The sequence below is a fragment of the Cupressus sempervirens genome, chromosome 9, assembly GCF_028749045.1.
Source record: "Cupressus sempervirens isolate cs-2001-9-10 chromosome 9, ASM2874904v1, whole genome shotgun sequence".
NCBI lineage: Eukaryota > Viridiplantae > Streptophyta > Pinopsida > Cupressales > Cupressaceae > Cupressus > Cupressus sempervirens.
Genome location: NC_143126.1, coordinates 205,952,711 through 206,024,799, shown reverse-complemented (window position 1 = coordinate 206,024,799; position 72,089 = coordinate 205,952,711). Strand labels below are relative to the sequence as shown.

The 72,089-nt window shown below is 34.8% G+C and overlaps 1 protein-coding gene across 1 annotated transcript; it reads left to right on the top strand.

Moving 5' to 3' along the window:
* The first annotated feature begins 58,238 nt into the window (after positions 1-58,238).
* LOC149538215 (uncharacterized) lies at positions 58,239-67,104 on the top strand. The gene is made up of 7 exons (XM_089799594.1): positions 58,239-59,001; positions 59,125-60,217; positions 63,592-63,654; positions 63,751-64,092; positions 64,183-65,478; positions 65,575-65,874; positions 65,958-67,104. Exons 1-7 carry the CDS (start codon positions 58,445-58,447, stop codon positions 67,032-67,034), a joined length of 4,728 nt encoding a protein of 1,575 aa, XP_089655720.1. The 5' UTR covers positions 58,239-58,444; the 3' UTR covers positions 67,035-67,104.
* Positions 67,105-72,089: the final 4,985 nt, after the last annotated feature.

Genomic DNA, 72,089 nt, shown 5'->3' with positions numbered 1-72,089 from the left:
TTAATTACCTAATTAATCCTTTGCAAATACTATGATATAATTGCATGCATAATAAATTGAAAACATGAAAGCATACATAACACTTTGACACATAGATTTGGTGACCCAGAAACCTTCCAAATAGAAAGTAAAACTGGAGTGGGGATGATACCTAAAAGCTTTAGTATTGCAGTATAAAGTTGGCTTGTTAAAGCTTACATTGATCACTTCTGATGATCTACCCTATTAGGAGCAATAAGGACTACTAGGTCCACCTTGTTAAAGGATTTACAAACATACAATGAAGTATGTACTCAGTAAAGAGATTTGCATAAGAATATTAGGTCTATCTTGTTAAAGGATTTGACTAATCCACCTATTAGGATGAAGTAGTAGCTAATCTCTAATCTGCAACTTGGTTTGCTAAGTGAGATTCCTTTGTGTGTATAAATCACTTTGCTATGATAGATATATCTTTGTTGCTCCTTATACTATTGTAGCCTTTTTAATTCACTCTTTCTGCTCTTCTCTGATTAAATTTGATTACATTTCATTCTTCTATATGATTTGGATATTATACAATACATTGCATATATAGCAATCCAATTACACAATTACAAAGTTAGCCACAATACCAATTTACAAAAGTATTACAAAGTCGGTTCAAATGTAGACACTCGGGTTCTAAAGACTGACTTGATGAGGTTTTGATACTTGACATCCACTATCTATGCTTGGCATCATCATGCACTTGATAGACATAGAAGCTCAATATATACTGATCACTTCAAAGTAGTCTTGAACTCGATCTACATTGGTGACTCAACTAATGCTGTGAAACTCGACATATAAATAGAATCAATTGATTCACACTGTATAACTTGATCAATGCTTCCACTACAAGCTCAGTATAAATTGAATCACTTGGTTAACACTAAGTAGCTCGGTTAACACTAGACTTGCATCACATCAACTGTGAACTTGGTAAGCACTACACAACTCATTTACACTGGTAAACTCGGCATACACTGAGGTGCTCGATTTACACTGCTAATCTTTACAATAGTTATAGCTACTTGATGTACACTAAAATTTGTCCAAAGACTCTATAGCAACTATAGAACTCAGCAACAACTAAAATCCTTGGTTAACATTATTAACTATACAATAAGCTTGGTAGATAATTATGATCTAAATAAGTGTATGTCACTAATAACAAACTTGACTGATATGTCAACATGATATGAGTAGTGTTCACCAAAGACCTACTCTGGCCTTGTCCTATCATGCCCAGCTATTGAGAGATGTTGCCTACAATTGACCATGGGTCTTGGTTTCTTGGAAGAGTATCATTTACAATGGGTATTGACTGACTGCCTTGTGGTCGATATTTGTAGTGGTTGTGATCACTTCTTACTACATTGTTTGTTTGAGGATTTCAGAGTAAGAAAGGTATTCTAAGCTCCTAAGTCCTATTATTTTCATCTTCTTATATTCACTATGATTTTGCCAAATTTTGATTTAATGCCTGGTTGTGTGCTTACCTTGTGTCACTCCTTGGTTGTAGTAGTTACAAATTTTTTGAAATAGTTTTCTTGGTGTGAGTGTGTAAACATGCTTTTGCTATCATTAGTATATGCCATTTGTTGTGTATACATCTTGTATCAGCATGTGAACAAAAGGCAGAGGAATCATGTCATAGAAAATATATAATATGAGTAAAATGGGGGATTTTAATGGATGTTTTAATCTATAGTATTTATGTTGAGCAAATATGATTATGATTATTGTAAATCATTGAATATTAAATGACTGTTGTCACAAAAGTTTGCACCCTTGTCCAAAGTTTTTACCTAAGGACAACCTTGTGAAACATGGAAACAACCTCCAAGCTATGGGAGTTGAACTATGAGGTTGAGTCTCTAGAGAAGGCTGGCTTCCTTTACTATCAGGGTGCACCTAACTACTCTTGGAGAGGAAAAGGGAGAAGGAATGCATAGAAGCAAATCTACCTATTCTAACCTAAGGGGGTGATGCACCAAAAATAGAGTGTTCAAACCAATCTCTGCCAATACATGCACTATTGAACCATCATGACACCAAAAGATACACACGTCTAGACTTGTTTTAATCTAACAATCACATACAGATCAGAAAAACCCAAATGAATGACACAAGGAAAGAGAAGATTCACTTATATGCCATTCATAGGCCAAAAGAGATACAATCATGCAAGATTGCAAATATCCACAATACACCAATGAGAGGCAAATAGTTCTTGCATTTCACATCAATGGCTAAAGGAGATAAGAATGTCATATAGTTCAGAGGAAAAGGGGATTTACAATGAAATTGCAAAGCAATATCAAAGAAAATAGAGAAGAGTCGACCTCTACAAAATCTACAAAAAATTGCCTTTATAGCTTAGGCATAACTGAGATGTTCTCTAACTAAAGTTACTCCACAACCACTTCCATTAAGTCTCTTTAGAGATCTAGAGAAAATCTAATCTAGGCATAAATTCAAATATAATGAAATCTGATATTTTGTTGAAACAGGGCCCTGACAAAAACGATGCCATTAAACCATTCTAACTAGGTAGATGGATAAACTAGGGTGGTGGATTGTTCTCCTATTATTTACTGGGTTCAGCATTCATTCAAGAGTAGTTGGAATTGATCATAAGGATCAAATCATGCAAGAAAACTCAATTTCCTTCATTTCTAGCTCATCAGTTAGCAAAGTCAAAAAGTCAACTGAATCTTGCAACCAAAATGGGCCATGCGGGCCAATAATTTCATTTTATTTTACCACCCCATAAAGTCTCCACGTGGTTGACCACATCTTCTCAATTAACCGAGCCACCTTCCCAACTTAACCATGGTGTCACATAACTGTCAGCCTTAACTGTTAATGCCTTAGCTGAGCTCAATAAGGATACGTGTCCTTCAGGTGCTTTCCTACATTTTTTAATTACCTTGCATCTTCATAATGTGAGAAAGCACTGATCGTTGATCTCTGTAAGATCAATGATCATGAACAATCTTCATTCTATTGTGCCTGCCCTTAATACTTCTAGGCCGACAAACTATTCAGCATACACCTCAGCATGACCTAGCCCCACCTAGCATCACCCTACGGCTTATGAAACCAACCTGATCGCATAAGGACACGCAGTAGCGAGGCACTTGCCTGCATTCCTTAACATCCTTGCATCTTCATAATGCAGGGAAGCACCCACCATAGATCTATTTGCATCAGACAGTGGAAGGTACAAATTGAGAACATGTGGCAGCTTTGATGCTTAACTATAACTTTTATTCTTTTGGGCCTGCAAGGACACGTGGCGATCTAGTGCTTGCTCACATTGTCAGGAAGTTTGAAAAAACACAGAATGTGGGAAATTGCCCGCTAATCAAATTACCAACTCACCCAGTAGCTTCCCAACTTGTAGCCCACAAGAAGAACATGGACCCACTTGCCACGTGTCATGATGATGCTTCCCTACATTGTTTAAATATTGCTTGTTTTGAGAAAGCTGAAAAGTGCCCACTGTACATCTATGCAAGATCTGACAGTGCAGAAAGTTGCGGGCTAGGGGAAACAAATGTAGGAAAATAGTAAATACCATAAAATCTTTATTTGTTTATCTTTCATATTTCCAAGGCATTTAAATAATATTAAAGATGGTTAAAGACCGTTGGGTGGGCTCAAGTATTTGAATTCAAATTTTTGGCAGGAGGCAAATATGGTTAACATTTCTAGCGACTCAGAGGGGATGCAAGCTAGCTATGCATATGACTAGTGACCTTATGCATCCATTGGGCCATAAAGTCATAAAAAAGGTGGATCTTGTACATTATGAAACCCTAACACTACCTCTATAGTAGTAAAACACTGAAAGCTCTGTCTTTGCTCCTTTGCAAACTCAGCAAAACACATGTGCTCATGTACTTCTTGGAAAGCCGAAAACCAACAAGAAGAAAACTAAGCTACCTATGTACATGAAACCTCAACCCCTATCAAAAACATGGTTTGAGATAGATCCCATTGAGTGGGATAGGCAAAATTTCACCACCAGGCTTGCTTAATTGAAAAGCATTAGCCTGCTTGCAACTGACAATCACATAGGGATCACTCCATAGTGCATCAAATTTTGAGTGTCTCTTTGGTTTTTCCCTATCTGCATCCCATTTCAAAACCAAATCACCTTTTCTAAATATTCTAACCCTAGCCTTATTGTCAAAGCTCCCTTTCACCTACTACTGATATGCTTTTAGGGTCTACATGGCCTAACTTCTTTTCTCTTCCAGCTCCATCAACTTTGCCATTCTCACTATCATGGTATCATCTTCAATTAGCTCCAACTGATGAGCTCGTTCTAGGGATGGGAATTCTAATGAAATTGAAAGCCTTACTTCTCTACCATATACCAACATAAATGGTGAATTTCCTATTGACCTCTTAGGTGTTATTCTATTAGCCCACAGTGCAGTCCTCAACTTTTGATGCCAACACCTCTGGTTATCCTCTATAGTTCTTTTCATAATCCTAATCAGGTTTTTGTTGGATGACTTAGCCAAACCATTGCCTTGAGGATAGTAGTTTGAGGATGTGCTCAAGTAGATATTATGATCAACTGCCCATGCACAAATATGAGCTCCAACAAAAGATTTTGCATTATCTAAAATAATGGTCGAAGGGGCACCAAACCTGGTCACAATTCCATCAAGGAACTCAACAACTGAAGATTATTTGGCATCCTTCAACGTAACTACCTCTATCCATCTGGTGAAGTAATTTGTAGCAGCTAAGATCCATTTGTAACCAAAACTAGAAGAAGGATTGATAGGGCCTATGAAATCCAATCCGCATTGAGCAAAAGGCCGGTCCACCTAAATGGGATGAAGAGGAAGAGCTGCAAGCTTTTTCTTACCAGAGAAGAAGGCACATTTTTCACACTTCCTCACATACCTATGATAATCATAGAATAGGGATGGCTAGTAGTAACCAGCCCTCATGATCTTCATTGCAGTTGTTCTTGCTAAGAAGTGACCACGATCAGGACCATCATGAAGCTCTTTTATCATTCTTTCAGCTTTGTCTATGTCAATGCATCTTAATAGGGCTCCATTAAAATCTTTCATGAAAAGGATACCATCAACTATGACATAAGGAATTGACTGTAATCTATACTATCTCCTTTTAGTTCTATCTAGTCCTTGAGGATATCTATTGCCTAATGAGAAATTCCTCATATCATCCATCCAATTCCTTGGGTCATCATTTCTTGTCTCTTGTTGTTCTATTAGTATCATAGCAACTTCCTCATCCAATTCTTGATAGGATATCATCTGTTTACGCAACCCCCTCGCTCTTACTAGCTTGGTGATCTGGATGTCAACATCATATTCCATTACTTTAGTAATCCAACCAGCTCTCTTCTCACTAATATGTTTGCTCAAAAGGAAATCCTTCACACTCGCATGGAGTACTAACAAATGAATTTTATTATGAGACAAGAGGTGTCTAAATTTCCTTAAAGCTCTGATCATTGCAAGGGCTTGCTTCTCTACATAGCTGTACTTGTTTTCATACTCTTTAAGCCCTTCACTAAAGAAGGCTATGGGATGCTCTTCATCTTTATCATTTTTTTGAGTCAAGATAACAGAAATGCTTGACTCACCACCTAGGGCATAAAGGATGAAATCCTTTTTCAAAATTTGGATTAATGAGAGTAGGGGCTGAGGCCATGGCTACCTTGATCTCTTCAAAACTTTCCTTCCCTTCCTTGGTCCATGCAAAGACCATACTTTTCTTTAGCATAGTCGTAAGGGGTTTTACCCTAGTAGCAAGATTAGGGATAAATCTTCTCACAAAATTTATCCTACCAAGGAAACTTTGCAACCCTTTCTTATGTTTAGGAAGAGGGAGAGCAAGTATTGCTTTTGTTCTTTCTGGATCAATGGTTAAACCATCCTCAGATATAATGTGTCCTAATAATTTTCCTTGATTGGTAGCAAAGATACACTTGCTTGGGTTAAGGGATACCCGAAACTCTCTACACCTTAAGAACACCTGTCTCAAATGATCAAAATGATCTTCTACATTCTTTGAATACACTATGATATCACCAAGGTAAACTAATACAAACTTTTCAATCATGTCTTTGAAGGCCATCTCCATTGCCTTCTAAAATGTAGCACCTGCATTGGTTCAGTCAGTTTGATAAGTGTTCAATTTTGAGTCATTTTTTGTTTGTGGGCCATATATTTGAAGATTGGTATTGCTTTTTAAAACAATATCTAAGAGACCAAAAATTTACAAAGAGACTTGAATTATCAGAGCTTGGATAAGTGATATTGAGACCATGAACTGTAGACATCTGTAATTTACTTTTAAGCTTTTGTGTAGGAGTGGCATATCACTTATTGGAGCAATGGTACTTACCTATGTAACAAAGTATTTTCTAGATAAGTTATATTGTGTTCCTATTTGTATTGATCCTCTGAGCTCAATCTATGTACGCCTCTGACAACATTTTTTTAATCTTTATTACATTGTGATATCAATATATATCTCTAACATATGATAAATCCGCTCTCTCCTTGTTCTCATTAGCTGCAGTAGTGATTATTTCCAAGTGGGTTTCCATTACCTATTTATCTAGACTATTTGCAATGATATATGGAGGGTTATGACTTGCAATGGCCTTTCCTCATGGATTTTTGCGGTTCCCCTTCATAGAATAGGAAATTGACTGAACCTTTATCATAGATATACCAGTTAGCCATATCACACCATTTTCAAATCTTTTTAAATCTCATCGATCATGCACACCGGCAATTTCTAAAACAAACATCAGATAAGCCTGAAATGGCCTTGTCTTGACCAATCAAAGGCTATGATCAAAAAGGTAAGATGGAAATTTCAAATGGAGCTATAGGAAGTATGAGACCTAGGAAGCTCAATTGATGTTTAAGAAGAGTAATATCTCTACAACTTGTCCACATAAACAAATCTCCAATCGCTACAAAAAAAGACATTTTTTGAAATAAGGTGAAAGCTAGGAACATACAAATGTGTGGTGCAACATATTGCTCATCAAGATTTATAGCGATTGAGCAGTAGTTTTCTTAATTAAAATATTTTGATGTCTTAGTTTTTATGCATGGAATTAGATAAGGATAAACTAAATTTCATAGGTAAGAATTCAAGATGCCATAGAAAGAATTATAGTGATTCAGTTAGGTGATGAAATTGAGAAGAGTCAGTACTTTTCTTAATTGATATATTTTGATGTCTTAGTTTCATTCATGGAAGGTAAGGAGGAAAAACTACACTTTACTGGTAAAAAAATCAAAAATTTCAAAATACTACAAGAATGATTATAGCAATTTAGCTAAGAGAACAAGTTGAGAAAAGTCACATAGCTTCATAGAGAATCGTTGAAGTTTTGTCAACTGCGAGTCTAGCATGCAATAATAGAGAACCATTTCTCACTATATATGCATACGAAGTCACGTTTTGTACCTATTATAATGCTACCATTAGGAGGAAATATAATACCAACAGGCTATATAAATTTGATTGTAGACCGTTCTCTCGGTTGGGATTTACTGTATGTTACCTCTTGATTGCTCAGACATAACACAGCTACTCATAGATTTCTTATTTATTTCTTACTCATATATTATGACGACAGGGTTTTGCAATTGAAATTGATTAGATTAGATAATCATTAAATTCTTTATAACTGTATAATAACTTATATGATTCATGGAAAATATGCAAGAAAATGTGACTTGTTGACAGCTATGTGGTCAAGAAATCTCACACAAATCCTTATTAGCAGTACCTTGCCTTTCTTTTATCCCACTCATAAGGTAATTGATTTCTTGAATTGGAGGTAGGAGTTTTTTAGTTTTAGATTCTCCTCTTTTTGGTTTAATTTGTTAGATTTGAGTGGCAAGTTATTAGTCTCAGATATTTGGTCGAACATTTGTATTTCTCGTGATGCATTTTGGTCTTGGCCTTGTACTTGTTGCTCAAGACCATCTTGGAAACATCTATTTAGACCTACAATACCAACACTTAATGATATCAAACCCCTGTAACTTATAGCAGACTTGATATTTAGCAAATCAGGCCATAAAATAATAGGAAAATAATAAGAAACTGACTAAACCTTTATTCTAGATATGCCAAATAGCCTTATCACACCATTTTCAATGAGATTTTTATGGCAAAGGTGACTGGAAACTCTAAAGAAAAGCCTTGTTATAGCATTGAACAATTCTAGGTATGGTGAAAAACTATGTTGCGGGCAATGAAACTTGAGGTGCTCAACTAATTTTGCCTAGTCTTAGAGACTAAGGCTTGCTAGGATTGATCAAAGTCATAGATGGCAATAGGAGTTAATGGCAACCTAAAACTTGAATTATACATACATAAATAGACACATACACAAATATGTGTGTGTGTATACATATCCCTATTTTGGACCCTCAGTAATCAAACACCATGTATTTGCAATTGCTTTGAAAATTATATGCAGTCATTGGAATTTTTTTCTCTTATGTTTTCTTTCTTTGTTTCTTGTTATCTTCTTAAGGTGGATATTGATGGAAACACCTGCCTAGAAGAGATACTTTTCTTACCTTGAAGATCTTTCCAGTTTTTTGTCTGAACCTTTAATTTTTACCATTTCTTGGATAATTTGTATTACTATTAAGAGACAGGGAATTTGAAGGATTCAAGTGACTAAGACTAGGCATGATACAACTTTGAATAGTCTTGTTATACTATATTTCATTTTTATTTTATTTTGTTAGTCTTTTGGATAGTGTTCATTATCAACACAAGGGAATGCTTACAAGACATTTAGTAATAAAGTTAAAAGGTTTTTGAGATTTACATAAGTTTAGTCTGGCTTTATTTTTACAACTAGATTAATGGAAACTAATTTCTTTGATATAATTCTTGTGTTTTATCTCATCATTGTAGTGGTTGGTCTATAACTTGTTGACTACCATTCTATTTTGACATTCACTGCTGATTCTAATTATAATTTTTCCTCTTTAGCATTTCATGTCATACGCATAGATGTTACTTCTATCATTGTGTTATTTCCTTAATTGTACTGTTACTCATGGATAGTTTTATGTTTTGAAATAATACTATAATTTATGAATGTATTTTCATGCATGACACATCAATACTAATGTTGCCCTTGCTTTTCCCTTATGTTCTAATCTGATAATGTGATTGAAATATGATTGAATGGTAGTTGTTTTTAATAGATAAGGTCAAGACCCTTCATTGCTCCATCTCTTTGACTAATACAATGCATTTCCATTTTCTAGGTCCCCATAAGATATAAAGAGAAGTTTTGACATGTTAGATACAACACTGTCTATTATTCCATCAGGAAATTATGACTCCTTGCTCTTTCCTTAGATTTGGAATTCTTTCATGTGTATTTCAGTCACATTATTTTTCCTTTTTTTGCATTTATTTGTTTTCATCTCAATTTTTTATCAAACACTTCTTCACATAGATTAGTAAAGAAAATAAGGAATCTTATTAGTTGGATTTTTGGCCCAATACCCAACTATATAGCTTTTATGAATTCATGCAGATTCTTATCAGCATTCGATACAAGAAGAAGGAAGTTTTGATCACTTGGGTAATAGACTACCTATGCATTTTTTTTGAAATGGAATCGTTAGCCTAGATAGATTGGATTTGGGGTATTTTTTTCCATAATTTATCTTCCCTAGTTGAGAATAGAATAGAAATTCAAAATATATAATCATGTACTAAACAACTCCCAAAATGTTAGTTAGATGGGATCTTGCAATTAGGTGTGAGTTTGTAAATCTTGAGTTGAGCAACACTAGTCTTCTTGCTCCCACTTCTTGTACTATTCTCTAAAGTATCTAATGCAACAACAAATCCCTTGAGAATGTCAATAGTCTTCCCCTAAAGAATGATTATAAGTATGATCAATTTCCTCTCTAGGCTTTTTCATGGCTGCATAAAGACTAGAAAGTTGATCTTGTTATCAAAGGAGCATACAATAGTCAAGTGATGCCCAAGGGCCTTGATTATCTTCACACCAATGTCACCTATATGCCCCAACCCCATTGATCGATATCTCTTTCCAGACTCATTGCAGACTACTTCATTAGACTGTAAGCTATAACTCCAAGACATAACAATGATGCATCTTGTTCAAGTGGTAGAATTTCAAGGATATGAACCACAAACCTACACCATCTTAGATTTTCTTTTTTTTATAGAACAATAAATAGACTAGACCTACTAAACTACTAATGACCCAGGTTATGTTAGGGTAACAATATATTGGAAATCCAGTTAAATAGTAGGGCTATGTTGCTTAAGATGAGCGAGTAATCAAAAAAATAAACTTAGGCAGACAAAACTACATGGTATAGTGTGATCATCCAATCACATGGTGATTTCAAGACATTTATATAATAGTTGCAATATATAACTTATAGAAAGTGAGTCAATCTAACCATTTATATAGCTTTTTTATCATTAGATACCATCATTCTGACATTTTTTCAATAGATATTGATTTGGACATTTATAATAGGAATGTCTATTGATGCGCTTTTGTAAATTCAATGCAAATAATTAATAGAATAAAATAGAATATGTGATAGATGTCACATTAAAATGGCCACTTTTTTGACATTTGTATGCGTCACAAATCGTATGTTTTATGATAACTGCCCAGAAAGCTAAACAATAGTTATAAACTATGTAACTATTTAATATTATAAATAAGACTATTATTTTTGGGGTTTGACTGATAATATGTTTACGAATGCAAGGTAGGCATAGGAAGTTATAGTGATCAACTACTAACACCCAACTCTGAGGTAATGAGGAAACTTGAAAGGGTATGCTATATGTTATTATCTCTCCAAGATATATGAGAAAAACTTCTTAGTGCAAAGTTGTCTTATCTTTATCTTTCCAAGATATTCCATTGGTGAATCCATGATCTATAGTGGTAACCCAAAAGTGATAAAAGATACTCCAGTTGATTGATAACGATTATAGGAGGAGATAGTTAAATTTTGACACCTAATTCAAATGATTGTTGCATATGAACACCAGTATGAAAACTTAAGATAAGATTCAGAGCAATTTAATAGAGCATTGAGAATTCATGATAAATCTAAAACCTAATAACAAAATACCTTTAGATAACTAATTATTCAAATTAACAAAGAGAACAAAGCAATCAAACAAAACATCTAGAGAATTCAAAATAAAATTGAGCAAAATAGAAAACCTCTAAACAAGTATATAGAGACTCATGGGTTCTGAGATAAATTACTTTGATATTCAAAAAGATGAACTTTTTTTATAGTGTACTTGTATTTTTACCATCACCATTTTAGATCATATTCCATGATCCATCATGAACATTTTTTGTGAAGATTTTTCCTTCCTTCTCTAACAAGAGGTATAATCTAAAATGTTGATGATACAAATCCTTACTAAAATATCTAGTCCAATAATACATCAATGGAAAAAGCTATTGGTATCATAATATAATTGGAACTACAGGATACAACTTGTTTGATATAGAATCACATTTCTTCAGAAAAAATGATTAACAATACATAGCCTAAGAGTGTGATGACAAATAGGCCGAGGACATCCAACCAAGCCAAAAACCATTTATTCACGAATACAAGATGACTAAAGGGTATTATTAATTACAACATAGGAAGAAATAAATAAATAGCCTAATGAGGTTTGACCAAGCTCAAAACAAGAAATTCATGAATACAAGATGTCGAAAGGGTATTATTAATTACAACATAGACCGTAATAAGGGAATGGCTTAGGAGGATACAACCAAGGTCAAAATAGATATCCATGAATATGAGCGCAATAGATTGGGAAGATTTAGCTAGGCTTAGAGATAAATGTTCACAAATAATGTTACTTAGAGGGTATTAATATTTACAAACATGATTGTACATATACATGGTGCATACTCGATATGTGACTCACAGGATGATGCAATTGCACCTTTTAATGTTAAAGTTGTATAGTGAGACCTTTAGTTCCTAAACCAAGATGTTCATCCTTCTAATGTTGGGTTTGTTGAGTAAGGCCTTTTGTCACTAATCAAAGCTATTTGTGCTTTAAAACCCCATTTGGAAAATGGTTTTGTAGGAATTGTCACATTTTTTGTTGTAGGGATTCACTATTAACAAAGGATGCGATCACAATTATTCGTAATGGAGAACTGCCCCTAAAACTAGACGTGCAGGTGGTCGCAATCTTTGATTTTAGGCTTGGCCAAGAAGAAAAAAGTGATTCCAGTTGGATCTATCAGATGCTGAACACAAGCAAAGGGCTTTATTTCCAACAAAGTGCAATGAGTATGTGTTAGAGCGTAAGCTATCAGTTGGAAGAATATTATGACTGAAGAAGTACAATAGCTCGCTAACAACTAGGTCAAAGTAAGTGCAAATGAACCTGCTTATAAAAATATTGCACTTTGTACACTTTTTAGTATGACACCCTATAATATGGATATTCTAATATATGCTAACTATATAGGTGGGTGGTGATAGGGGACATTGAGATCGTAGAAACAAACCATGAACTCATTGGCCATCCCAAGTCTCTAATAGAGGATGTACAAGGTCCAATGGTCAAAACAAAAATTGCCCCCACAAGGTGTCAAAGGATACATTTTAGTACATTGGCTCTGGAAATAGTAGCTCAAAGGGGAAACATACCTACACCCACAAGGAAATTAAATCCATACCAGACCAGGTGAATGGTAAAATGTCATGTCACAAGTAAAGGAGAGAAGAGGCAATACACAAACTAGAGAGGCCCTAGATAGGTGTCTAGCTTTGATATAATAGATAGTGAGGGATTAGAAACTTATGTCACAAGCTTCAATGAGGTTGTTGAACTATACTTCTCGAATATAGATAAGGGTGTGATGTACACAATCTCAAGTGGAGATGTGAAGACAACCAATAAAATGTATAACAAGTTGAGTAGTGGACTAGAGATCATCTTATCAAAGGACTCAAAGGTATGCATGTGTCAAGATGACCAGATCATCCCAAGCCACCAATTTCATTTTACTCTTATCGCTCACATTGTAGATATGAGTGATAATGCAAGCATTGATATAATTGGATTTGTTATGTTTTTGGGATCATCATCAACTTTAAGAAGAAGAGATAAGACATAAGTGCAACATTGTGCTATATGACTCCTAGATAAGTCTAGTACCACTATAGATCTCACTCTCTAGGGGCAACTAGCAAGCAAGGAGGGAAACTAGATCTATCGACGATATGAGAAAAATCAAGAAACTATGATTGCATTAAAGAATAGATGTATTGGTTAGTATCATGGAAAGGTTGTGCCACCATCAGCTGCAAACAATTTAATGATAGACCCACACATTGAAGAGGCCCACGACATCTGAAGTTGGTACAATGAAATTGGAGTAGACCCATGGAAATAATTTTTGTTACGAGTGCAACTTTGGGGATGCATGTAGCAAGGATGTCAATCTTGGAAATTTGAGAAAAGATGAAAAATATTGTTGAACCTCTTCACTACATCATAAAGGCCACTATACTAACTATCAAGCAAGATGACCTATATTATCCAGCTTGTCCAACCAAAAATGGGGAACGTTTGTGTAACAAGAAGCTTATCAAAGAGGAAGATGGTAGGTGAATGTGTTCAAAGTGTAATTTGAGTCATTATGACTACAACTATAGATATCTACTACAAATGAATGTGCAAGACCATACTGATGCATTGTGGGCCATTGCATTTGATGAGGTTTCCACTCAGTTGCTTGGCATCCCAATGAAAGAACTATGTTCCACTGAGTCTTTGCAAGAGGATGAATACTTCTCTCGATGCATCATTGGGCATGCCTAGAACAAAGACTATATGTTCAATCTAATTAGGAAGGAGAAAACGTATAATAACATAGACCAAATTAAAGTAATAGCTGATCACATCGAGCTTGTAGATTTTGTGGGTGAGAGCAACAAACTTCTGAAAGCTATTACAAACATGTGTATGAATAACCATAGTGAGGTGTGATCTATCTACCAATATATATCGATAATTGTATAGCACTCAGGATGTTGCATCCCATCTTGAATATCCATGATTGTACATTAGTGAAACATAAGCTATTCCATCTTGTATATCCACCATTATATAATAGCCAAACATAGGCTATTCTATCTTCGATATCTGTGATTGTACATAATAAATGATGTCTTGTTAACATATTCATTTTCCTTCAGAGATTTAGAAAATCATACGTTATGAACTATAATTACAAATTGAATTCTTGTTTCTATGTTTTCTTTTATATGACCTTGCAATATTGCTATGATGAAAAAGCACTAAAGGATAATCTTTGGAGGTTATTATATCTCAATGCTTTAAAAAAAGTCTTGGTTAAATATTATACTCATAAATTCAATTCCTCCTTAGTCATCATGGTTTTTTTTATCTAAAATTGTGCTTCCACACTTTATTAAATGTCACTGTCATTTCATTGATGGAATTAGACTAAATGACAATCTTTGGAGGTTAGTGTATATGTCGGTGCCTTTGTGAAATAAGAAAGAAAAAGTATAGCAACTATTTTGTATCACGGTGCTTATAGATAGTAATGGGACATAAAATATAAATAGTATGTACAACCTTTTAGATACATAGTACTCGTAATTCCCTACCAAGCATGTATAAATGATAGACTATGGAAATTATTTTGCACTTCAATACTCAGTGAAACTCATGGTAAACATAAAAGGTTTTCTATGTATAAAGTCTCACAGAGAATTGAACTTCTAATCTATTACACAAATATGTTGAGGAGCAGGAAAATTGTGATACATGACTTCTTCAAGCATGTAGATCTATACAAAATTCACAATGAAGAAATATGTGCACATATGATTGCACAACACCTACTAACTGAAAGAGGTTTAATTACCTATCGATCACCCTTATAATGGAATTTGGACCATATGTTTATGGATCCGAAAATATTAGAAATGATTAGGTGCAATACCTATAATCTAATGAGCATACATTATGCTCTGAGTGAGATATGGTTCCAACCAACATCCATAGCATCTGAACTAGAGAATTCCTTCCTACTAGATAGGCATGGACAAATGTGGTTAGAACAAATGTTGCAAGTGTCTGAATTGAGTGCTATCGGTTTACAATGCTTACAGTACCATGGAAAAATATTTAGATTGTAATTTATGTCCAGTTTAGGCACAATATGGAACTGACATATCATACAGAGATGGGGTCCACATGGGGTCTATCTATCCTTGCTAATTGATGAGCGAATCAAAATAATTGCTATAGAGAAATACCAACATGGACACAAATAGATTGCACATTTTATCCAATAATCAATCCTAGTATAGGCAACTATAGACTACAACAATGCATATTTGAGCATCTTTATTGGTTTGACGTTCTACACACAGATTTGGAAGAATTTATACAATAATTGGATTCATAAAATTGTTATTCCCACAATACCATGTTTATGTAATTATTCCATTTCCTTCTTGTAATTTGGTGAACTAACATTATAGGGCTTAGAGACTATAATTGTAAACATAGTTAAAAGCTATGGATTACTATAATTTTGTATCTTAACAAACTCCATTTTGATATCTTTTCTTATATTTTTATGCATTATGTACTAAATCCAATATAAATGTTTCACTTCCTTTCCATTTTAGTGTATAATTTCTATTCCAATGTTCACTATTTTTTTGAAAAGTTATTGTTTACCTTTCAAGTTGCTATGAAGTAACTTACAGAATTTTAGTGTTATATTTTTTGAAAAGTTTTTGTTTACCTTTCAAGTTGATATGCCCTATATTTTTCCTCAATCCACATTAATAAAATTCACTTTATCTCTTCTTTCAACATTGACTTTGTATGAGTTTCTGTCTAATTCATAAACAATACTCATCTTGATGGCATATCCCACACAAGAAATAAGTCTACATATCAGTGCAAAAAGGAAAGTTCACTTACATTTGTTTATTTTCAATCATTTTATCTTCAGCACATTCATTACCTAATTGAATTTTATCAACCATATTTGGTTTATCAGGGTATAGTATAGTTTAGATACCTACACTTTGTAAAGAAACCATACGTTCAAGTGTAATATAGGAAATTATTTATTTATTATTCATAAATATGCAAATTAACCTATAATTCTAAGTTGGTGAACCCCTAGTCTTAGGAATAGTCCTCAATCCTAGATATATCAAATAAGTAGAAATCATGTGCCTTTATTTTATGAATATATGATATATCAAAGTGATAATATTAGGCATGATTAACATGCAAAGATCTAAAAGCTTTTAAAATTTCATGTGTATTTTAGTAAATCATATACATAACAAATTGATTTTAATTTCTATACCAATTTATTCTAAATTACCTTTCCTTATACTATAGCCTTCTTCTAATATTTTATTTCAGACAAGTATAATTTTTATATCAATATTTTGTCATGTATTAAAATTATGTTGAACATTAGGTATAGGTCAAAGGATTATAATATTTATTGGGGCAACGCTCTTCATGAGTTTAATATCATTATCAGAGTTGGGGCTATAATTCAGGTTTGTTATTTGTAACTAGGAAACATATGGACATGTCTAACATTGAATGGAAAGCATATAATCAACAAATCAAGTTCACTAAAAAAGATCGATGAGGTAGAAATTGACAATATTATGCTCTCCATAGAGATAAGATACTAGCTCATAGGCATGCAAAGAGAGTAGACCACATTCAAAACCACCTAGAAGAGATCTAGATGCAATGCCTCAAAGAGTCTACAAGAAAGAAACACTATCATGTATGTTGCAAAGAACATGAAAGTCATGCACAGAATATTGATAACATGAACAATTGTAAAGGTTTGTCATCAAGCCCTCCTCAACTGCATGCTACTTTACAAGTGTTGTCAGTGTTCCAATCGATGCAAAGTGATTATATAGACCACACATCTATAGCATGGAGGTTAGACCACACATCTATAGCATGGAGGTTCAAACAAAGAATAGATGAACTATCAATCTTACAGAGATGCATGGTATGCAATGAAGCTTACTTAGGTATGGCCCTCCAAACATTTTCCCTACAACCTACTTGTAGAAGATGTTCTAGACAAGGGGGCATACCATAGTTTTTTGCATTCAATAACATGGACCTAGGAGAGCAACCTACTATTCTAGGCAGATTAACATAGGTTGAAGAAATGCTCATTGCTAGAATCAGCTTGATCATACAGGTGACACAAGTTTTTGGTGGACAATATAAATACCATACCATTAGCTTTACATAGGACATCACAAGTGTAGTAAATTCCTTGCCATATAGAATTATATAGTTGGATGTGTTGATCATCCGAAAATGACAAAGTCAAACACAATGTTATGACTACTATATGAGTAGAAGCCATGTCAGAGATGCACTTCTATACAAGATAAAATATGATATATACTACTCTAATGTAATTGTAGATGCAACATGTTTACTTGCCTTACTAGGGCAGAGAACAGATGTATCAACCATGTTGACCACCGTTGAAACTGAAGATGATCTTCTCATTCCTGGAAATGAGATATATGCATATGAAGACCAAACTACAACTAATAAAGCCTACACCTCATCATTCATCAACAAAATTCCAAATGCACATTGTAAGCTTGAGATAATACATCACACCTTGCATCCTGATGATCCCATAGATAATACAATATGTTGGCCTAGTATGGATGTGTGACCAATAAATAAATACAACACTAAAGCTTTACTTGATATGGCATTTCCAATGCTCTTTCCAACTAGAGCTACCCAATTCATGTAGGCATGACTAGAGTAGGTAGAACTCCATGAGTATGTTGTACACCTATTGCTAATTTATGACCAAAGATTTGGAAGGCATCCTCGATTTTGATACTTCATCTATAATATTATGCTATGACACCATACACAAGGCATTGTAACTATTTTTTTAAAGAGGAATGTAGAGGAAAATATACCAACTACTATTAAAGACCTCTGAGCACCCCTACAAGATGTACCAAATACACAACTTGCAAATGAGCTTATGCTCTTTGGCTCCTCAATCAGAGGGACCAGGTCATATTGGAATATACGACATTCAGAGTTGAAAGACCTAATCCATTAGTTGGGACCACCTTCCCTATTCTTCACATTAAGTGCAATGGATACAAAATGGCCAGATCTCCAACAACTCTTCACCAGTGGAAGACCAACATCTACATTATCTAATAAGAAGAGCTTAGAAAAAATTGTCAACAACCCTCACACCACATCACTTTACTTACATCAATGGTTTCAGATCTTTCGAGAAGAGGTTATCCAAAAATTGCTAAGTGCAAAGGACTACTGGTATAGGACTGAATGGAAAAATAGAGGTACAAGACATGTGCACGGGTTTATTTGGCTTCCTAATGCACTAGATGTGGATAAACTCAATTGAGATAACAATACAAATCTGGATAGGGAAAGAGTGTTCTTTGATACATTTGTAACAACATGGAATCCCCATGAGGCAAATCAAAGAAATAATACAATATTTTGATCGCCACATGATGATCCATGTTTGTTGGGCACAACAAAAATATTTTCTATGGACCCTTCCTAAGACTATGAAGAGATTTTTAATCATGTCCAAAGGCATACAAAGTGTACTAAGGGAACATGCCTTTGTAAGAAAGGAAAATAAATGGAATTTTGTTACAAGGCTCCTTCGAATGAGCAACTTACATCAATGCTAACATGTGATAGCATGGGAATTAAGAAGTATGAACCCATAATAAACAATGACAAATTAAACATCCAATACCAAAAAATTATTCAAATATGGAGGGCCAACATAGATTACCAACCAGTTATTTCAAGAGAATTAGTCCTTAAATACATAGCCATGTACATTGCAAAAGCAGAGAGGAGGTTAGAAATTTGCACAAATATGCTATCAAGGATGTACACAAACCAACAATCAAATACTCCAAAAATAAAAACATATAAAAAATTCATTGTAGAGATAATTGCAGAGCAGGATGTGGGGGCATAGGAAATGTGCCACATGCTACAGAAATTGCCGCTTATAGAATGCAATTGCCCTTTTGCCTCCCTAAATGTGGCTAGAAAAGTACTCCAATGAATAACAAGGACAACAACTACCATAATAGTGGAGAATAAATACATATAGAGCTACATGAAACAACCATCCAAGTTAGAGACATTGACATTGCTTGATTTTGCAAGGTTATTTTCCTACTTTACAAAACACAAACAAAGTCAATGGAGAAAAAGACCAATTGAAGCTATCGTCTATGTACCCCAATATTTTACAGTATTCCAAAGGAAGATTTGGACCAATTTGAAATATTTTATTGGATGAAATCACTCCTATACAAATATTTATGCCACATTGGGCATGATGTGGGCCTCACAAAGAATGAGATTGAAAGAAACTGGCATGAAATGAATGCAACAAACTACACTATTTGGCATATCCAACATCTTTCTTTAGAGGTAATGAAAAATGTGGATGGAGAAGGTGAGGAAGACAATAATACTACCAACAATGATGCTCTTGAGATCAATGAATAGGAAATGCTATCACAAATGGGGCCAACATCAAATACTCACTATAATGGCATTGACATGCTTGACATGCATGATTTTGATAACAATAATCAATGGGACCAAAACATAGCACCTCCCCACCTTCACCAAATAGCAACAAAGTTTATAGAGATTGCAAAAAAGGGATCATCAACCATAGACATGATATTCTATAGTGACAACCATGTACATGCATAATCCAATCAGTAGCTACAAGCTTTGGACATAATTATGTTGGCTAAATTTGCACTCCCACCAAAAAATTGATTTCAAAGGCCAAGAAAATACCCAATGGTCACAATATTCAAAATTTCAAACATTTGAATAATATAAAGAACATGCCAAAACCTTAGGTTATGTTTTATTACCTAAGTCCTTTAAGTGGCCGCATGCTTTTTAACCCCAACATGCCCCTTCCTTTCATATGTTTGATCCTTTGAAGATCTACGGTTGTTGCTTTGTCATTGTTAGAGATTGCATGACCCAAAGTCTTCATGACAAAGCAACAGTGTGCCACATATCTAGGGTGGGTCTTTCCTTCTTTACGGCTAGTGGGGTTGTTAGAATGGGGTACAACTGGTGAGTTTTGCTAGGTGCTCACGAAAGTGGGCTAGTTTCTCAGCTTATCCTAATCCACTATCAAATCTAGAGTGATTGATGGTCGTCACTATCTCGCTATGGGAAAATGTACATTCATTTTCCTTAGCAAGCTAATTACAATGCAATGCATGGACATGTGGATCTTGTTTCTTTTGTGGGTTGTAGACAAGGTGGAAAAGTTGTTAGATGAGTTGGCATAGGGTAGTGCTCCCATTGGATGAGGTACTAACAAGGTTTAATCATCTTCAAACTGTCAAATGGAATAAAGATCAAGCATTTTCATTATGTCACTAGAAAAAGGTACGAGTTAATTATCCATTGCGACATAATGAAGGGTGGATACATGTCTCAATGGGTCCGATTAAAGAAAATAGTTGTGGTTAAGTTCGTGGTTTTGTGGGACAAATAACGGTTAAATTTAAAAGGTGGTGAGGTCAAAAGGATAAGGTGGTCAACTCATGAAGACTTTGTGAGCTGGTGAAAGGAAATGATAACATTAGTCTATGTGGCTCATTTCAATTGCTTGACCTAGTTCACTATTGATTCTTGATGATTTGTCAAGCCAAGGATGAAAGAAAGTAGTTTTTTTCTGTGCAATCTAATCTCCATGATCAGTCTCAACAACTCTCAAATAAAAGTTGTGTTGGAAAGACTTGAAAGACATGTTTCTTGTTGATTGGTTATCCACTTGAAGAGCTTTAGCATTAATGGCATTGTTTCGTGTCACCTTCAGGGTTTCTTCTAGTCAGGGTTTGATGATTTTTCTGCCTCTAAAGGTGTACCAAATCAAATATATCATCCAGATCGCATCCAATTTCCCTCTGGCAGACTTAAATACATCGATGAATTTGTGAAGTGATCTGGAGATTATGCTTGAACTATAAAAGAACATTTCAAATCTTTGGTTAGGGTCGACTCTTCTCTATTTTCCTTGGCATGGCTTTCCATGCGCATTGTAAATTCTCTTTTCCTTTGAACTTCATGACATTCTACCTTATATCTTTTGACCATTGATGTACTGTGTGAGATTCATTTGCCTCTCATCAATGTATTGTGGTTGTCTACCATTTGCATGAATGTATCTCTTTTGGCCTATGAATGATATATATAGTGAGGCTCTTCTTCCTTGTGACATTCATCTGGTTATCTTATCTGCATGTGATTGTTTGATTAAACAAGTCCAAATCTATATATTTTGATGTCTTGATAGTTAATTGTGCATGGATAGGGTAGAGATTGGGTTGAACACTCTATTTTGGTGCATCACCTCCTTTAGATAGATTAGGGAAGTGTTTCATGCATGCTTTCTTCCCTTTTCCTCTCCTAGTATAGTTGAGGTGCACCTTGATAGCAAAGGAAGCTAGTCTTCTCTAGAGACTTAACCTCATTGTTTTCAAATCCCACAACTTGGAGGTTGTTTCCATGTTTCACAAGGTTGTCTTTAGGTAAAAACTTTAGGCAAGGGTGCAAACTTTTGTGACAATAGTTTTTGGCATGTCTGATGGTACTTTCATATTAGAAGATCTCAAGTTCACTGGTGTCAAAGAAGAATTTCAAGTTGATGTTGAGGAGATAGTGCTACTCTCAATGTTCCAGGCTTTCAAGAGACTCATTTTCAAGTACTTGGTGACTCCGTTTCTATATTCTAGTTTCTAGATCAAAGTTGTTGTGATTCATGCCCAAAGTTCATACAAGGGCATCTTCTAGAAGTAATTTCCAATATACTGAACTTTCATTTTCAAACCCTAGAAGGAAGAGAAAAAGTTTTTCCTTATCACCAGTTAGTAGTGCTGCAACAAATCATCAACCTACAAGATCTCTTTCCTCTCCTCCTTTTCATAGGTCATAGCCTAGGGTACCATCCTTCCATTTGAATAGGTCATTATTCCATATGGCACATGAATTTTCCACCTTCAACAATGGAAGTCCTTTGTTGCTAGCCCAAAGTCATGACATACTAGTATCAACCCTAAAGAGTATACTTGATTTTACTAGTGAAACCTCCATTTCCCCTATAGAACATGTCCAAGAAATATCTAATGTCTGCAATGTCCATGGAATAACTGAAGGTGATGTAGTAGTTAGTCTTCTAGCCTCATCCTTGAAAGGAAAAGCATTACAATGGTATAGAGGTTTGCCTCATAACTCTATTATTGATTGGGATGGGTTAGGAGCAAGGCTTTGCAAACATTTCAAAGATAAAAGTGACTATCTTTCACTCCTAGAGCAGCTGACTACTACAAAGAGGGCACCCCATGAATGTATGACTGGTTTAAATTATAGATTTCAAAAGACATGGGATAGAATACCAACCCTAGTGAAGGCTACCCCTAGTAATGCCTTCTTGCATTGTCTAAGAGCCCTAAATAGTGATATTTCCACTACAATCCAAACCATGGGAGGGGATACATTACCTGATGCTTATGAGATAGAAACAAGAGTAGAGAATATATTGATACAAGGAGGTAAGTTAGCTCCAAGGCCTCCTATGTCCTTCTCCCCTGATATGCCAAATCACCAACCAATACTAGACCCCATTCCTACATCTTCCACATCACAACCCCTTGCTCTAGCCCCTCAAGCTTCCACATCATCTAGCGAGCTAAGAGAGTTGAAGGCCCTAATGCAAGATATTGGAAAAAAGTTGCAAATTCAAGATAAGAAGTTGGAAGATAGCTTCTCTATCATTCAGAAGGTGAGCAACATAGTGGCAACTTTGGAGAGGCAGCAAGCTCAAGGTAATAAGGTTTCTCAACTGCAATATCAAACTCCTTTGAGTGGTAGGCCTTCAAATTAGAACCAAGGGAATACTCCTTTTGACCAAAATAGATAGAATGGTCATGCTTCTACTTCAAAGGAAAATCAAAGTAGGGCCTTAGTCCCTCAGAACAATATGGCTCAAGATCAGGATTTTTGTCCCTCCTACAATTACTCCTATGCCTATTCTATGAGTTAAAAGGTTGAATCCTATTTAGCTTTGACCACCCAAGAACCAATAGCAAGGAAATCATACAAGGCAAGCCAACCCAATGATGCCTTACAGTTGCGACAACAAGGTGATTGTTCCTTCATGAATCATCAAGTAGGAGAATATTGTTATGTAAATCAAGATCCCATCGCTCACAACACTAGGAGAAAATGAAGAGTGATTGATGATGGTATTCCCCCTCCTCCTAATCAAACCTCAACATGAAATACAATATGCCATGTACAAGTAGTAGATGATCAATCAGATGCTCCTTAGCAAAAAAGGAAAAATAATAGTAGAAGAGATGTGAATGTTCCTCAAGTTATTCCATCTCAACCTCCTACACATGCAACTCCCACTGTCTCTACCAAATCATCTAATACATCATTTAGTGTGATGGATTAGATGAGGAAGATAAATATGAACATCTCTATGTGGGATGTTGTTGCTACTACACCTATGCAAAGTAGGTTACTATAGCAAGAGTTGGAGGGAATTGAACCAAAGGATCTACCTCCTAGCATGGAGAGTGCTACAAGTCTTGTACAACCATCAAAGGAGGTAGAAATAGGTAAAAAATTAGACATTTTATGTTTCTCTGATTATAGGAGATAAGCTAGTCCATGACTGCATGATTTATTCAGGGGCTAGTAGTTCAATGATGCCTAAGTGTGTTGTTGATGTCCTAGGAATGAGATATGAGCCCATTGTAAGGGATGTATTATAGTTTGATGGTAGTATTGTCAAGACTGTAGGAATACTTAGGAATCTTGAGATGGTCCTACATGTATGCATTGGTTGTACTGTAGTTCAAGATATATTAGTTGTTGATGTTAAGCCACACTTTTCCATCTATCTCCCAAGAGATTTCACTGCCCAAATAGGTGGCTACATATCCTTTGATTGGTCATACACTTTTTTTAGAACAAGATATGGAACTAAAGATTCAATCATAGCAGAGCCCTTAGCCCTCAATAATATTGATCTCTACACTCCTAATATCATCAATATGAATTGCACTACCCTAGAGATAGATTAAAATGATATACTGCAAGAGCCTACCACTTATTTGACAAGGATACCTATTTTCCTCTTAGATGAATTGGCTAATGCATATCAATTTTATCCTATATTAGAAACCCTAGAGATAGGGCTTAGTTCTTATTATATACTTGAAAAGGATGCTCTTGTCCCTAACCTTATCAAGACCAAGGAGAATACAAGTGGGATATAGAGTATGTACTTTGATGGATCGAGGAATAAAAATGGATCAGGGGTTAGTGTGATGTTGGTTTCTCCTACACCAGAAAGGTACTACTTCTCATTTAGGCTCCAATTCAATTGTACTAATAACATAGTAGAGTATGAGGCATTGATTCAAGGTCTTCTACTTACTCAAAAGAAAGGAATTCAAGCCTTAAGTGTATATGGAGATAGTGAGTTGGTTGTCCATCAAGTGAGAAATCCATATGTCACCAAGAATGGTTTGCTCAAGTCTTAGTCTTATAAACATAGAGAATGGGATTTTCTTGAAGGTTTCAATGCATTCAATATTTAAAGCATCCCTAGGAAAGAGAATAAACATGTTGATAGACTTACAGCAGTGGGTGCATCTTATGATGTGCCAAGGAGCCTTGAAGATGAGAAGAAACAAAAGATTAGAATGGTGGTTATGCCTTCCATCCCTGATAATAATGTCAATTGGTAAGTGTTTGAATCTAAAGCACAAATTGTGAATTTCTTATAGAATGAAGCAGAGTTCTCAAACAGAAATTAGTCAAGATTACATGATCAGTATGGTAACTAGATCATTAATCTTAGTTCCAACAAGTTGCCTAATGGTCTAATTACCTTAGAAAGTACTTTCACTCATGATGATCGAGCAAGAGATAGAGGCATGAACCTGGCTACAAGTAAGGATGATCATATACTAGTCATGGTTACTGAGGGAAGGACCCTAAAATTGGGAAAGGTATGTACTAAAGTTGACCAAGAAACTTTTATTCATCTATGTCACGAACTCAGTGATGTGTTTGCATGGACATATGATGACCTAAAGGGTTTTGACCCAAGCTTATTTCAGCATACCATTGACTTAAAGGAAGATGCCAAACCAGTAAGACAAAAGCAAATGCCAGTGAACCCTAAAATTGAACCATTAATGAGAAAGGATCTATCTAAGTTGATTGAGGCCAATATTATCTTTCTTATCAAGTACTCATCATGGGTAGCAAACCTTGTCCCTATTAGGAAGAAGAGTGGAGAAATCAGATTATGTGTAAATTTTAGGGACCTTAACCAAGCCTCCCTTAAGGATCATCATCCCCTTCCTTTCATGGAGCAAATCCTATCTAAGGTCAGTGGTTTATAAAGGTTCTCATTCCTAGATGGATTTTTAGGCTACAATCAAGTATTGGTCAAGGAAGCTGATAGATATAAGACTATATTTATCATAAAGTGGGGCACCTATCAGTAAGATGCCATTTGGTCTAACAAATGGAGGTGCCACTTTCCAAAAGGCAATGGATATGGCCTTTAAGAATATGATAGAAAAAAATTTATTGGTCTATCTTGATGACATTACACTATACTCAAAGAATGTGATAGATCATTTTGGCCACCTCTGGCAAGTTATTTTTAGGTGTAGAGAGTATGGAGTATCTTTGAACCCAAGTGTGTCTTTTTCGCTAACCAAGGAAAGTTCTTAGGACACCTTGTATCCAAGGATGGTCTAACTATTGATCCAAAAAAAACTAAGGCTATTCTTGCTCTCTCTCTTCCCAACCACAAGAAAGGGATGCAAAGTTTTCTTGGTAGGATAAATTTTGTGAGGAGATTCATTCCTAATTTAGCCACCATGGTGAAACCTATTATAACTATGCTCAAGAAGAACATGGTATTTTATGGACCAAGGAAGGGAAAGCAAGTTTTGAAGAGATCAAAGCAACCATAACCTCATCTCCTACTCTCATCAACCCAAATTTTGAGAGAGATTTGATCCTTTACATCTTACGAGGTGAATCAAGTATTTTTGTTATTTTGACTCAATTAAATGATTATAATGAAGAACAACCCATTGTCTTCTTTAGTGAATGGTTTAAAGGATATGAGGGTAGCGATAGTTATGTGGAGAAACAAGCCCTTGCAGTCATAAGATCTTTGAAGAAATTCAGACATCTTCTATCCCAAAATATATTGACAATTGCCTAATGAAGATATGTAATTGTTGTCATTTATAGCAATACATGATGTACATGCTAGTTGAAAACCTCAGAAATAAAGATAATTAGTTTTCAATATTTAGAAAATTGTCTAAGTATGAAATTGGTGTACAACAGTGTATTGTTTTATATGAAAAATGTTTCTGACGTCATATTATGATTAGCAAAGTTAGATGGGGATAGTATACACATTGGTGATGATGATGTGTATAACCTCAAACATCAGTATGGACAGTACAAAAAAGAGTATTCATGTTTTACTAGTGAAATAGAATAGCAGAAATAAAGGTAAAGGAATTATTTTGTTTACAAAATAATTACTTGACCAATTAGGGCCAACATTCTAGATATGTACTCTAAGTTGGGAAATTATATTCTAGTCTCAGCCGACCTAGCAGCAATTTGTGAAAAGGCACGATATTTATACAAAGGATATCTTGCGAGAAGAAGTGTGCTTTTTGCATTATGATAAGTGATATGCGAACTATTTGTGAAGCGATATATGCGAAGTTTTGAGAACCTAATTTTCTGATCTAAGATTGATTTGAGGTTAGAGATCAGTCAAGAAAGAAGTTACAACACCTATATACCTAAAGACTAATTACTTGTTTGGGAAGTGAGCTCTTCTTGTAATTGGAAGTGCATGTTTGGGAAGTGAGCTCTTCTTACATCTATTATGCTACAACTCCTAACAAGGTTGGAATCTACTAACAGGGATTCAAAGTCTCCTAACAAGGACTCTCTATACTAAATTTTCTCATTGACTCCTAACAGGGTCCATCCTCTAAAAAGGAACATATATATCATTATATTATCTAGTGGGTATCATCCCCACCAAGGTTTTCCCTTGGCCAGGGTTTCCCTAGTTAACAAAATATGGTGTTATGAGTTATCTTTGTGCATGGTTACTATTATTGTTTAGTATTACTTATTTACTTTCTTATGTATGGTTCAAAGTAATAAATAATATCGAGTTGGCAAATAAAGTTTGTAAATTATTAATTCACACAACCCCCCCCCCCCCCCGCCCAAAGTAATTCCTAGTTCTAACAATTGGTATCAAACCATAGTTACTTAGAAGAGGCTTAAAAACTTGAGTAAGATCCCTATAGATATGGAATAGTTGATGAAGAAACTTAAAGAGGCACTAGAACAAATTGATCTCCTTCCTAAAAAAGGAGATAAGATGAATGATAGATATGAAGACTCCAAAGTATATATTGGACAATTAAAGGATAAGATTGAACATCTCAAATCCAAGCCTAAATCAACTAAATCTAAAACTAGTGATGATGATTATTCAAAACTGAAGATAGAGTACAAGATCTTGAAGCATGAATTGAAGATTACTAATCTAAATTTGAGTTTGAAGAGTGATCCTAGGAAAGTTGAATTTGATTTGAAGATTGAAAATTCAAATCTTAGAGCGAGCCTAGCAAAGATGACATTTGAGTTTGACACATTGAAAGAAGATCATGAAGAACTTCATAAGTACAACACTATTGTGAAAGGTGAACCAACTCAGTGCAAGAAACAACTTGAAAAGCTTTATTTTAGTAGAGAAAAGTTTGATGATTCAATGTCGATATAGAGAACTACCTATGATAAGACTAGTCTTGGTTATTTATTTAACATGTCTACAAAGAAACTTGAAAATAAATCAAATCTAAAAGGAAAGGATAAATTTGATGATAAGATCAAATCTAGTCAATCTTCTAATAAACCTAAAGAAGTTGGATAAGACAAGGAAGTTGAGATATTGGATGAGCCAAAGCAAACTAATTCTCCTAACGAAACAAGGTATGAATTTAGAGGTAAGTGTTTTCCATGTAATGAAATAGTTCATATGAAAAGAAATTGTACAAATAAATCATTTAATCATGTTACATATTTTTATTGTCATAATTGTCATGGTATGGGTCATAAAGAAATTGATTGTAGGAAACCTAAATATGATAATGATAGAAGGAATAATAGAATGTCTAGAAATACTAATCCTATAGATAGAAGATCCAATGAGAGGACATAAAGAGAAGGAAGACCTTATGAAGAAAGAAGGTTGATTGTGTGTTATAAGTGTAACAACTTTGAACACATAGCCTAGAATTGTCATGCGCCTATTGATCAACAAAATCCTAGAAGCAGAACCCTAGTATGCCAATTATGCAACAACTTTGTACATACAACTAAGTATTATAGAATAGACAAAGACTTCAGAGATAGAAGGAACAATGGAAGACACTTTGGAAACAGAAGGAATGATGGAAGAAACATCAGAAATGATAGAAGGAACCATGGGAGGAACTCAGGAACTAGCAAAGAAATATAGTTAGTGAACTTTGAGAAGAACTTAATGATGCATTTGCCAAGGGATTTAATATTTTTGAAGAAAAGTTAGATGATGCAAAGACAAGAAAATCGAAGTCAATAATTGAGTTTGATTCAACCAAGTTGAATTAAGCTTGTTCACAACACCAAAATTTAAAACTTCATTTAGAGATCAAACTAAAGCTAGTGAAATTGGGAAAAGGTGTATCAAGATGAATTTAGACTATGGCTAAGCTCACTTGCAATTTGGAGTTTATCAGAACTTGTTACGAAGGAATTAAGAGTTACTATTGTAACAGAGAAAGTTGATTCTATAGTAAAGATGAAAACTATGTTTTTCAAAGTATTTTGTGGAGTGAAGTTACTTGGATCATTGTCATGATGCAAGGAAGCTATGTTAAACCTTGGGTAGCATTTGAAGATTGAATAGAGATTTTGAGCATATATTTGATTTCAAAATGTAATCGACAACTTTTTCATGTTTGCAAAGTACGTAATCAATGCAAATTTGAATTGAGTGAATAAAATAGAGTACAGACTTGATTGCCACTTCATTGCAATCACATTAGAAGAAAAGAGCACTCAGAAGAGACTTGACAATGTGAATTCAAACTAAACCCTATTTTGGAAATAGGTATTTGGTCATTTATTTATATAATTTCTTCGATAAAGTTTATGTTTGATAAAATCATGGATATGTCAATTGTTCATAATGTTGAGAATGAGGAGAGACCAAAATTGAAGGTTGTTTCTATGAAACCTATAGAAGGAAATCCTGATTCAACATTATCTATTACTCCGAACAATGTAGTGTATTTGGAAGACATAGGAAGTTATCTTAATAGAAAGTTTGAAACTATTGGGAGTGAGTAAATGAACAAAGATATGGAAGTTGTCTTTAACCATGATATGTCAGTAAAGCCCAGATTTGAACATTTGAAAGATTTAGAGTTAGTCATATATCATTTCTACCATGAACTTGATACTAAGGAATGGATATAGATTATATTGAGCAAAATTCATGATGGAAAATTGTGGATGGAAGACAATGTACTTGACATTTTAGCCAACCTTATTCATGAGGTAACTAGTATTAGCAAACAAGGTAGTGTACCTATGGGTGAGAAACTAGTTACGAAGAAGGTTGAGAGCTACACTAAGGTAGTTTTTTTGGAAATATATATATCATAGGCTAAGTTACTGAGAGGGCAGGGGTGAATCAATAACCAATAAAACTTAATCCTTTATTTTACCAATTAATTCTTCTTGTGAATCTTGATCTAATTGCATGCATGAAAAACTAAAAGCATTAAAACATTCATAACACTTTGACACACAATATGGTGACCCAAAATCCTTCCAAATAGAAAGTAAAATTGGGGTGGGGATGATCCCCACAAGCTATAGTACTTCAGTATAAAGTTGTCTTGTTAAGGCTTACAATGATAACTTTCGATGATCTTCCCTATTAGGAGCAATAAGAACTACTCGGTCCACCTTGTAAAAGGATTTACAAACATACAATGAAGTATGCACTCAATAAAGAGATTTACAAAAAGATTATTGAGTCTACCTTGTGACAGGATTTAACTGATCCACCTATTAGGATGAAACAGTGGTTGATCTCTGATCTGCAGCTTGGTTTGTTGTATGAGATTCCTTTGAGTGTAATGATTGCCTTGCTGTGATAGATAAAATCTTGTTGCTCCTTATACTATTGTAGCCTTTTTAATTAGCATTTATACTCTTCTCTACTTGTTACACTTCATATATTTCATACCTTTGGATTTGATACAATATATTACATATATACCAATCCAATTTACAAATCAACAAAGTCAGCTATAATACAAGTTTACACAAAATACACAAAGTTGGCCCAACTGCAAGAACTCAAGTTCAAAAGACTAACTTAGCGAGGTTCTAATACTCGACATCCACTATCAATGCTTGGCATCATCATGCATTTGGTAGACATAGAAGCTCGGTCCATACTGGTCACTTCCAAGTAGCTAAACTTGGTCTACACTAGTGACTCGGTGAATACTGCGAAACTCACCATATAAACTAAATTAATTGATTCACACTACATAGCTTGGTCAATGCTATCACTACAAGCTTGGTATAAATTGAATCACTTGGTTAATACTGAGTGGATCGGTCAACAATCGATTCACATCAGTGTAACTGTAAACTTGGTAAGTATTGCACAACTCAGTTTGTACTAAGAAACTTGGTAAACACTAAGAAGCTTACCAACTTGGTGGAAACTAATCAGTGCAAATTGAATGCTATTCCTTGAACTTGGTAACAACTATAGAACTCAGTAGAGTCTGAACTACTTGGTTAATATTGTTAACTATACAATAAGCTCAGTAGATACTATCTGTCTGAATAAGTGTGTGTCACTAATAACAAACTTGAATGCAATGTCAACAATCTTTCCCTTTGGCATTAGTGACAAAAATACTTATCAGTCAAAACTAAATTCTCAAAAAGTTCTAAACACCTTTTATCTTCATCTTGTGCCTTCAACTTGGTAGAGTACTCTATTTTTGAGATTATTCAAAATTGCTTTTGTAAGAAATATTTCTCTGAATATTTGTACATGTATATAATATTATGTTGCTTCCCCATACATAAATATACAATAAGCTTTACATCTTCTCCCCTTTATTGTTCACATCTTCTCCCCTTTATGCATCACATCTTATCCTTACATATGATATATATATATATATATATTTTTTTTTTCTCCCCCTTTCTGACATTAATGCCAAAGGTGTATTTAATATACTATATATTAATGCCAAAATGTGACAAGAAATCAGAATATACCTTTAGAATCAATGCCAATGTCTTGTCCCAATTTTCTTGCAACACCTTGCTTGTGTGCAATGCAACCTAAACTTTTGTTGATAATACAATCATGTTGTCAGCAATGGAGAAGTTGTTATCATGGATGAGGGTTTTAGCATGTGCAATATGTTTATGTAATGCATCCATGTTTGGGAGAATCATACCCTATATGTCTACCAGTGTAGCTCTTATTCTAGCTTCTTCTCTTAGTAATTCTACCTACATATTAGTTAAGAATCTGATCTTTGTATAGTGGGCAAAGCTGTAAATCGGGTCAAGTTGCAACTATTATGCACTTGCCTTTAGATCTTCATCAATCTTTGAAAGTTTATCTTTAATTTCCTTGGTGAAATTTGAAGTATCATAGAGTTTACTGAATAATGAAGTCACATTGTTGCAAGAGGTCTCTAATGAGCCTAGAATAGTAGACAAGTCTACTTGATGAATTTCAATCTTTTGTGCAATTAGCTCCAATACCTTATTCTCAAATTTCTTCTTTGGTCTTTGCAACAATTTCTCCTATCCATTCAAATCTTTGTTGAATTTCTGGACTACCTTTGCTAACTGAGCCAAAATTGGTTGAGAAGTGTCAACCTCTATTCTGAGTGCCTCTACAAGAATATTCTTAGCATCTTCAAGCACTTGAAATTATTTATTCCTTTCTTCTCTAAGCCTCTACTGCTTAACTTTCATCTAAATAAGTTCTTTGATTATTTGCATTTGATTAGGATTAAGATTGGAGATATCCCAATTCAGGATGACTATCTCCTCATCAAGATCAATTTCTTCTTCCTTCTCTTTTCCTTTACTCAAAAATTTTGTACTGGGTTGAGGCTTGGTCTCAACTATCCTTGTACTTATTATTTGCATGCTTGGAATACAAACAATGGTAGAAATAGTAGGATTGGTAGAAAAAGTAGATACTGCACTTATTGAAGAAATACGTTGTGAGACCAAAACTAATGGAGGAGGAAGTTTTGATTGCTTGGTAGATGAAGTGCTTGTCACTTTTGTCAATGAGGTACTAAGCTGAATAGGTGAAAATTTTGATTAATTTCTTGTGCTTGCATTGTTTGACACAATCAATTCTGCAGTGGCTTTCTCTAAGCTTGATGTTTTCAATACTTTGCTTAGAGAATGAGGAAGTGAAGCTATGACCACTACTGCAATCTTCTCTAGATTGGTCTCCTCAATGTTCTAAATCTCTGGTAGATTCTCCTCATTAGCTTCCTATTCCTATTCCTCATTATCAATATTGTCATAATGTGTTACCTCTTCATCATTAGTTTCCTCTTCCTTGTCTTGTTCACCATCATCTTCATCCTTGTTACTAACATTAACAAAAAAATTACTCTATTTGTGAAGATTATAAATGTTCTTCCATCTATTGCTTGCATTCCTTACCACATGTTCAATGTCATTTATCAATATTAGACAAGTGTTGAATCTCAAGGTAAGTTTTTCTTCATTCTTCTTAGTGGAATCTTTCACCTCCTTATTATTTAAGCTTGGCATGAGTTGCCTTAGGGTCTACTCATAAATATCTTTAGCATTTTTCATAGCATGCTCCCATCTTGGCTTGATTTTCTCCATCAAATCACTCAAAATCTATTGAGCAATCTAGTCTAGAGAATATTTCCATTTGCCCATCTTAAACATTATCATGTCTTCAACTTGTTGCTTCTCTTCTGAAGTTTTGATTTCATACTTCAATGATCTAAAATTTTTTATGCTAACTCATAAATCTATTTCTTTCAACCTTTCCTAAAAGGTGGGTGGAGGCTTCTTAAAAATTATATCCTTTGCTTCTTCACCCATATTTAGTTTCTTCCTAGATATCCTCCTTCTAAACATTGCAGTAGATAGTTTGGTAGGTTTGGTTATAATAACCTTACCTTTCTTCTTCATAAGTTCTTCTTCTTCTAAATTTTCTTCATCTTCTCCATCATCTTCCTCAATGTCATCTCTTTTACCTTTTGTCAATAGGAGAGTGGAGCTAGATTGTTTCAATTTTGCTATCCTCTTATTCCCTTTGTTGACTGCCGAAGGGAGTTTTATTTCAAGTTCTATTCCTACCTTTACTTCATCATAAGTGCCAAAATATGCAAATTTTGAATCAATAGGCTCATTTAATAGTGCTTTAATGACATCTTTGGTTTCATTAATATTAACCTCATAATCTAGAGGCTTGACCCATACAATTCTTGGTCCAACTACTTGTATATACACTTTATCACTATCAACCATGAAACAAATATCATCTTTGCAGTCTTCAACAAGTTTCTTAGGAATTATGAATCTATTATTCATCTTGTCCTTAAATGCATCAAAATAGTTATCCATAATACTAACATAGTTTTCTCCCATTTCTACTATATATTTATTGATTTGGTAGAGATCAAGTATATCTTTTCTCCACACAATTGTACCTTTTGATGGGAAGAAATTTTGCATAAAGAAAAATAGACAAGTTAAGAGTGAACTGAACTTACAAGGATTGTTCTTTGAAGTTCTTATGCTTTCCATATTCTTGTTGAACTGATTCAACATCAACTCAGCTAGGTCAAATGACATATTATTTTTTATCACTTTATACACGAGATTCACTGCGTCACATGATACACTATTGAGTATGTTCAAGCTTTATATCTTATGTGCAATGACATGTATCCCAAACTTTAATTCCATATTCATAACATAGTTGATCTCCATTCCCTTTCCATCCCACTCGACAAGGGTTTTCTTTTCTAGCTCGACCCGACTTAGGGTTTTGGTCATTTTTACCTTGGTTAGCTTTGGGAGATCTGTGATTCTATGAATCATTTTCTTCGTTATCACAATAGGTTACTCTAGCCACAACTGTCCATTGTGCACACAACTGAGGATAAATCTTATCCATTTAATTTGAAAGTCTTGTGGCATGTGAGGAATGTGAGTCAAACCCTTAGCTTCAAGGTGTTGATGCTCTAGTTTTAATACATCATTCATACATAGCTTCTCTAAGGTTTCATCCATTTCTAGGGTTCCAATATCTTGAATAGCACATCAAAAATGCAAACGAATATCATTAATCAATAGTACCTTGGATGGAATGATTGTGCTCTAGTTGGATCTAGTGTTTCTATGACAGTCAGACTTAGCTTAAAGTTTGGTGCCTTCCATTCCATGCCTCGAACTAACATCTCTGACCCTTTCTTAGTCTTGTTGCTAGAGGATGCCATTTGCTTAGTAGGGTTTGCAAAGACACATAAATCTTCAACAGTAATTTGCATGAATCACTCAGATGCACTAAAATTCGCTATGCATAGATAACTCTTGAAAATTCACGATGACAAGTGAATTTGATTTTGCCTTTTTATCAAATTTTGCCTTTCGATTGCCATAAATACCTGATATGATTGTTCTAGTTGATTATAGATTGTCTTCCAATTCACTTGCACTGAATGCTTGGCAGAGTCATCCATGACTCAGTACCCACATAATAATCTTAGTAACTCTCAACCTTGCTTGGTAGGGTCTTGCAACTCGACCTTGCTCAGTAATGACTACCATTTTCTTAAATGCTCAGTGATCCCTTTGCATCTTCAATGTTGATATGGATCTTTCATCCTAATGTCTAGAACTGATGTAAGATGTTTGCTTTAGAATCCTAGTTCCAATTCTCCTTGTGAGAAATCAAGTGGAAATGCTTGAGTCACCCAATTCTTGAGTGACAATTGCTTCATTGCCTAGACTAGCATTTTGAGAGGATTTTGGAATCTATTGTTGTCTCATCTACTTTTTGATGTTATCAGCTTTTGCCTTCTTTTCATCTTTAATTCTTCTAGTATTCATATAGTTCTTGCAAGATGACCAAGTTCTATACAAATGAAACATCTTCTAGTAGTATCTCTTGTCTTCATGCGATGTTTTACATAATTCATCATATTGTGTCTAAATTCTCCATAATAATGACATCTGCACCAAGTGTTATAGTCCCAACCAAATATAGCTTTTACAATTTGTTCTGTTGGGTTCAATATCTTAGTTTTGCATTCTAAGGATTTTTGCCCATGCTTCTTGCATTTGTGACATTTGCCTTCAAACTTAGGTTTCTCTTTGCATTCATTAGCTCTATGACCATGTTGATTACAATTGTAGCATTTTCCATTGAATTTAGCTTTCCCATTGCTCCAACATTTGTTTGATGTATGATCTATCTTACCACAGTGACTGCAAGAAGGTCTTTAATTCTTTTGAGCTTCTTGCTTGGATGATTCACCTTCTTCTGTATATCTAATTCATGCTTTTCCCTTTTATTTGTATTGGATTTGCTCATTTAGTTGATCCATGTTTGCTTGAGATTTCATCATCCTCTCATTGGTTTGCCTTTCAATGTTGAGATCATTCTGCAATCTTTCATTTTCTGATCTTATATTCATGATTTCTTCATTTGCATTGGTGAGTTGATCAATGAAGTCTGCTTGCTGAAGGGATAGGTATTGAATTTCATTGTTCTTTCCTTCTATCTCTTCTTTTATCTTATTTTTCTCCTCCATGACTTCACACAATCTTACTAACTAGATTTCTTGCTCACTTCTTAGTTTTCTCACTTCTTCTTGAAGTGTACCATTCTTTTCTAATAGTTCTTTGATTGCCTTATTTTCTTTGTCTGAATTGTTTTTTGAATGGATTTCTTCAATGTAGAGTTGGTTATTCATCTGTACTACAAGTTCTTTTCTTCTTTTCAAGGATTGAGAGAGTTGTTCCTTTGCTTTCTTGATTTGTCCAATAGCCAATTCCAAATCCAACTTTTCATTGTCAATAGCCTTGTCAAGTCTAAATACTTCCATAGCCTCTGATCTTTACTCAAGTTGTTAAACTTCTTTACTGAGAACCACAATGCTCTGATACTAGTTGTTGGAAATATATATGATAGACTAAGTTATTAAGAGGGGAGGGGTGAATCAGTAACCAATAAAACTTAATCCTTTATTTCACCAGTTAATTCTTCTTATTAATCTTGATCTAATTGCATGCATGAAAAACTAAAAGCATTAAAACATTCATAACAATTTGACACACACTATGGTGACCCAAAAACCTTCCAAATAGAAAGTAAAACTGGGATGGGGATGATACCCACAAGATTCAGTACTATAGTATAACATTGGCCTGTTAAGGCTTATAATGATCACTTTTGATGATCTACCTTTTTGAAGAGCAATAAGAACTGCTAGGTCCACCTTGTAAAAGGATTAACAAACATACAGTGAAGTATGCACTTGGTAAAGAGATTTACAAAAGACTATTAAGTCTACCTTGTGAAAGGATTTAACTGATCCACCTATTAGTATGAAATAGTGGCTAATCTATGATCTACAACTTGGTTTGTTGTATGAGATTCCTTTGAGTGTAATGATCACCTTGCTATGATAGATAAATCTTTGCTCCTCCTTATACTGTTGTAGCCTTTTTACTTTGCAATTCTTCTTTCTCTTCTTGTTACACTTCATATATTTCATGCCTTTGGATGTGATAGAATACATTACATATATAGCAATCCAATTTACAAATCAACAAAGTTGGTGACAATACAAGTTTTTAGAAAGTCAGTCCAACTACAGGAACTTGGGTTCAGAAGACTAACTTGGTTAGGTTTTGATACTCGGCATCCATTGTCAATGCTCAACATCATTATGTATTTGGTAGATATAGAAGCTTGGTCCATACTGATCACTTCCAAGTAGTCTAAACTCAGTCTGTATTGGTGACTCGGTGATGTTGGACTAACCGCCAATATTCCCCATCAGGATTCATGACCTGGCTTAACCGCCTCCTGTGTTTTATAAGTCTAGTAGTTGTATTGAGCATTGACAGGTCAATCTTTTGGTGCAATGGCAATGCTAGCTTGTAACTAGTGGTATTAGAGCTTGGTCACAATTTTGAGTCTCCCCGAGTAATGTTGAAGAGGAGGTTGTTGGACTACCTGCCAAAATTCCCCATTGGGATTAGTGACATGGCTTAACTACCTCCTGTGTTCTATAAGTCTAGTGGTTGTATTGAGCATTAATAGTTTGATCTTTTGGTGCAATGAAAATGCTAGTTTGTAATAGGTGAATACTGTAAAACTTCACACACACACACACACACACACACACACACACACATATTGAATCACTTGATTCACACTACATATCTCATTCAATGCTATCACTATGAGCTTGGTGTTCACTAAATCACTTGGTTAACACTAAGTGGCTCGGTCAACACTGGATTCACACACACACACACACACACACACACACACACACACACACACACACACACACACACACACACACATTGAATCACTTGATTCAAACTACATAGCTCGATCAATGCTATCACTATGAGCTTGGTACTAACTAAATCACTTGGTTAACACTGAGTGGCTCGGTCAACATTGGATTCAAGCATTAATAGTTTGATCTTTTGGTGCAATGACAACGCTAGTTTGTAATAGGTGAATACTGTAAAACTTCACACACACACACACACACACACACACACACACACACACATATATATATATATATATTAATCACTTGATTCACACTACATAGCTTGATCAATGCTATCACTTTGAGCTTGGTATTAACTAAATCACTTGGTTAAAACTGAGTGGCTCAGTCAACACTGGATTCACATCACTATAACTATGAACTCGGTAAGCACTGCACAACTCAGTAAATACTAAGAAGCTCAATTTACACTGATGATTACCAACTTGGTAGAAACTGCTCGATGCAAACTGAATGTTGTTCCTTGAATTTGGTAGCAACTGTAGAACTTGGTAGAGTCTGAACTACTTGGTTAATACTGTTAACTATACAATAAGCTCAGTTGATACTATCTATCTAAATAAGTGTGTGTCACTAATAACAAACTTAACTGCAATGTCAACAAGTTTATAATGGGAAGGCCATGGTGATCAGCACCCTTAAAAAAGATGATGTAAGATTCCTAAGTAGAATTATTGCCTATTCTATTTGTGCAAGTTCTAAGATTGATGAATTATCACCAGGATTCATCTATGCAGCTTATAAGAGTTGTGTTGAGAATGAACAAGTTAACCTAAGTGAAATTTTGAGAGTGCAACTCCTTGAAAACTTAGAGAAAATCAAGAGGACAAAGAATGGTGTGTTTAGATTCCAGTCATTGATCAATCATATATTCTTTCATGTACTTAAGAGATTTCCATACTTATCAGTTATAGAGATTATGAGTAGTGAGAGATGTAACATGGAAAATATTACAGATGTATGTAGAAGACATCCAACAGACAAAATCTTAGACAATAGAAATTTGATCTTGAAAACATTTCAAAATCGGATGAAACAAAGATTCTTAATTGCACCTACAATTGTAGAAAGATTAAAAAATGATATGTGTGTTATGGTTGATACAGATTTAACTGATATACAAGCAGTAGAACCTCAGGAAATACTCCTTGATCCCTTAGGTTATGAGTTAAGTGATGATGTAGCAATTGGATATATTGATCTATTGTTGAAATCTAGAAAGGATCAAGATGAGTACATATTTGGGACATATGAAGAGATTACCCAATCAACTTATCAGGCATCCTTAGAGAAAGCATCTCACAAAAAGATTGAGACAATAATGAAGAAAGCTCTAACTAAGGCTGGTATGATAGAAAGTGCGTCACAAGCAGTTAGGCAGACAATGAAACAAGGAATAATGTATGTGCAACCATTATTAGTTGGGCAACCATCTGGTGTGTCAATTGCAGAGACTCCTTCAAAATAAAGCATTCAATATGTCACAGTATCAGTTGAACAACCATGTGAGTTGAAGAGAAAAGATTAGTAGAAGTCGTGACTACCAAGACAAAGAGTCAAGCATCAGGCTACTAGACTAGGTAAAAGACATAAGTCATTGTTGACAATTGTGGAATCCAACAAAGAATAAGAAGAAGAACAAGGAGTTAAATAGGCAAAGAAAATTACTATTTCTATATAGTAAGCAGGAAAAGCAAGGCAACCTTGGAAGCTAAAGATTGAAAAGATCAACTCGACCATTGCAAATGAAGGGAACTTTGTTTATATGAACAAATTTTATGATTTATATAATGATATTCAGAAAGATCATATTGATATCTCTACTATGAGATATATGATTGCTAACATTCTGAAACTTGAGAATATTGAAGGTATAGTAAATTAGAAAGTTTATGACAGACTTATAGAGAAGAAAGGACTAGCTCAAGAAGAGGATATGGCTCTTTGGAAGTCCATGTTAAGGACTATATGCAAAATAGATGATGAGGAAGAAGTTAAGAAAATTGTTGAACAAACAGACACCTTACTTGAGGAACAAGGTCAGACCATTTCTATTTATGGTGGGTGAGAAGAATACAATAAGAAGTGAAACAACTGTAGCTATCAGTTAGATGATGATAGAGTCAAAGGCAACACCTACACCAAAAAATAAAACTTTAGAAGTGTCAGTGAGTGATGACACTATATAGATTGACCAAACCAATGTTACTATCAAGATTGATGACACAACCCCTTTTGAAAGTTTCAATCAACCTGAATCTCAGGCCGAGGTAATTTAGGATCAATTGAAACAAATTGAAGAAGAAAAGAGGCAATTAGAGGCAGAAAAGAGAAAGATTGAAGAAGCCAAGTAGAAATTTCTTGAAGAAGAAATGAAAAGAAGAGTAGAGGAAGAAAGGAAGAAGAGAATAGAGGAGGAAGAAAGAAAGAGATAGAAAGAAAAGAAAAGGAGGAAAAGGAGAAAGAAGATAAAAGAGCTAAGGAGGTAGTAGAGAAGAAGCAAAAGGAAGATGAAACTAAACCATCTAGTTCATCTACTCCACTTTCACTTAATAGCCTAACAAGTGATGATGATGATCAAACTGACTTGATCTCATCTCTGACAAAACTGATTGAGAAGAACAAAAAAGTAAAGAGCTTACAAAGAACCTTAATGGAGGTAACTAATAGATTACATAGTACTTTGACAGTAAAGCATACAGAGGTAGATCTCGAACAGAGGGCACAAGTAGTGTTAAAGTCCTTTGATGAGGAATTTACAAATTTGTTGAATGTTGCAGAGTCGAAGGCCTAGATTTCTCATAATGCTAATCTATTTAGCACCATTTGTCAGAATATCAAGAATGATTTGCTAAGTCTTGATACTTGTATCAAAGAAATTTAGAGATGTCAACAAGATGGAAAGGTATTGTACGTTAAGTATACTTTATTTCATAAGTTGACCAAGGATTTTGATAATAAGATTAAAGGAAAGCTAAGTGAGCTAGAAGCTCTATCAAGCTAGATACATCAACCTTCCAACAAAGTTGATGACTTTAAAGGACAAGTGGCCAGTGTTCATAGTGATATTTGGAAATTGGAACTTGAAAAAAGAGCAAATTTTGAAGAGATCATCAGAATTTAGATAGTCTATTGCTCCGAAGATATCATCTAATGAGAGATAGTTGGAGGAATATGTCAAAGCCAAGGACACCTATTCAAATTTCTTATACTCCAATCTCAATGTAGTTGAGATTGCATCATATGCCCTATGTGAAATTCTCACTCATGCTAAAACAACCAAGGATACATGGGTAAAAGGTTTGAACAGTCTCAAGGGAAGTTTTGACGATTGCATGAAGATGTTATCAACTTAAGGTAGATGAACATAGTTTTTGATAGTAGATGAATAGTTTTAACAATTTGTTGACATTCCAACCTTTGTCATTAATGTCAAAGGGGGAGAAGATGCATAGTAAAATTGTAAGTGAGGCAAGGTATGAAATCATATCAAAAGGGGGAGCATGCGTAAGCTGTAATCAATTGTAAAAAATGATTAATGTATTGATATTGTAATGTTTTGGACAAGTTTTTGATACTTAGCCAATTTTCCCTATTTTGTTGCCATCAAAGCCAAAGGGGGAGATTATTGACAATTGGTTAATGAAGATATGTAATTGTTGTCATTTATGGCAATACATGATGTACATGCTTGTCGAAAACCTTGGAAATAAAGATACTTAGTTTTTGGTACCCATAAAATTGTCTAAGTATGAAATTGGTTTACAACAGTGTATTGTTTTATATGTAAAATGTTTCTGACATCATATTATGATTAGTGAAGTTAGATGGAGATAACATACATGTTGATGATGATGTAATCTTAGACATCAGTACAGATAGTATGGAAAAGAGATATTCGTGTTTTACCAGTGAAACAAAACAACAAAATTAAAGGTAAAGGAATTATTTTGTTTACAAAATAATTACTTGACCAATTAGGGCCAACATCCTAGATGTTTACTTTAATTTGGAAAATTATATTATGGTCTTAGCCAACCTAGCAGCAATTTTTGAAAATGTATGATATTTATACAAAGGATATCTTGCGAGAAGAAGTGTGCTTTTTGCATTGTGATAAGTGATATGCAAACTTTTTGTGAAGCGATATATGAAAAGTTTTGAGAACCTAATTTTGTGATTCGAGATCGAGCTAAGGTCAAAGATCAATCAAGAAAGAAATTACAACACGTATATACCTAAAGACTAATTACTTGTTTGGGCAGTGAGCTCTTCTTATAATTGGAAGTGCATGTTTGGGCAGTGAGCTCTTCTTGCATCCATTGTACTACAACTCCTAACAAGGTTGGAATCTCCTAATAGGGATTCAAAGTCTCCTAACAGGGACTCTTTATACTAAATTTTCTCATTGACTCCTCACAAGGTCTGTCCTCTAACAAGGAACATATATATCAGTATATTATCTAGTGGGTATCATCTCCACCAGTGTTTTCCCTTGGCTAGGGTTTCCCTAATTAACAAAATATGGTGTTATGAGTTATCTTTGTGTATGGTTACTATTACTATTTAACATTACTTGTTTACTTTCTTATGTATGGTTCAAAGTAATAAATAATTTATGCAATTGGTGACTAAAGTTTGTAAATTATTGATTCATCGCGCCCTCCGCCACCCCTCCTCAGTAATTCTTATTTCTAACAAAATAAGATCCATTTGCTAGTACCTCATGCAAGTTCCAAGGACTTCCTTTTGAGCAAAGACATGAATACAAAAAGAACAAGTTGGATTACTAAAGTGATGGAGTATGATGTGGACATCCAAGTTACTAAATTGGTAAGAGGGAAAGGACTGTGCAAGCAAATGGTCTCATCTCAAGAATCATATGAAGAAGTTGCCTTGGTATTGATAGAACAACAAGAAGTAAGAAATGAGAATCCAAGGAGTTGGATAGATGGCATGATGACCTTCTTACCAAGAAATGGATATCCTCAAGGATTGGATAGAGCTAAAAGAAGACATTTCACATTGTAGTCAATCCCTTATGCCATAGTTGATGGTATTCTTTTTAGGAGGGACTTCAATGGAGATTTGCTAAGATGTATTGATACAAATCAAGTTGAGAGAATGGCTAAGGAGCTTCATGATGATCCTGATGGTGGCCACTTTTTAGCAAGAACCACTACCATGAAGATAATGAGAGTAGGTTACTTTTGGCCATCCTTGTTCCATGATTGCCAAAGGCATGTTAGGAAGTGTGAAAAATGTGCCTTTTTTTTAGGTAAGTAAAGACTTGTAGCTCTTCCACTTCATCCTATCTAGGTGGATCAACCTTTTTCTCAATGGGGATTAGATTTAATAGGTCCTATTAACCCTCTATCTAGCTCTGGCCATAAATGGATTCTAGCTACTACAGATTATTTTACCAGGTGGACAAAGGCAATTGCATTAAAGGATGCTACTAAGAATTTAGCTATTAAGTTCTTAGGTGGAGTCATCACAAGGTTTGGTACTCCTTCCACCATTATTTTAGATAATGCAAAATCATTTGTAGGAGCTCAGATATGTTCATGGGTAGTAGATCATGGCATTTATTTGAGTACATCTTCCAATTACTATCCTCAAGGTAATGAACTAACTGAATCATCCAATAAGAATTTGATTAGAATAATTAAAAAAACCATAGAAGATAATCAGAGGTGTTAGCATTATAAGTTGAGAACAACCCTTTGGGCTGACATAATAACACCTAAGAGGGCCATTGGGAACTCCCCTTTCATGCTAGTTTATGGAAGAGAAGTAAGGCTTCCTATCTCATTAGATTTCCCTTCCCTAGAATTTGCTCATCAACTAGAGTTGATAGAGGATGATGCAAAGATAGTAAGGATAGAAAAATTAATAGAGTTGAAAGAGAAGAGAAACCAAGCTATGCAGACATTAGAAACACATCAACAACAAATGAAAAGGTCCTTTGACAAGAAGGCTAAGGTCAAGAATTTCAGGGAAGGTGATCTTGTGTTGAAGTAGGATGTAGATAGAGCAAATCTAGGGAGACATTCAAAATTTGATGCAATATGGAGTAGTCCCTATGTGATAGTCAATTGCAAGCAATCAAATGCTTTCCAATTAAGTAGGCCTAATGATGAATTTTTGCTTATTCCAGTCAATGGAATACATCTTAAACCTTACTTATGATGAGGATGAATGTTTCATGCATATAGTTAGATTAGTTTTCTTTCAGTTCTTTCCTAATTTCCAAAAAGTGCAAGGTGCACATGGTGTTGTTCCTCTGGAATGATGGTTTTTGAAAAGTTGTAGAGAATAGAGGTAGAGTTTTCAAAGTTTGTCGATTACAGAGGTTGTAGTTCCTTGATGTTTCTGATTTTGCAAAGCGGACCCTTATGTTTCTTATGACTCCATAGCTCAATGGATGGCTAATGGTCACTGGTCAATATATAGTAGGCTTGCATCCCCCTTCAGTCACAAAAATTGTTGGCTAAATTTGCCTCTTGCCAAAAAATTGATTTAAAAGGACAAGCATACCCAATAGTCACAATATTCAAAAATTTAAACATTTTAATAATATAAAGAACATGCCAAAACCTTAGGTTATGTTTTATTACCTAAGTCCTTTAAGTGGCTGCTTGCTTTTTAACCTTGGCAAGTCCTTTCCTTTCATCCATACAATCCTTCGAAGATCTACTATCATTGCTTTGTCGTTGTCAAAAATTGCATGATGCAAAGTCTTCATGACAAAGCGACAATGTGCCATGTATCCAAGGTGGGCATTTCCTTCTCTAGGGTTGGTGGGGTTGTCAGAATAGGGTACAACTAGCAAGCTTTGATAGGTGCTCACGAAAGTGGGCCAATTTTTTAGCTTATCCTTGTCCACCATCAGATCTAGGGTGATTGACGATTGTTGCTATCTCACTATGGGAAAATGTACGTTCATTTTCCTTAGCAAGATAATGATAGTGTGACGCATGGACATGTGGGTCTTGTTCCTTTGTGGGTCAAAAGCAAGGTGGAAAAGTTGTCAAATGAGTTGGCATAGGGAAGTGCTCCCATTGGATGAGGTATTGACAAGGTTTAATCATCTTTGGGTTGTTAGATGGATGAAGATTGAGTGTCATCATTATGTCGCTAGCCAAAAGTGTGATTTCATTATCCATGGCGACATAATAATGGATGGACATGTGTCTCAATAGGCTCAGTTAAAGAAAATAGTCAGGGTTAAGTTTGCAGTTTCATGGGACAAACAATAGTTAAATTTAAAAGGTGGCGAGGTCAAAAGGATAAGGTGGTCAACTCACAAAGACTTTGTGAGCTGGCAAAAAGAAATGATATCATTGGTCCATGTGGCTCATTCTAATTGCTTGACCCAGTTGACTACTGATTCTTGATGATTCATCGAGTTAGGGATGAAAGAAAGTAGTTTTTTTTGCACGATCCTATCTCATGATCAATCTTTACCACTCCTAAATAAAAGTTGTGTTGGAAAGACATGAAAGACATGTTGCTTATTGACTAGTTGTCCACTTGAAGAGCTTTAGCATTAATGGCATCATTTCATGTCACCTTTAGGGTTTCTTCCAATTAGGGTTTGATGATTTTCCTGCCTCTAAAGGTGTGCTAGATCAAATCTATCATCCAGATCACATCTAATTGCCATTTGATAGTCTTAAATGCATCGATGAAGTTGGGAAGCAATTCAGAGGTTATGCTTGAACTATAAAAGCACATTTCAAAACCTTGGTTAGGGTCGAGCCTTCTCTATTTTCCTTGGCATTTCTTTGCATGTGCATTGTAAATCCCCTTTGCCTTTGAACTTCATGACATTCTACCTTATCTCTTTCATCTATTGATGTACTATGTGAGATTAATTGTCCTCTCATCAATGTATTGTGGTTGTCTTCCATTTGCATGACTTTATCTCTTTTGGCCTATGAATGATATATATAGTGAGACTCTTCCTTGTGTCATTCATCTCGTTATCTGATCTACATGTGATTGTTTGATTAAACAAGTATGAATCTGTATATTTTGATGTCTTGATAATTAACTGTGCATGTATAGGGTAGAGATTGAGTTGAACACTCTATTTTGGTGCATCACCTCCTTAGGATATATTAGGTAAGTGTTTCATGCATGATTTCTTCCCTTTTCCTCTCCTAGTATAGCTTAGGTGTACCCTGATAGCAAAGGAAGCCAACCTTCTCCAGAGACTCAACCTCATTGTTCAAGTCCCACAACTTGGAGGTTGTTTACATGTTTCACAGAGTTTCCTTTAGGTCAAAACTTTAGGCAAGGGTGCAAACTTTTGTGACAACAAATTGTTAACCACAATAAATGTACCCCTATTATACCATTGTACATGATCATAAGAGGAACAACGGGTACATGGAAATCATGCTTAATTAGTTGTATAAGATCAACATTGAATGGGAATACACAATGACAAATAATCCAACTACTAACACTTGCTCCAACTGGAGTTTTTGCATTCAACATACATGCATCAACAATACACTCTGCACTACGTAATCCTATCAAGGAGACGTAACCATTGCAGGGCCTAGCATTGACAAACTTTCAAGAAGAGTTGAAGAGCATAAGATACATCCTCATCAATGAGATGAGTTTTATAGGCCCAAATTTGTTACTCAAGATTGACAAGTTGAGTTGGACATTTCTGTACAAGAGTCACCTCTATTTTGGCAACGTCTCCATTGTCTTGGTTGGAGACCTTGCACAATTACCACCTGTAATGGATAGGCCTATTTACACTGCATGTAGGAGAGCACAATTATTATAGGAAAAATTTTGTGATAGTTGTCGCAATAGAAATGTTGTATAACCATCAAGGAAATTCAGATCAATAAATGCAATTTTATAAGACACTAGAAAACATATGGAATGCAAGTCCAACACAAATAGATTGGGAGCTCCTAATGACACGTGGCCACATGAAAATTGCATTAACTAAAAGGGAGGAATTTGAAAGTGTGACACACTTATTTTCTACTAATGACTTGGTCAGATACCACAACAAAAAGATTTTGAAATAGTTAAACCTCCCAATGACAGTGAGCTTGGCAACAAAAACTAGGCCTACAACTAATACTACTACAAAGGACGAACAACTAGAGACACATGTGTTACTTTGTAAAGGGCAAAAAATCATGTTAACAATGAATATACGAACCTAGGCAGGGCTTGTAATTGGAGCACTGGGTGAGGTAATAAACATTATTTACAGTACTGAAGTGAAGCCACTTGATCTCCCATTATATGTAGTGGTAAGAATGGAGAAATATGTTGGGCCTCCATGAAATGTTGCGGACCCCACATTCATATCAATAACACCTGTATCTCTGGGTAGCCGAAGGAAACTACCAATCAAAATGGCATGGACAATGATAATACACAAATCTTAGGGGCTAACCCTACAGAAAGCTATTATCGACATTAGCAGCACCAAAAATGCAAGGGTTAACATTCATAGCACTATCTAGAGTTAGGAGTTTAGATAGCCTTTGTCTCCAACTAGTATTCAGCTTTCAAAGGCTTGTTAGAATGCAAAACCATCCGTACACAATACTACAACTAAACAAAGAAGCTCAACTTCAAAGCATGTCTCTTTCCTAAAAGTTACTTGTACAATGGTACAAAAGGTGTGTTAATGGACAACAATCTCAAAAACCCTTGTTCTTTAGTAAATATGCTAGATCTATTGAGTAGAGTTCATTAATATGTATCTATAAGCTTCTCAAATATATTTTTTCAAGTCAGTTACATGATTTCCTTCCTTTTGAACTACTATCATAATCATTAATATCTTACAAATTTAACATTTTCCAATAGACATCATTTGAAAATCAAGAAATTATATGGATGCCCACAATGTCTGTACGTGTCATCGATTATTTTGTTGAGATTCTTTCTTTGTAACCCTTTAGTCGCTAAAATATTCCACATTAAACACTCTCGTGGTGTAAATAATCGAAAACTATTTTTTTCTAATGGAATTCCAAATCACCTAGTAGAAGAACTATAGTTGAGTGTATATATTGTCTTAGCAACCTTGCTATGTTACATGTATATTTCTATGCCCCTAAATGAGAAAAATAAAAAAGACACATTATCTAAAAGTTATTGTACTTCCTTTTAATTATGCGTACTCTTTTATCCCAAATTTATCTATGCCATGATAGATGTCGGAGGGTACACTTAGTCCTAGTGCCTGGTGAGAATTTACACTCATTTTTTGTGTAGTTAGGGGAACCTATTGATATCTTTCATGTATTAGCTATTCACTTAATATTGATGAGGTTATAGTATTATTATTCTTCTAATTTTGCACAAATTCTAAAAACTAGAATTTTGTTTTCAAGAGAAGTTTATGCATATGGATTGTATAAGTGGGGTGCAAAGTCTCTGTTTGTATTCAAATATGTTATTATGTAGCACACAATATTTGTGCAATTTATGTTTCTCATGTTGTTGTTTAATATACGTTATTCACAACATCACCCTCTTCTACCAACATGACCTCTGATACCATGTTGATTGTTATTGGATTTCTTATAAATTTGACTATGAATGTGTTCTCCATTTTTAGAAAATGATTATTAGCAATATCCAATCTTATCTGTCACAATGACAATCACTAATGATGTTCTTATTTTTTGGGCTTCAGATATCAATATATGGTTCAATTCTCATTATTCAAGATTTTTTTAAAACTAAATATAGTAGTTAGCGAGTTTGTAACTTATATTCTCACTTCTCTTTCATGTAAAAGTTCAATCTTACAACATTAGCAGCCTCTAGAATAACTCTTTGAACTCGCCTCTATGAAACAAGAGGGAAAATGATTGGAGCATTAAAAGTTCTCATTTTCAGATTTTAGAAAATCAAGAGTATATTTTATTTACTTAATGTGAGCATTTAGATTTTGTGTAATTACAAGAATCTATTGATATCTTTTAGGTATTATCTCTTCACTTAATATTGATGAAGTTATAGTATTTTTATTCTTCTAATTTTGCACAAATTCTAAAAATTAGCCTTTTGTTTTCAAGCCAAGTTTATGCATATGGATTGTACAAGTGGGGTGCAAAGTCTTTGTTTGCATTCAATTACATTATTATGTAGCAAAAAATATTTTTGCAATTTATATTTCTAATTAGTTTTCGATTGATATTCTCAGTTGATTCTCCAAACAACTATTAAGTTAACAAAATGGATGACATAAATGTTTCAGTAGTTGAGCTTCCAAGAAGAGAACACAAAAAGTGCAACACTCATCTACCTCATTTACAAGTGCACTTGTAGGAACACACATTTAGAAAGCTTCTAGATTTACATTCGATCTGCTCATCTCATTTAATTTCTACAAAATGGAACACAATTTTGTCATTCCATATCTTCCTCTCTTTGCTTTCTCAATCCAACCCATGGTTGCTTCTCTTTGATGCTAAAGGATTATGTACCACCTATTGTTTATCTATGCAAAAATGGATTACAATACCTTTCTCTTTCTTAGCAATCAAAATTCTAGAATTCATCTTTCCCAGGAAGATTACTTGTAAGATGCACTTCACAATTATACATCTACAACCCGCTTAGGAGGATTTATCCTAAGGTACAAATAGACCTATAGTCCAAGCTTATAGGAATTGCACAAGGAACAAATGGAGAGCCTTACTTAGTACTAAAGGCATGAAATAATTGGAGGTGGGTGTCTAATGTTTCTATACAAACTTATCACTATTTCCAAGGCTAGTGGCAACTAAAGTTCCAATCTTCAACAACTTTGGAGATTTCTATGTATTATAATGAGATGGTTCAATGCAATGAAGTTCTTTTTTGGAGTAGGTGCCCAATTGCTGTTGTGGGTTTTAAAATCCATGATATAAGAGTTATACTCAGGTGAGAATAGATGAGTTCCCATTTGAAACCATAGTCATAGACAAGAATTACTAATCATTTACCATTGCATATGGGTGTTGTATTTTGGTGGTATTCTTAGTAATTGAGGATGAGAATATAGTTATCCTATAGTTTCTTCAAGACAAGAACAGATCATCTGTTCTTTTGGAAATGGAGAATTTTTGCAACGATTCCCACTGGTCATATCATGTGTTATTTTGAAATAAACTACACAATAAGTTAGCTTTTTCAATGTGTTTGTGTCGGTGATCACTTGTGTTTCAGTACCATTGGTGATATAGGAACCTCAATTATAGTTGCATATGATTTGAGAAAATGATTCTAGCAATGCCTTCCACAATTTCCAGACAAAATAGGATTATTCAATATGTTGTCATTTATAGCCCACCTTCTAGAATTGTTATAGTTGGTTTTACATTGACTTCATTTTAATTCACAAAAAAATTGTAGCTACTCTATTTGTCGAGATAATATCTTGTCCAGTGCTTACAACATAGCTACCAAGTAAATAATCCTCTTGTTCAATTCCAAGTCTATTATGCACTATGTATAATGGCCAGTACATATTTTATTCATCACTATGCTGAGGGTGTTGTGGTTTGTAATGGAACAAATTTCCAAATAAAATAGAGCTTCTTCTGTTTAAAGTTATGGATGAACCTCGAGTTGCGAAAGCCTCCTTCAAAATGATTAATGCCTCCCTCATGAACAATTTTTATTTGTAATATTGCAAAAATGTATGGCTTACAAGGTGAGTATTTTTCATTTCAGATTCCACAATCAATTTTTTTAAACTTTTGACGACTTTTATCTTCTAGTGGTTGACTTCCATTTATGGTAGCTAATTATTAACATTTAAATCCTTCTAATTCGATAATAGATGATGTTACTAAGGCTAAATCAATTTCACCAAATGCTAGAGGTGTCTTATTGTTGGATTGTGTGGTTTTTCTTTGATCTTTCTTTATAGATTTCCATTCATTGGATCTTTCTATTATTACATGCAACTATGACTATTTCCTTGGGCTGTTGGCTTATGAAAAACACAACAAAAAGACTAGCATGGCCCATTGCCTATCTGAATGGCTGCTCATTAGTTGTTGGCCATTTTGGGTGGTTCATTGGTTTGAAATGTGATAGGTAGCCATAATAGTTACTTGGTTGAAATCTGCAACGTATATTATTTTTTTGGACTTTGGGTATCAATATATGGTTCAATTCTCATTATTTAATGAAACAAGAGGGAAAATGATGGGAGCATTGAAGGTTCTCATTTTCAGATTTAAGAAAATCTCAAATATGTTTTATTACAACAACACAATGTTGTTTTGCATACCCTTCATCTTCTATTCAACAGTTTGCAACACTGTAGTTGTTCGTTAGTCAAATAGCTTGGATGCTTACAATCATCTGCCAGTCTCAACCCACTCTTTGTTCTTTACATTTCTGTAAATTTGTATTATTTTTTTGATTATTTTAGAATGCTTATATAATTTCTTTTCTCACGTCTCTTTCACGTAAAAGTTCAATTCTACTAATCCACACTCAATAATATGTCTAATAACAGAAGTTCTATACATTTCCAGAAATATATTCTTGCTGAAGTGGTCACATTAGTTCTAATTTCAATGAATATTGTATTGATTATGCAATATAACTATAATAATGGGTGCATGCAAGTTACCCAGCATTGCAAACGGAAATGTACCTAGCAATACCACTACCATTTTGAACAACATTTCAGAGTCAACTCCTCCCTCTCAATTTCACTTCAGTAATAGGCCTCCATAGCAAGCTTTGGTTCCATAAACTGGATGGAATCAAATGAAAAACATATCAAACAACTCATTAGAAATATCTCTATTGATAGCCAGGAAATATTAAGGGGACTCACCTAGGCAAATGCCTCTACACAGAGCCTACTGGATGATGAAATAGAGGAAATTGAAATAACTATGCAATGACTTGACATGGCATATCAGGCACTAGAAAAATATTGCCTCCTTGAACAAGAAATAAGATATGACAAACACTTCAACACGGGAAATTCTGGTGCACTCCGACATACATTCCAAATTTTTTTGGAACTTATATGGAACAACATCTTTGCATAGATTAACCAAACTGTGTATAAATCTAAAACCAACAAAATCTTTTTTGGCCTCTGGTCTTGTAAAAAAATTAGCCATTACGCACTCCTTTCTCATCTAAAAAGATAGAGATTGAATATTTTGGATCCAAATCTTAGCTACTTAGCAACTACTTTCTCCTTGTTCAGACATTTGAAGATATTACATAATCAACTATTTATAAATATATTTTTGTATTAAATAATTGGCTTTGAATAGCTTTTTTGCTTAAATAAATGCTTCAGTGTTGGTGTATATATTTTTGGATTAAATAAAGCCTACCGTGTTTCAATTATTTTGTCTTTGCTATGAATAAATAGAAACATTCTTGGAATGTTCTTATGTCTTTGTTAAGGTTACTGCCTATAAAGAATGCAAATTCATGAAAATAAATTATTTACTTAAGTTGCAATAAGTTGTAAATTAATAACAAATTTAATTATAAAATCAGAATTGAGATTGTGGCATCAAAAATCATACCTTATTAGTTGCATGCTATGAAAATACAAGCCACAAAAAAATAAATCCACTCCTTGCTCTTGCTCAAATAGACATCGTATCGTTCAATATCCATGCTTCTACCAAGCATGAAGCCCTCAAAATTCTAATTGGAAACATGAAACCACTACAGGGCCAAGCACTGACATGAAAAATACACAATACATTTTAATAGATGAAATGAGCTTCATCGACCCCAAACTACTACTAAAAATGAAATGAGATGGGTATAATTTTATATTTGAAGTAATATTTAACAATTAATATGGTCTATCAAAGTTACTAGGATGTGAATTTCCATGAAATTAATTTTCTAGTTAAATAAATAAACTCAAAATATTTTTATTGCCAATGGGCCCTTGGTCTACTGGTGAAGTTGAATGGCTCACAAAGAGCCTAAAATGTCCATTTCTCTGATTTTATATGATATTTCAAGCCTCTAATAAGATCTTTAAGATCAAACAACTAATATTTCAAAGATCCACCAATTTCTCAGTAAACCCCAAATTGGGTATGCCAAAAATAGTGCCAAAAACTTCACAGCTTCACATATTATTAATAAATCTGAAAGTGGACATTTTTTTATAGAAATTTCAGCAGCATAACAGCCTACAAAATGACATTTTCAGATTTGTATAACATTTACACAACAACTCCCAAACGGAGGACAAAAACAATGCTCATCGAGCTCCCGAAAACAACACAAAATAGCCAGAAACACAACAAAAACAATAATAATCTATCACAGAAGTATAATCATAGCCAAATACATATATTCAGCTCTATTTTAACATCTAAATGTCTGATATATAGCAGCAACCCAAACTGATATGAAATACTCAACCGGAAACACCAAACTCTTACAAAAAAACACAACCAAAAACCCACAAATCTGCACTGTTCAGCACAAAGGTAAACTCTGCATGAGCATGCACATGGAATGGCTTCAAAATCCCATCCTTAGCCTTCTTGGAAACCTACAAACTCCTGTTCTTGGGTCTCCTTCTCCACAAGTTTGGCAGCCTCTAAAGAACAATAAAGAAATGAGCAAAAATCAAGTTCTAGAATGAGCCCAAAATGCCTCCAAACCCCTTAAAAGAGGGCATAACCCTAACTCACATTCAAGAGGGGTTAATAAAACACATTTTAATAATAATTTTCATTTATTAGTCCATTAGCTTCCAAAGATTATCCCCTTTTTGGACCTGCCTGCCTTAGCAAAGATTATTATTTTTAATTATTTGAAAAGGGGACATGACAGAGCCCACTAGGGATCAAGTCTTGTTGAGTGCAAGGCCCAAAGACATCATAAGGGATGAGGCGGGGATCATGCCCCAGGCAAATTTGGTAGCGTAGATGCTCCTTAGTCCTTGGCTTTTAGTTGAAGAGGTTTCAAGCACGTGTGGGCTCGTATCGGGTACCTAAAACTTGTTTGTGGATGACCTCCATCAAAAAAATAAAAAATAAAAATATTGAATGGTCCTTGACTGTCACTGCTAATACATGTGGCTTCATGATTGTTAAAGGCTTGCACCTACACCAAAGAACAAGGAGTGTCAACATGGATGATGGATGCAACATGAATGGACCATTTATCATGAATGAGTGGGCTCAGATTCATTCTTAGCCTTGAATTGATATTCAAGAGGTCACTTCTCAAAGGTTCCCTTAATAGGATATTTAAATGTCATACACTACAAACCCTTCCACCATTTATATGCTTGGATGAATGTTCATATTTGATTTGAAGGCTCTCATCTTTATCAGAGTCGTGCATTTCAATTTGTGTGAGAGTTCCTAAGCTTTTTCAAAGAAATGGGATTTTATATATGATCTACAAAATAAGCATAGGAAACATTTGAGATCACATTTCTTTAGGTAATACACTACCTATGGTTGTTTCCACAAAATTGTAAATTTTTTGCTCCATTTTGGCATAGATAGTGAAGATGTAGGCCAAGGTTGCCTATCCTATAATCATGGAATAATTTCTCTAGCTTTCATTAAAATCATCGCACTGTTATTTAAAGGTACCTTCCAAGAAAGTTATGCATTTTGTAAGATTATATTGAGCAGTATATGCCCATATTAAATGTGGATCACACTTCTTGGTGGAATTTTCCTCGGAATTGATTAGATCTCCTTTCCATGTAATGAAGTGGTTCAAATTACAAATACTTTATTTTTTTAAACAGTAATTTTTTCCAAATTGTTCAAAGTTTCTCTTGTAAAAAAAGATTCTATTATAGGATGGAATCTAGAGGTCATTTGTATGGACTTAAAGTATATTTGAAGTAAATTAGTGAGTGAGGTTTTATGTAATTGTTGTAATTATCAACGTCCCTTTTAATAGAAAACTCATATTTTAGTTTTTGAACTCTTGAAAGCTAAAAATTGCTTATATTTTGTAAGTTTATATGATCTGTTTTTGTATTCACTATTTGATTTTGATACTAAACTTGAGTTCTACATCTCAAACGTTTTTGTCATGCTAAGAAAACAAGTTGGATTGCGCATTACTTGTGTACTCATTTTGATTATTGTATATATTTTTGTTGTTGACTTACTCTCTTATTTTTATCATATCTCTTGTAATATGTCCAAGTCCATGACATTACTTTTATACCCACATTTTATGTACTACACTTTGAATTATTCCCTTTCTTTGATTCATGAAAATTATCGTCAACTAATTAATTATAGAAATCTACCTCCTACAAGTTCATAGAATATAGAGAAGATTGAATGCTATGTTGGGAGGTCGGTGTCTCCATCCCTTCTAGGTTGATGCCTTTGTCCAAAATAGATTGACAAATTTTCAGTTTATTTAATCTAGGGCTATATCTTTAACAAATCCACTATGTTAAATGATGAAAGAATAACACTGGTGGAAGCTTCAAAGCTTTTCCAACACATCATATTGTATGTGTCTTATGTTTTTGTGGATAGTTATGACTGACCAAAACCAATATAATAAATGGAAGTCCCATCTCCTTCACCAAAATCTCCCAAATTGGCATTTTAAGGTAGAAAAATAGCACGATGATCCATGTTAAAGAGCTCATGGTACCTTGCAAATACTTTCATGGTTGGCCATACACATAAGTTTGGAACAAATAAGAGACCTACAAACCATTCAACAATTCAACAAACCATTCAACCATTCAAAAATCTCTTTGGAAAAGTGATTATCATGTGTAAATGTTTATGATTAAACAATCTGGGTAACCTTGAATCTATAGGTCCAACCTTTTAACTAAAAGAGGGGTAAAATTTTTATTGAATACCAAAGAGAGCAGAACAACACAAGAAGCAAAGAGAACCACAGAGCTTTAGCTTGGTCCACAAGTTGAACCAGCATCTAAGATAAATCAAGGTGAAGCATCCTATGATCAATAATGTTCCAAGCCGACCCATGCTTGAAGGTCCATTTAGCCAAACAATTAGCCACACCATTCCACTCATGAGGGATATGCATAAAAGACACAAAATCCAGAGAATTGCATAACTGAGTGATCTACTAAATAACCAGAGCCAAATGCCAATCCACATGCACAAGGTTCCTTCTATTCAATAAATTCACAACCACTTGCGAGTCAGTCTCATAGATAATTCTTCTCCAGCCATGTTGACAGCACTGTTCCATTGCAACCAAGATAGACAGGGCTTCCATGAGGTTATTAGTATGGTAACCCTTGTATATAGAAAACATAAACTAAATATTACCAAAAGTGTCATGCCCAACTCCCCCAATACCAGCCGGACCAGAGGTCCAACCTTTCATCTGTACGTACAAGTGCTAGTTAATAATCACTGTTGCAGAGACAATGCTGATTATCGGGACCTCTTGGCACTAGCTACGGTGCAACTTATTTGCACTTGCCGTTTAGCCTTTCCATTAGTTTACCTTCCATCTCCCTCATCAAATGTCATGCAACATTTGTTAGTCAGTACCGTACCATACTACTGTCAAATCAAAAGATGTAAAAATTTGTTTTCTAACTTTCACTTATATTTATATTTTTGTAAGGGTTCATACCTTTCTAGGTTATACTTTAAAATGAAGCTATATAATATATTATATTACATTCTATAATGTCTTTTCTATTATTTATTGTATTGTATCAATATAATATAATATAATTTGATATACATTAATAATTTATTTTAAAATTTTATTACTTTAATTTAAATATTTTGAATGAATTTAATTTTATAAGTAATAATAAATATATATAAGATAAATACAAATAATATAATTTATTAACTTATTTTATAATTCATTCAAATTAATAAAAACATATAAGTTATGGTTTTAAAAATTAGTAGCATTTAAAAAATTAAAAAAGTATAGACTTATATATTATATAAATATAAGATAAGGTAATTATTTATTTATTAACTAATTTTGTAATTTTACTTTAAGTTATTTTAATATGTTTCATTTTTTTTTTTTTATTGTTGACAATTTTTTGGTATTAAATATATATGTTTTTAAAGTTATTTGATTTAGTAACAATTTATATTGATGTAAAGTAAAATTGTCATTTTCTTGTATATAAAATAATCTTCAATGTAAAAATATAACAAATTTAATTAAATTAATAAAATTTTAAAATGAAAACCGAAATAACTTCTTAAATTAGGATAAAAAGTTTATGCTAGGATGTTATCAATGATTAACATATTAGTGTTAATTCAATTTTTATTTAAGAGAGTTATTGATAGTTTACGTACCAATTTAATTGATATTTGTCAATGAATCTTTACTTTTAGTTATTTACATTAAAAAATTATATAGAACACATATATTAGATTCTAACATAAAAAAACTACACTAAAACATAAATAACAAACTTAATAATCATGAACATTATTTTTTGTAATTGAAAATTTTGAATTTAATATAAATCTATATTAATCTAAACTCAAAATTTCCTTATTATATCTCAAATCATTATACAAAATTCAAAAATTTCACATATAAAACTATATTTTTTAATAAAAAATAAAAATCTACTTAATATTATTTATAATATTAGTACAATAAAATAAATAAATAATATATAAGTTGTATGTTAAGATATAATGTTACCCAATGTAATATATATAAAGTAACATACAGTTTTTTTAAAGTTTCACATACAAACTATGCACCTTTCAAAAATATCAAGGAAAAGTTAAAAAACAATCCTTACTCAATGCAATGGATTTGAAAAGTTAAAAAACAATCCTTACTCAATGCAATGGATTTGACAGTCATTGTAGAACGTAGGACATACGGATACGGAGCTGCAAGATGATGCATGAAAGGTAAACTAACGAAAAGGCTAAACGGCACGGTGCATAGCCGGTGCCCTCTCCAATTGGCTCCCCGCTATCTTCATCCACATGCTTTCCCGGACGAAAGGGGCCCACCTTTCACATGATTCCGCGGTTCTTCCGCAACGTTTCAGGCACGGAACCACCCACTCTTTTATCGTATTCACTCGGTTCTTTTCGCTCTCCCTTTGGACGGCTCTCCTGTCGGCCACATTCTTTCTTTTTGCACAGTGCTTCCGTTTCTCAGAATATTCGGCTTTTCCTATAGAGGTATTTTCCTACCCAGATAACACCCGCTCTAAGTTTCGGCTTTACCTATAGAGGTTGTTTCCTACCCAGATAACACCCGCTCTAAGTTTTCCGCGTTTGATAATTTCTTATATTCGTAACTTGCATACTTGCCCATTCCACGGCGACTGCTCTTCACCTGGTCAAATCGACCTGCTTCTCGTGCTTTCCTTTCTTTCATTCATCCTTCCACTGTGGTCTTTTTCCATGGCGTCTACTTCTGCCTCTGCGAGTAAACGAAAGTCTGAGGTTATGGACGCTTTTGATGGAATCGGCCCGCCTGCAGCCCCTCAGGCATCCAAACGCCCGATAAAACCCTACTATGACGTTTTCATCAATCATCGCGGACCCGACGTCAAGTACACCTTAGCTACCGTTCTCCATGGCATCCTCACTGGTATGTCGCTCTCAGTGTTTTGGGATTCACAAGAGTTGGAGTATGGTGATCTGTTGCCTCGAACAATAGAAGCGGTGATAGCCAGCGCTTTGCTTCATATAGCTATTTTCTCCAAGAGCTATGCAGATTCACCCTGGTGTCTCGCAGAGCTCTCCTTTATGCTTAAATCTGGGGCCAAAATTATTCCTATTTTCTACCACGTAGATCCTAGCGATCTCAGATGGGTAAATCAAGGGAAAGGAACGTATGGTCAGGCCTTGGTTGAGCATGAGCGAAAGGGTAGGTACAGCCTGGAACAACTTCAGGAGTGGAAGAGCGCACTCCACAGCGTCTCATTCTACAATGGCCAAATCATTAAAACAAATGAGTAAGTACCACACATCCGGTCTATCTATCTTAAAGAAAGTGCATTCTTTTTCTCATCTCTGTATTTGATTTTGGCATAATCGTCTGCCATTAATTCACCTTTTCACTATTTTAAATTGTTCAGAGATGAGATGAGGCTGTTGAAAAATATTGTTAGTTGTGTTGTGAGAGAACTAAATAATAATCTGCCGTTAGTGGTTGCGAAGCATCCAATTGGTCTGGAAGAAATAGTGCGAGACTTTAAGAGGAATACATTAAGATCTGCCCATGTGAATCAGGATGTACAAATAGTAGGAATTTGGGGTATGGGTGGTTCTGGAAAAACCACCCTTGCAAAAGAATTATACAGTCACATGTCGTCTTCGATGGAAAGGTCCAGTTTTCTGTTCGATGTTCGAGATGCTGCAACCAAAGGTCTGTTGCATGACAAGCAAGCAAAACTCCTCAGTGACCTTGGCGTTCAAGGTTTACTACCATTTGACAATTTTGAGCAAGGCATGAGAATTCTGTCAGAGAGTTTGAGCTCTCTAAGGGTGTTGATTGTTTGTGACGATGTGGATAATATGGAACAATTGGATGCTTTGTTACCCATAAAAGATAGTCTTGGAAAGAATAGTCTGATCATTGTGACAACACGGAATCATGGAGTTTTAAAATCTTGGGGCATCTCTTCTATATATAAAATAAAACCATTGGATCCATTGTATGCAAAGCAGCTTTTTTGTTGGCATGCTTTTATGAAACCTTATCCACCAGGTGAATTCGAGGAACTAGTTGAAAACTTCGTAGAAGTTTGCAATGGATTACCTTTATTTCTCAAGGTATTTGGAGCACAATTATATGGTAATTTCAGTAAAGAGCATTGGGAGGCACAACTGCATAAGATCTCGAGAATATTACCTGATGATATCAAGCGTAGACTCCAAATAAGCTATGACAGTCTTGAAGATGAGGAAAAAGAGATGTTCCTTGATATTGCATGTTTCCTTATTGGACAAAAGAGTACTCTGGCAATTGATGTGTGGACTGGATTGGACTGGAGGAGTTTAAAATGTTGGGAAATGCTCCTCAACAAGTGTTTGGTTGAGCTTGATAGCAACAATCTTATAAGAATGCATGACCATTTAAGAGATTTGGGAAGGGACATTGCAAATCAACAATCTCCCTGCCGCATTTGGTCTCCTCAGCAAATTATAAATATTCAACATCAAATAAAGGTACAGATAATGTATTTTCTTACAACCCCTCTTTTTCTCATTGCAAGATTAATCTTCTTTTATTGCATTACTTTTCAATTCAAAGCAAACCTTTTTAATACAGATTTTTGACTTAATGAATTTTATTAGTTTTACAATTAAATATCCATATGGATACGAAACACTTGATTAATTAGTCCTATTTTGCAAGAGCATAAACCAGTTACCATTTTTATCCGAATGATGTGTTAATGAAGAAGGCATGAGAAGTCTTTGAAGAGGTTTGTGATCTTTTAGTTTATTGATTGTTCTGGATGATCTGAATAATATTGAGAAATTATATGCCTTGTTACCTAGAAAGAGGTAGCCTTGAGACTGTCAATCTCATCATTATTACCATATGAATATGTTTATTCTTTATATCCTTGGGCGTCTCCTCCATATACAAACTGAGACACTAGTAGATCTATTATATACAGAGCAGCTTTTTGTTGGATATTTCTTACAACATCTAATATGTATTTAGATTAGTCATTATCGATTGGAACCTGCTTTATTCCAATATATTGGATCAAGCACCATCTAAATGCAATGAGTTTCCTCAATCAACTGTTTGATCATCTTGGCTCTTCCTCTGTTCTCCTACTCATTGAATTGTTTTATCTCATTCAGCTGATCTTTTGCTTCAAGAAGTCCACTCCACATTCATAAATAGTGGAAAGTTTATAAAATTGAAAGAAAATAGCAGGCTCCTTCCACTTCTATGATGGTGGAAAATTACAAAACCATTTGTTTAGTGGGTAATGAGTTGATGCTATTTGCATTTGTATTGGCTACTTTTGCATAGGTCAAGCAATGGAATATGTAGAATGACCAGTCTGTGGCTTTGGAATTAGGGAGAAAATGGTTAATAATATTGTTGCTCCGTGAGTAATTTAAATGTTTTTAACTCTGTCATAGGCAGTACATATACACCCCAATGGGCATATTTATACTAAAAGGTAGGTTCAAGAATGATCATGAAGTAATGGAACATCCTCTGTAAAGAGACATAAGAATAGCCGTTTGAACTCTCTATATAATTCTAGTTTTGTTACTATCTCGTAAATGGAACAAATACAGCAGAAGTTGAACCATAGAGACAGAAAAAATTCAAAAGAAGTCAAGTAATTATGTTTATTTTTGTAATCAACAGTCAAGAGTGAGAATTAGGATCTTGTAATGATGTTCCACGAGGCTGAGCCACCGATGAATAGATCCAACATGTGAGATCAAGACTGCCAAGACATGCAACATTCCTCTGGGTCCAATTATAGAAGAATAAAAAGCCCCCCTGTCTGAGTTACCAAGGTTATCTTGGATCTGAGCCACATATTTAAATAAAGTCTCCTAAACTTGCATTTTTTTTGGGATCAAATCTGGTTCAAACTGGTCAAACCTGCCAAAAATTGCAAATTTTATGAGGGTTATTGAATAATTTGCACATTCACGATTCTTTCAAAAGAAAACTCTGCATGATGTTTATAAACCCAGGTCTTTCATTTCTGAGTATCATATGTATATTTACGAGTAAAATAAATGGTGGAAAAATTTGTGACATTCGGCTGAAACTGTCCAAAAAAAGACTCAGACCGTTGAAAACACGTACAGTTTGAGAATGCGCTCCAATGTTTACCAAATTCAATCAAAATATTATAATCAGCAGTTTACCAGAACTCCACAAGAGGCAGATACGAAAAGTGCTATTCCCAGCATCACTTTGATTGTTGCTATTTTCATACATATCAAACTCAAAAATCACCAATAAGTAAATTAGACATTTTATGAGAATCGAAATGTTTTCCACCGACTCTTAGCTTGATTTGTGAATTGCATTATTCAGGTTTGTTGATGTTGTGTTTTTCCAAATACTCATTCTGAATCTGCGAGTATTTGAATCTGTAACTACCTTTCATTCTCTTGTTTTTATCATAAGACGAAAAGTACACCTTTTAAAACTATTTTCACCGAGACCTCTGAAAACTTTGAAATGTTCTTTTAGGGTCTGTTTGGCTGCAGGAATAGGAATAGCTATTCTGGAATACGTATTCTGAAATAGAAAATGGGGCTACGTATTCCTGTTCTCTGTTTGGCTCAGCCAATATTTGATAGGGAATTCACGGACCCCAAAATTTATGTTTTCTAAAATAAATAAAAGTGGAATAGGAATACATATTCCAATAACACCTGTTTGGGTGGATTGCAAAACCTCATTTTTGAGCCAAAATTGGAATACATATTCCTATTTTACTTCATCTTCCAATTCCGATTTGGTGCATCCAAACGAAGAATTCAAAGTTTTAAGAATTTACATATGCCTATTCCACTTGTATTCCTGTTACTTAGGCCCCGTTTGTTTGCTGGAATTAACCTGGAATAGGGAAACGGGAATAGGAAAATTGGAATAAATCTATTCCAATTTTGGCCCAAAATGAGAATAAATCGAATTCCAAAAAAAAATTAGAATTCGATTTATTCTCATTTTGGGCCAAAATTGGAATAGATTTATTTCAGTTTTCCTATTCCCATTTCCCTATTCCAGGTTAATTCCAACAATATTCTTTGGAAGAGAAGAGAAATTATGACTTAGAGAAATTATGAGTGTTAGAACAAGGTATAGAATTGAGAACTAAAGAAATTATTGCACTCTCCCTAGAAAAGATTTGGCTTCACAATTTGTTAGATTTAGAATTGGACATTACCTTATTGCTTTGGCCCATCTCTTGGAGAGAAATGATATCATGAACCCACATAGCTTGAAAACCTAGAAATCAAAAATAAAAGTAAAAGGAAACTTGAAGAGTGATCAGGGAAATATCAACAATTTGTACACTCTGCTGCAATTGTATAGCTTCTAAACTAAAAATTAAAATGATTAACAATCTGTATACTTGTATTTGACCGTTTTCCTATGCACCCAGTCCACCTTTCCTAAAGAATGAATACCATAACCTCTATGATAAATGTGCAGTTGTAAACACCGTGCTCTGCCTGTGGAATGGGAATCCAAAAGAGAATATTGACTCTTTTTATTTATGTTTCTGGTGAGATTGTGTGTAAGTTTATCAACATCAATGTTTCGGATAATAGTTTGTTATCCAAAATGTTGATGTTGATAAACTTACACACAATCTCCCCAGAAACATAAATAAGAATAGCATAGATTGTGGAAATCTGTTACAAAGAATAGTGACTACCATAGGGTTTGTTATAGCCATGTTCACTATGAATTTCACATTCCCAAGCTCTTTCGCAACTCTCACTCTGCTGGTAAAAAGTTGTTAACTAGCACCAAATTAAGAAAATCAGAACCTCTTATGTTCTACTTTTGATTTTTTTGTTTTATCTCTTTTCAGGGAAAAATCGGCATTAAAGGAATAATAGCCACCTCAAGTCAAATACACTGGAATATTTATGAGGTTTGTTTGCTTCTGCCAGTTTATTATTTATTTGTAGAAACTCGTGGCTTTATATTTTATTTTGTTTTCTGAATATTATATGTAATTTCCATTCAGGCAGAAGCGATTCCGGTGGCCTTACCATTAATGTTCGGAAAAATTGAAGAGTTATCTGTATCCTGCTTGCATGGGAAACTCATGGTCAATACAAATAGAGGAATTTGGCCGCTCGCACTTTCTTTAATTGGACTCAAATATTTAGTAATTAGTGGAGATTCTTTTAATCAAATTATAGGTGAAGTTTCAAGCGAGTTGGTATGGCTTCGCTGGTTCCGAATTGGGCAGCGAAAGCTTCCGTCGGAACTCTCTGTGAAAAGGTTAAGGGTTTTAGAATTCTATGAAGAAACTTATGGGGGTAAACATGACTTAGAAGAGCTGTGGGGAGAGACAGGGGGTGAGGTGAGTAGCGTCCATTTTACCGTGTTTTGTATATGCATCTCAACCTTTGTACAATTGCTTAACCTTTCTGTATTCGGAAATGTGCTGCAGGTTCCTGTGCAGTTAAGGGAGTTGCTTATTTCAAACTGCTACAAATTTCAAGGGTTTCCCAAATCAATAGGCCATCTCAGTCATTTGAAAAATATAGTAATCACTGGAGGCAACAATGTTAAGAGCCTGCCAGAGGAATTTTGCCGTCTCGAGTCTCTAGAATATCTGGTGTTAACTGACTGTATGACGCTGTCATCATTGCCGAACAACTTCGGCAACTTGCGGAATCTGCGGCTTCTAGATTTGTCCTCATGCAGTCAGTTGAGAAGGGTGCCGGTTTCGTTCAAAAACCTGAGACTCCTGGAACATCTCAATTTACGGCAGTGTCGTAATCTCACATTCCCGTCAGAAGATTTAGACTTCCTGGAAAACATCACAAAGCTCGAGCTTTTGAGCCTTTCTCGGTGCGAGCAATTGAAAGAGCTACCGCGTCACATCACAAATCAGGCATCCTTGAGAGAGCTCTATTTTGGCAATACCATTCTAAAGGAGTTTCCCGATAACATCGACCAACTCAGCAGGCTGGAAAAGATGAAGATAGAAAGAGTGATGTTAACAAACTTGCCGCCCTCTCTCGGAGATTTGTCCTCGCTGACTAGTCTTTCAATTTATTATTGTTCGGAGCTGCTATTTTTACCCGAGTCTATTGGAGATTTGTCCTCTCTGACAGATCTTTCAATCCAAAAATGTCACAACCTGAAACGTTTACCGGACTCTATTCGGCATTTGTTATCCTTGACTGATCTTTCAATTCAGAATTGTAGCAACCTGGAATATTGTCCGAGCTCTCTTGGAGATTTGTCCTGCTTGACCAATCTTACAATTATAAACTGTCCCAAGTTGTCCCTAGATTCTTTTGAGCAGCTGACAAACCTGGAAAAGTTAAATTCATCACTTGGTAAAAGGCCGTCATCACTACCTGAATTGTACAATCCAGCAAGCTTACGGAATATTAATCTGAAGTCTGACAGTAAACAAAACTCACAAGTTAGCTACTATGAGCTGGATGAAGAGGAGAGAGAAATGTTCTTGGATGCAGCTTGTTTTCTTATTGGAGAAAAGAAAAGCAGGGCAATAGCAGTGTGGGATGGGTCGGGTTGGAGAGGTCTGCACGGTTTACAATCACTTGAGAAAAAATGTCTCGTCGAGCTGGTCGATGATTCAGAGTACGACGGAGAAAAAATAATAAGGATGCACGATCACCTTAGGGATATGGGAAGGCAAATTGCAAATATAAAGTCCCCATATCGTATTTGGTCTCCAAAGCAGATTATTCACATGGAGAGACATTCCATGGTGAGATTAATATTCGCATCTTCATTGTTTGTCTCTCTGTCTGACTTTGCCTTTAGTAAGTTTTAATTGAAACATTTTGTAAGATTTTTTATTCAGGACACAGAGCCGATTCGAGGAATACTAGGTGCGGATGTTTTTTTGGCATGCAAGGAGTACATTCTCCACCCAGCGAGAGGATCTAGTAGGCAATCTCTCTCAACCCTACTCCAGATTCTTTTTGTGGTAGGCAATGCGTTTTCGAAGGAACTTGTATCAGTATCAGCAGACCTTGTGTGGCTCCGATGGGAAGGTTTTCCCCTAGGAAATCTTCCATCGTGGCTTCCATTTCGGAATTTAAGGGTTCTAGAACTTCATGGTGCTAATGAGTTGGAAGGATTGTGGGAGGACAAAGAGCATGTAAATACCTTCCTTCACTATTCTTTTTAAATCTTTGCTTCCAATTATGTTTTCCATTTTTCTGAAATTAAATTTGGTTACAGGCTCCTTTGCAATTGAGAGAGCTGATTATCACGGGTACCGGGAGCGCTAGTTTTCGAATGTTCCCAAGTTCAATATCATATCTGAAGCTTTTGAGAAAAATAGCATTGTTAGGCGATGTTGGGAAAGAGTTTGGAATTAAAGAGCTGCCAGAAGAGTTCTGTAATCTCCAATCGCTTGAGCAGCTGGAGCTACGACATTGTACATTGCTATCATCACTACCCGCCCGATTTGGGGACTTAAGAAACCTTCGACATCTAGATTTGTGCTCTTGCAAGGCGTTGAGAATGCTGCCTGTTTCTTTTCAGCGATTGGCACTCCTTAGTTATCTAGATTTATCCGGTTGCAAGAGGCTTCTGTTACAGAAAGACATTCTAAAAGACATCCCAAAGCTAAAAAATCTTTACCTTTCAGGATGCCTTGCATTGCAGAAAATACCTCATCAAATCACGGATCTGGCATGCTTGAGAGAGCTCCGACTTAAAGACACTCATTTAGACGATTTACCTAATAACATAGGGCAACTGGGCAAATTGGAGGTGCTGACAATTGGGAGTCCGTTATTAAAAAACTTGCCAGATTCTTTTGGAAACCTATCCAGCTTGAAAATCCTTTCAATTATTGATTGTTTATTCTTGGAGTGTTTACCCGATACTTTTGGGCATCTAGTGCTTTTAGAGGATCTCTGTATAGAGGGCACTGGAGTGAGGTCTTTACCAGAAGGATTTAGGCAACTGGCTAATCTTCGAACATTCAAGGTTTCCGATTGCCCGCTCAGTGAGCTGGATTTTGGGTTTGCTTCTTCCTTTTCGCTGGAGAAGCTCACGGATATAAACCTAAGCGAGACACTTGTGACCAGAATTTCAGTTTCTGGAGACTGTTGTCCCAGACTTGAAACACTCCAGCTAAGCAAAAATAAACATTTAAAGGTGATTGAAACCCTGCCAGCAACTGTGAAGTACATAGAACTTTTAGATTGTAAAACTTTGAACGACATATTGGGTATTCTTGCTCTCCCCATCACTCCAACTTTGAGGATATCAGACTGTCCAGAGTTAGAGAAACCTTCAGAATCTTGATTTTGAACATTATATGTATTGGAAATATTACTACCAAAAATGATAATATCTGGCCTCGCTTTATTCATAATTTTTTAATGTTTTTTTAATGTTGTTATGACTATAATGTTTTCAGTAGACCCCTATTAATTTATGCAATTCAAAAAAAATTCTTTTAAAAGTTTAAATTTTTTATTTTAAAATTAATTTATGTTGGTTTATTTTTTTTCTAATACGCTATTATAGGTTAGCATTTCATTCCAAACCTGCCCGTTAAAACCAGATACCATTACCTGTTTTAATCTCCCCTGTAAAGTGTTCATAGAATAATAAATGAAGATCTCTATGCAAATCTTATACAACAGCGACCCAACACTGACTACATTAATCAAAGATATTCATAATCTCCTTGGGCATCGGAGGTAGGACTTCAAGTGATCTTTCCATAATTGGTGAAATCTTCATATGGATTTTCATTGGCATGCATGGTGAAGTATAATGAATGCCTCTGGTAGTGGTCTCTACGGTTTGGAGCAGCTTTGCTAGCTGTTGTGTGTGCGTGTCACGTTGGATAATCTAGAAGGCCATGGTTCAAATTTCTGTCAGGCGAAAGATGTTTGCGCAGGACGTCGGCGAGGTGCCTGTGGTTGGAGTTAAATTGGTTTTACAATAAAATTCGTGAGGAATTTGATTGTGAGAAACTTCTAATTTGCCAATCTCTGTGTGAGCGGCAGAGGATGAAATTATTTATGACATGCTTCGTCTATCTTTTCCTAGAAAGGAGACCATGCTCAAATCTCAACGTAGTCAATACAAGCTGTGACATTCTTGGGGCGTATATGCACAGTATTTGTGTGCAGTGACATTCTTGAGGCGTATATGCACAGTATTTGTGTGGGGGATGCTCCTACTCACCATGCTGTCCCCTCATGAAACATTTCCACTCGCAAGTAGATGCTACAATTACCATCCATTTTGTCATTACTGCTCCATTTTTGTGAAAATTGTATTGGAAACATGCAAGGGGCGTTGGAAAATCTGTCCATAGACAAACAGGAGAGGAGGACAAAGGCATAAATAGGAAAGTGGGATGTAGCTGTGTTTACATGGAAGACATGCGGAGAAACGTGTAAGTTAAATTTTCATAGTAGCATTTGGTAGAGTACAAGGGGTGTGAATGATATCATAAAGTTCTCCACAAATATTTTTCAGTGATATTTGGTTTAGTGGGCTTTGGCCTCCTGTCACGGAGAAAATAATGTGGCTTAATGCTCACACACTATGGGCTGCCTGTCAGATTTGTGGGCCTTCCATTTATTTCATTTTGTGTGCCATGTCATCTCATAATTCGTTCCTATTCAAGTTGCCCCCTTTCCGTTCCATTAAATACCACCGTTTTCTTAAAATAATTATATCAACATTGTAATTTTCCCCCCAATTTTTATACTCCTACGTGCGAGATAAAAATGAGAAAATAATAGCTCCTAATGTTTAATGTGCAATTCACTTGATGTAATTTCTGTACACCTGGCTGTAGGATTATGATCTATCGTCATTGTTGTTTATGCTTTCTATTTCAATAAATATCATCTTGTAGGCAGCATGTAACAATTGAACCACAGGGGAAGTAATTTTATTAATTTTTGGGTGGTGAGACCCTATGAATTTAAATATGTATAATGCTTGGTTTGGATGGAAATCAACGTTATACAGTCTTAATGATTTTTTAATGGTTCGTAATACAATCTCCTCATCACCTTGTTAGCCTACATTTGTTGTGGCTGTAGAAAGATGTTGACAAATGTGTTTAAAGCACCCGAAACAAATCTGATACAACAATTTTTGATTGATTTTTTACTCTCATTTATAATGCTATTTTATTTGAATGAATGCAATGTTACGCTACAAGTTGGTATATAAGAAACTTAGGGCCCGTTTGTTTGCTGGAATAGGAATAGGAAAATTAGAATTGATTTGGTATTCTCTGTTTGGTCTGCCAATTCAGAATAGGGAATATAGAATTCTATTCCAATTTTATTCCAACAACAAGGATATGTCCATTTCAAAAGAAAACTGTTATTGGAATGGCCATTCCTACTCCACATAATACTTTTTTGAAATTTTACAATTATTTCGAATCCGCCGTTATTCATTTTAGCGCGCATTCTCGATGCATCTTTTTCACTGTTCCCATCGAGGTTGTAGAGGAGGGTTTATGCTTTGAACATCTGAGGAGGGTTTATTGTGGTATGTCTCCTGCAAACCCTGAAAATAAACCACGATTTCCTGGAGTAGTTTTTTGTTGTGCCCTAACTTGTGTATACATTTTCCAATACTGTAATATGCTATTCGATTTTTTGTGTAAATATCTGACTTGAGAATGCAAGCGTCGCATATGTTGTTTGCTTGATGACCTTTTGTATTCCTTATGTACTTGGTGTTTGTTTGTTTGGAGGGGCTGCTTGTGCTGTGTTTGGAGATTGCGGTACCCACGGAAGCTCTATATGATATATGAGGGCTGCGTTAACAATACCCACCATCATCATCATTAGGTGCGTTAACTTCTGGTTAGGTCTTATCGCCCCTCTAAACCAACTTCAGGCCCGTTATCTCCCAATTATAACTACACATCATTCATAAAAACACATGATTTCGATCTCACCGCTTGTTTCAATGGCTTCCAACAAGATCTAACTTCAAACTCGAGACTGTGAAAGGAATGTTCCCAACTGAAACCATGGGATGGGTGTAGTGATTAGTCTAAATCAAAGTTATGGGCTAAAGAGGGGAAAACAACATTAGCGATGGCTAAGGAGAATCAAGCAATCCAGTTTTGTCTTATGTTCATTGGAGAATGGCTTGGGATACGATACAGACATTTGCCACATGCGCATTGTCCTTAAAACTCTAGAAAACTAATGGAAAAATATTAAAATCATAGTGAGAAATAAAATCATCAATCTCTTGAAGCCTTATCAAATCTATTGCAAATAGTGAAAAGTCTGTGCACTGGGTGAAAGGATGAAATTTCAAGAAAGAAAACATTCACTTTTTTTTTTCTGTTTCATCACAGCCTCTGTAAGGTTTTTAGTTTATACATCAATAGTTGAACTTGCCTAGAACATTTCATAAACAAACACATACCAGGAGATCTAACATTATGTCATAGACACTTCTGTACTGGGAAACATTTGCAACAGTGAGTTTGGTGCACATTACAAATACTGTTGTGCTGCTTATTCTCGTTAATCTCTGTGTTGGTGTTTTAAAAATTACTAAAACTACTAAGCGACAAAAAGCTTAATACCAGAATGACAGTACATACACAATCTAAAGACTAGCCTATTCTTATCAACAATTGCATATGTAAGGTATTTGGACCCAACTTCAACAAAACCACAAATGGTTTTCTACTCTTTTGGCTCTGCAAAACCAGGGTGGGTATACCCAGGGATGGTTCAAATATGAAACGATTATATGAGGATTATTCTTAGTTTCATTCTGATTCTCATTTCAAAATCTTCAAATATATATATAATTCTTACTAATCTTGCCAAACACATCCCATAAACAGATATGGCCAAGAAGTCTTCTATAGATCTGTAGACGTTTTCAACAACAATGGCTAACTGAAGCTAAAAAGATTTCATGCAGACAAGTGCTAGCCAACTTTGAAGATCTTCAGGAAATAAAAGTAAAATTTGATTTGATGATGTATTTGAACAACCATTTATAAGATACTTCTCTTTCAGCTGAAATAACTTGATCAGTGCCTAATCCATTGGGTTTTCAGAGTCTATAGAAAAATCTAAGATCTAATTTGTTGCCTTACAACAAATTGTATCAGCAATTCTTATCAGAATTTATCATTCAAAATCCTTTTCAATACTTGAGGAATTTTATCACATTCATCAAAGCTTTTACTTAATCCCTTGAATTAATAGCAATGATAGATGGATATACAACCTAACTAGATTGCATTCAATTGCACAGGCTTTTACTCATACAACATCAAGATAGCTAAGTATTGAGCAGGAGACAAAATTCAGAATGAACTGATATGGGGACAGTTCATAGTTTGTATTCATTTCCTTTGAAAATGGTACATCTTTTACAATAAACTCAGAATAGCCTTAAAAAAAAAATACAGTTCATTCTATCTTCATGTATTTTCAGAAAATTTGACAGAGAAACACATTATAAACTTGCCTTCAAAATTTGGACCAAAAACTAGACTAAGCACAATACTTAGAAGAAAAAGAATTCGGCCTTTTTTTAGCCTTGGGATCTCACTTAAATAGTGTGAAATGCAACAAGCTTCAGGCTAAACAAATGACAGGTGTCCTTCTAAAGACAGGAACAAAATAACAGAAAGGTTAATTACAACAAACATTTCTTGGTGGGTCCCTTTCTGTTATGCTTCTTATTTGTTGAGATAAAAACAATTTGATCTTACAATCAATCTTCATCCTCGGAGTAAGTAGCCATGAGGTTTGAAAGTGATGTGTTGTCTTCAGTTATCTGTAAATTTACTTCAGCCTGGGGAGTTTCTGTGTCCTCAGTATTAACTTCGGGGGTGATTGTTACTTTTTCACCTTCTTCCTTATCATCTTCTGATATTTGTTCTAGAAACTGATTTTTCCATTGATTAAAAGCATCATCATCTGGCCAATCAAAATTCAGAACTTCTCTTTGTATCATTATTAAAGAATTTGCTTTTTCTTCTAAAACATCAAATTCTTTCCCCTTATCAGTATAAAATAACTGTACTTTTACAAGTTCCTCATTAGTCTTAGCCCAGAACCAGTGGCCAATCTCACTCATGATGTTTATCATTCTTTCATTTAATAATTCATCCATCTCCCTTTTCCATTTTTCTTTTTCTTTTAGCATATCCACAGATTCTAAAGCACAAGGAAAAAGTGTGAAATTTTCAGCGATATATTGGGAAAAGCAGAGGGTTAATCTTCTCTGTAAAGAATCCCTTTCATCATCAAAATTCTCTAGTTTATTTAATAAATCAAAAATTTTCTCAACTTGATGATAGGGCATTTGTACTGCAGATATACATATGAT

What these genes read in the sequence shown, in the direction of transcription:
- LOC149538215 (XM_089799594.1), top strand. Translation starts at nt 58,445, where the DNA reads ATGGCGTCTACTTCTGCCTCTGCGAGTAAACGAAAGTCTGAGGTTATG. An exon ending in ACATGGAGAGACATTCCATG is followed by an intron (nt 65,479 to 65,574) that starts GTGAGATTAATA and finishes TTTTTTATTCAG; the next exon opens with GACACAGAGCCGATTCGAGG. An exon ending in TGTGGGAGGACAAAGAGCAT is followed by an intron (nt 65,875 to 65,957) that starts GTAAATACCTTC and finishes ATTTGGTTACAG; the next exon opens with GCTCCTTTGCAATTGAGAGA.